The 53947-nt window shown below is 48.7% G+C and overlaps 1 long non-coding RNA gene across 2 annotated transcripts; it reads right to left on the bottom strand.

Moving 5' to 3' along the window:
- Positions 1–1464: 1464 nt before the first annotated feature.
- LOC138393419 (uncharacterized) lies at positions 1465–44112 on the bottom strand. 2 transcript variants are annotated; one of them, XR_011235183.1, is made up of 4 exons: positions 43904–44112; positions 6062–6602; positions 5570–5819; positions 1465–2493 (listed from the first exon to the last, which is right to left on the bottom strand). It is a non-coding gene; the product is annotated as an uncharacterized lncRNA (long non-coding RNA). The 2 variants fall into 2 exon arrangements; XR_011235184.1 differs by lacking the exon at positions 43904–44112 and adding an exon at positions 14535–14709.
- Positions 44113–53947: the final 9835 nt, after the last annotated feature.

Below are 53947 nucleotides of genomic sequence, written 5' to 3' on the forward strand. Positions count from 1 at the left end.
TTGTGTCTCTTGATGGCAATTCCTCTTTCAGACCAATGAGAACACTGTGGTCCAGTTTTGCTAACTCTGGAGCAATTGCTAGTTTTAATGCAATAAAAACAAAATAGAATGTCTATCTGTGAAATTGTCATTTCCCATGATAATTCCAAAATGCAGCATCCACATATAATTCATAAAACTAAAACTTATTTTCCATGAAATTAGGAACAGTTTATGAAGGGCTATACTGTCTGATTTTATGTTTGGTATGTGTGTGATAAGAAGCAAAAATGGATTCATTGTGTTGTTTTTAAACTACTTGTTCCATATTTTATTTCATTTTGTTCACCTCAGGTGAGGAGTAAAATAGTGTTTCGTTTTTTTCCCATGTATAACTGGGCAATTTGGGGAACGAGGAATATTTCTATTAGATAACCAAATATAAAGGTCTCTTTCTATATGTATATATGCACACAAATGCAAACGCATATTATGAAAAGGGGTTATTTTATTTTATTTTTTTTAGGAGAGGTTCATGGTGTAAAATTTAGAAACTATACACCAGCATATTAAGAAAGTAAAAACGTGTGTTTTCATCACCCAGCCACAACCATTATTGAGATTTGGGTAATACCTGCTAGTGTCTTGTGTCTGTCTCTGTACACATATGCACATATAATTATCAACATATTCAGTCCTTAATTTATTTCTCAGGTCAAATTTCTTTCTTGTCTGCTCTGTGCAGGCACAGTGTGAGGCAATGGGGACAGGCAGTGAACAGAGCGATTCCCTCTTTTCCTGCCGTTACTCTGACCTAGTCCAGGCATTGACCTAGAGGTCGCCGCATGTCTGGTGGTGATGGACGCCGTGAAGAAAATTAAGCCCAGGAAAAGGGGCAGGGTGTGTGTGCGAGTGAAAGTAAAGACAGTGCTGGGATTATGCCGCCCACACATCTTGTAACCTGCATTTTTAACTTTAAAAATACAGTGTGAACATTTTCCATGTCATCAAACACACCAAACAAGCATTAGTTGGAATGACACACTCTACTTGCCTAACAATGAATGAGATTTATTCAACTGGTTATCCAGTATTATAAACTAATGTTTTCTTTTTTAAAGTTGCTATTATAAGCATTGCTGTGAGTGATATCATTTATTGAAGATACAAATTTTTTCACATGCTAGGATAAATTCCTCATAGCAGAATTATTGGATCAAAAAAGAATCGTGTTAAGACTCTTGATATATGTGGATGAGCTTCAAATACTAATGTACTTCATGACTCCATACGTTTTCCTTGTCCAGCCACCTTCATTCGCTGTCCACATTTTCGAAGTTTCAAATCCAAGTAAAAGTAGTTAGTATTCTCTGTATTTAAAGACCTCTGTACTGAGGGAAATAACATATTACTTTAACACACATTACTTTGAATAACTTACAATTTTAATGGTGAATTTTATTTTTCTGTTTCTGAAGTCAGATTCTTACTGTGGGTGAGAGGGCTAATGCATTTATAACTGCATCATTGCACCAGCTAACAAAGTCTTATTGTTGCTTACAAAGTTGGTAGGAAACGAAGAAAAAAAGACATTAAGCACAACAAACCAGAGCCTTGAAAATGCAAGAGGGTCAGAACAAGTTTCAACACGTCATTCCATGTGCTTTTGTTTTTTGGTCTGAAAAAAGTCTAAGAATATTGAACTGTGTTACAAAAGAAGCATTCAGTCTTGGGAGAAAATTATTTTATTCTTTTTAGCTTGCCTTATGATAGATTTTTCTATTCCAGCAAAATAAAATTCATTTTAGGTGAAAATTTCCTATCTTTGCTGTCAGTTCCACTGGTTTTCTTTCAGATGACATTGTCTGTGATACTAACGCAAACAGTATTGACACACACTTACATAGCATCTCCTCTGTGCCGCACACTATATTTCTTCCCTTTAAAGCTAGACAGGGGAGTTGTTTTCCATGGGAGAAAGTGGACGTTTTAACGCCAAGGCACTAAGGTTTAGCGGCTCCGGCCCTTTTCGGAAATCACAGAAGCAGAACGGCCGTGCCAGGGCAGTGCTGCTTACACTCTAAGGCACGCAGGACGGGGTGGGAACCTGTGGCCTCGGGGCCACATGTAGCCTTCTGGATCCCGAGTGCAGCCTGTTGACTGAATCCAGATTTGGAAGTTTGGGTTTGATTGGGGGGCCACACTTGGGGATCTGGAGGGCCATATGTGGCCCTGAGGCCGCAGGTTCCCCACTGCTGCCTGAAACTCTGCATTTCTAACGAGCTCCCAGGGCATGCTCTTGCTGCTGGCCCACGGAGCACACCTTGAGTACCATGGTGTTCAGAGGCATGGGCACAGAGCCCGCCAGCAACGTGTGTGGAGTGCGAGATCCGGGGGTCCAGGTCTGTCAGCTGCATGTCCCCTGGCCGGCCGCTGCAGCTCGGGAGCCCTCCCATTGCCAGAGGTGTTCTCTCTGCTGGGTGCTCCATGCTGCTCACCCTGGGAAGGCCACCCCTGTGATGAGATTATACATGATGTAAATTTTCCCTTTTTTAAATGTTTTGTGTATCTTCTAAGTTTTCACCAGTGATCAGATACTACAATTTCACCAGTGATCAGATACTACAATCAGAAAAAGTGAACAATTTTTTTTAAGTAGAATAGTCCCCTTCTCCAAATCTCTAATGGTGGTCCTTTTTGGGCCTCTTTGAAGATCTTTTGACCAAAACCTGATCTCTTTGAAGATCTTCGAGGTAGGTCTTTGAGAGTGTTGTTAGAGTAGACACTCAGGTGCCCTGCCCTTATCACGGGGCATTTCCCTTTTGTGGTGGTGGTGCTAAGATACACATAATGTTTCCATCTTACTCATTTTTAAGTGAACAGGTCAGTGGCTGAAGGACGTCCACACTGTTGGGCAGCCAACACCACCGTCCATCCCCAGAACGTTTGTATTTGCAAAATCATCTCTATGTCTACTAAACAATTAACTCCCCATTTCTGCCTCCCCCAGCCCTTGGCAACCACTAATCTCTTTCCTGTCTCTATGAAATTGACTGCTCTAGGTTCCTCATATTCTTGTAATGATATAGTTTTTGTTCTTTTGTGACTGGCTCATTTCACTTAGCATGATGTCAAGGTTCATCCATACTGTGGTATGCGTCAGAATTTCCTTCCTTTTGAGGGCTGAATAATGTTCTGTTCTATGTATACACCACATTTTGTTTCTCCATTCATCCACCGATGGACACTGGGGTTGCCTTCCCCTTTTGGCTGTCGTGAATAAGGCTGCTGCGACCGCGATGTGCAGCTCTCTTCTTGCATCCTTGCTTGAACACTGGGCGTGTGTATGCTCAGCCCGTATCTCCGTCTCCTTACCCGAGCGCTTTCTCTGGCCACCTGCCCACTCGCAGAGGCTGCCAGGTCAGTGCCTGCCCCTCAGTTGAGGTAGGAACCAGTGTGTAACTGCACCAGGTCCCTCCCCTCTGGGCTGGGCTAACTGGAGAAGTGTACTCTGCACAGCTCCCAGAGATCCCTGGGCGATCACACCACGGGACACCACAGTGGTAACTTTGTATCACATCTGGTCCTGGCTTCCTTCCCTGGTTCATTTCTCTGCTCTCCTGCTGTTTCCTGGAATCACCTCCCGAATAAACTCCTTGTTCTCGAATCCTAACTTAGGCTATGCCTAAGACAGTTGAGAAGGCACACTGTGCCTACCTGTTTACACCTACGGGTACTCTCTTGTCGGAGAGCAACAGCGAGATTTGGATATTTGTGATGGATTCTTAGTTGTGGGTGTATCCGCCTTCCTACCCCATGCAGCTGGATTGTTCAAGAAGAAAAGTAAACCTGTGAATGTCAGCATTTACACCTTGTTGCAACATTTCATACATGAAATATATTTTCATAGTTCTCTTTTTACTTCTTTACTATCTCAATGACATAGTCTTCTAAGTTAATTACCGTACATGGAGCTAGAGCCCACAGAAAGAGCTAGAGCCCATAGAAAACAGTTCTGCAAACAGACAGATCTCTTGGTTAGGATAGTCATTTTCCATATATAGATGCTTGTTTTTTGCTCTTGCTACCATGTTTAGCCTCTGGGACTTCTCTTGGTTGTATCTAGTTTGTAGTTCTTGGCTCATTTTGACATTCTCTGTGTATTGTATTTTTAATACAAAATTGTGTATTTAGTAACAAGCTTGGAAACAGATTCAGTTTCTTGTACTACTTTGCTGCTACTCAAAATGACAATGCAAAGCAGGCGGCAATGTTAAGGCAGAGCTCTGCTTCGGTGTCTTTGGGGGAGTCCGGCTTCTAGCAAGGTGTGAACTTCCATTGCTCTCTGGGAGTTGTCCAGCTAGCACCTCCTCAGAGCATTTACAGGCCAACCCTGTTGGAGGCAGCTACTGCAAAGCTTGCAGAGGAAGCCTTGATTGCAAAGGCAAATGCAGGCCTTTCTGAAGTGTGCAGCCAGCCACCGCCCTCCCCACACCAAAACTACATCTTTAACTCTCTGTGTGACAATGCAGTAGATGCACGCGTACCTCAACATGTCTGCTTAGATCTTCCTCTTTTGAGTTTAAAAGATAAATTACTATAACTGATGTGTCGCTTAGCTGGTTTGTAGGAAATGAGTAACTTTCAAAGTAGAAAGCAGTTTCAGCTACAGAAATATTCAGTAATGTCACTGCAAGTGTTTCTTCCTTAAAGTCATCGAAAGAGTATCAGAGTAGATGTTTTCTGTGTTTGGATCGTTTTCCCAGGAAACCCATGGATGACGTTTGCATGTAACAGGTTAGCTCCTCATTTAGGAGCCAACTGAGCTGATCTCACATGTTGGAGGTTGGAAATCTTTTTTGTTAACTTTATGCACAATGGTAACTATTTGGAAAAAAACTCCTTTTTTTTAAGGTAGGATGAATTGAAGTTGTGATCAGATAAGCAAGAAATGAATATGAAGCCCAAGTAAAGCAAAGTTACTCATTGTTTCTCTGTACTAACATGGACTGTGATGTTCATTATGTCCCTCAGAACATAGGAGGGTTAATTTAGACTGAGAAAATAAAGTCAGCTCTTCTTTGTGAGGGGAATCTCTGAGAGTTTCCTGGGAAGGCAGCTCAGCCTAAGTCTCTTGCCTTTTCATCAACTGTGGGCCTCTTGGCTGGCCCATAATTGCCTTGTGTGAAATTACATTAAATTAGAGCATGCTTAGGAGTGGTGTTTACAGGATGCCTTGACTTTTTTTTCATGGTTCATAGAGCAAGAACTGACTTTCTACTCTGGCCCGCTCTGTTTTGTGCTGGAGATAGCTGAGAATGAACAGTTGTTTCGATCTAGCTATTCATCTTTCTGTCCATCTACTGACCAATCAATTTATTAACCAATGGACTAACTGAATTATCAACCGACCTACCTACCTTCCTGCCTTCCTCTCTCTCTTCTTCCCCCTCCTTCTTTCCTCCCTCCCTCCTTTCTTCCTTCCTTTCTCCCCTCCCTCCCTCCCTTCCTTTCTTCCCTCCTTCTAACTAAAATCTTAAACTACAGCTAGAGTCAGGCAGCCTCCTGGAAGCCGAGCTCTGAGTCTTACCTTAGGTTCTCATTAATAAAAAATCACTGGGTCTCTGTGACCGGTAACTTCTCTCCCGTCGAGAGAAGGAATGAGATCAGCTCCTTCCTTCTGGTGCAGTCAGCAGTTGAGGGCGTAGCTTCTAGATCAAAGTGCCTGTTTGGATCCCAGCTCTGCTACTCCTCTGTCGGTGACCTGGGACAACTTAGTTAACCTCACTGTGCCTGTGTTTCCTCATCTCTGAAATAAGGTTCATAACTGCACCTACCAGCTGGTGGGAAGATCAAATGAGGTAACATACATAAATTGATTAGTACAATGTCTGGCACATATTAAATTGTCAATAAACTTAACTTTATAATTATTACTGCAATTATCTTATGTGTACACAGTAGATGCCCAACCTCCTTTTCTCTGTCCCTGCTCTCTTCCTGTCCTCTTACAAAGCTCAGCAGTTTAGTATTGAGACAAGCATAACGATGTTGCAAAATAGAGGAAGAAGGTGACACATACCTGGGTATTAATGGATAAGAAGGTAATTGCCAGGGAGAGAAGGCAGGAAGACTGTGGCAGGCAGAGAGAACTGGGTGAGGAGGCAGGAAGGAGCTTGGCGGGCTGGGTGTGCACAGGTAGTTTGATGTGGCTGGTGTGCAGGAGGCTTGCGGAGTGATGGAGAGAAATGGTGACGCTACACCTCTCTTTTGCACCAACACACAGGAGCAACCCACAGTCCCTGCAGAGACACTGACTCTCTGCCATGGCGATTCCTCTTCTTGGGAGGCTCTGAGGGACTCAGGTACGCGTTGTAAAATCTTCACCATTTACCCCCCGGGATGTGTGCTCCTCTCTTTCTTTACACTGATGTTATTTACTCTCAGGGCTCATGTATCCATTGGCCAGGGGGTGGTGCCCCAGTTTTTCTGCTTATAATTTAATAGCTAGGCAGCTGGATGTTCCCACATTGGCTCCCATGAGGCGTCTAACTGGGTTTGCTTCCAGCTGGTGGTGGGGCCTCAAACAAGCCACTTTCCTTCTCTGGGTTGTGTTTCTTTGTCTGTAAAACAAAAGAGGTGGTTCAGGGTTCTTATGTATCCCTTTGGCAGTCTGGTGAAGCTCCTAGGGATCCCTTCTCTAAGTAACTTTTTTTTGAAATGTAAAACAGACAATACACAGGACTACAAAGGAAGCCATTATATGGAAATTCAGTTATAAAAATAGTAAATAAATTGGTGCTATGATGATGTATGTACTTCTTAACACATGAAATGACACAATAACTATCGTAATTTTGAATTATTGACAAGCACAATGTTATTTTCCAAGATCTGTAACAATTCTAATGTGACATGAATATACATGAAATTTCCAAATGAAAACCAGCCACGAATGCTGCTAATACTTTTGTAGTTTGTGATTTATATTCATACTTGGGGGAAAAGCTAGACTTCTGTTAGAGGTTAGTGAAAATAATCATGTAATTATTTTTCCCGTCAGAGTTTATGGGACCCCTTATTATATCCATGGACCTCTGTAGTGACTTAATAGGATTTTTCCTTTGCTGATTCTATGGCTATCAAATTAGGTAACATTCTCCATCATACTAAAACATTTCCAAGTAAATGAAAAATGCTAAAATCTCTATATAATTGGTAAAGCTCATGTGATTGGCTGTGAGGAAAACCAAGGTGATCAGGGAATATGGGAGGCACTTTCATCTAAGGTATTTAACACATGTGTTTTCTCAGTAAGGCACATCCCATCACAGTCTTCTTGCACTTATGAACACTACACAGAACTGTTAGCATGAATCTGGGAAGACATTTTAAACAGAAAAATCACCCAAAAAAAAAAAAAAAAATTTGGAAAACCATGGCACTAAATAGACCACAAAAAGGACACTTGTTTATAGCATGAGAGCTGAAATAAGAAACTATAGCAGAACCTTGTCTGACCTCAGCTGGGACTGTGTACATCAGGCAACTCAAAATTTTTGCCTCTCTGTTTATGTCTGCTATAGATCAGGAAAGTGGGGTGAATTTTGATTTTTTTGCTAGAAATAAATTTCAGCAAGTAGGTGAATTTGCAAGTAAGGGAATCGTGGATAACGAAGTCTGACTACCTTTGCTAATGTTTCTCTCTGCACCTGAGGTCTGCTGGTGACACTGCCACTCTTTGCACACGACTTTGGTTTAGTTATTTAACTAACTGGAGTCTCTGTTTTCTTATTCATGAAAGGAAGGTGAAAAGATACATCGGTAACAGTAAATTTTTCTTAAACCAGCAGGAGTCACTTTTATTTATGTGAAGCCCAAGGTACAAAGTGGAAGTCAGCTCCCACCTCCCCTGTACCTCCTGTGCCCCAGCGTTTCTTACCAGGAACACACAGAAAGCCACTGAGCTGGATCTCCAAGGGACACTTGCCCCTGTCCAATTAGGTTGTATTTTATACACTGGACAAATATTGATTGAGCCCAGCACAGTTCTAGATGCCATTATTGCACTTCATTTACCAAAAAAAATTTATTGTAGGTGTTTTGAAAAATGGACTACAAATGCATTTTGTTTGTAATTCTTAGTAAAAATGTCCTCTGCTAGTCCCTAGACTTTTCTCTGAATGTTGAGTGGCCCAGATTAATCTTTCAAACTCACTGTAGTTTGAAACATGTTACATTCATTTAGGAGCTCATCCCAAGCTTAGCTCACCTTGGTCTGGGCATCCTTCATCTCTGAGATTGTAACCAGGAAGGATCTCTCCATTGGTCAGGCCTGAGGGTAGCTCCATTGGAAGACAGTGCACCCACCCACAAGACGAACCCATTCGAATGGACACCCAGTACTTTCCTAGACATCCCTGTCTCTCTGGGGGTTGTGTCTACTACTATGTCAAAAGCTTCTCATACTCAAGATGCCTTTCCCCTTTGAGGAATGTATTTTCATATTCTACATATGCAAAAATAGTAAAGTAATAAACACTGTGCATTAAAACAATCTTGAAGTGAACTTCTATGAGTTTAAGTAAAGCAAATTATAATTTCACATGTGACAATTGGGTGTGATTGTTGTTAGCCTTCAATGCATGAAAACTAAAAGCACAATTTGTTAAGATTGTACCTAGTTCTTCAAAGGAAATTCTCTCCTGTAAGAAGAAAATTGGAAAGAAGGGAATTGACAATAGATTTGCATCACTGTGATTTAATTCAGTGAGTGTATCTAATCATGAAATCTTCAAATTTATCTTAAAAATAGTACGTCATCTTTAGTGAGTGAATTTTTCATCATTGGTACTTCTTTAGAGAAAAAATATTTTTATTCGAAATGCTTTTTTCTTTAGGTAATGATGAGATTGAATTATTTCTACTTCTGTACAAACAGCTGGCCTAAGGCAGGCACTGAGGTGTTTTATTTGACCCTCAAGGGGTTGGATGATGTCCACTCTCATGGGGAGGGCAATGTGCTTTGCTAAGTCCACCAATTCAGATGTTAATCTTTTTCTCCAGAAATACCTGCACAGACACACCCAGAAATATTGTTTAACCAGCTATCTGGGTATCCTGTGGCCTAGTCAAGTTGACACTTAAAATTAACCATCACAGTGTTCTACACTATTTCCCAGAGTTCCCCGGAAGGATTAAGACCCAGAAGCCTGCAAGAAATTTGCTTGATAACACTATCCATTGGCTGTCTTCCCTTCCCTGTCTGTCTTCCCCACTGCCCTACTAGTGTTTCCTGAGATCACCTTCCAAATCAACTACCTACATTCAAATCCTTATCTCAGGGTCTGCTTCTGGGGAACCCAAACGAAGACATAAAATAGTCATCTATTCATTCAAGAAACACTGATTAAGCCTTTCTGTGAGTCAGACCCTGTGTAGACTGTGGGGGTAGAGCAGTGAACAAGGCACAGTGCATCCTGTGCTCAGGGAGCTGCCAGTCTGGGGAACAGGCAATGGGGGAAGTAAATAAATAATGCCAACTTTTTGCTTAGTGATACATATTGTGAAGAAAATGAGAGAAGTAACGGGAGTAGTTTATATGGGGTGGTCTGGGAGGGCCTCTCTGAAGAGCTGATATTTAAGCTGAGACCTAAAGGATGAAAAGGGGCCAGCCATGAAACAATCTGGGGAAAGGACATTCCAGAAAGATAATAGTAAGCAGGAGACAGGGCGAGGGCAGAAGCAAGGAGACCAGTTAGCAGGCTATTGTGACGGTGGCCTGGGGTAGAGTTGTAGCAGCCCAGAATGAGAAGCGGACAGATTTGAGACATTTTGTAGTTCGAGCTGAAAGGACCTGCTGACAGATAGACTGTGGAGGTGGAAGGAGAGGAAACAAAAATGACTCTTCAGTTCCTCCTAGTGCAACTAAAAAGATGGTTGGGTCATTTACTGAGATGGGCCAGAATGGCAGGGACAGGTTTTTGGAGAGGACGTGTGTGTGGAAGCGAAGAGTTCTGGCCAAGTTAGCTTAGAGGTGCTCATCAGACACCCAAGGGGAGGTGCCAAGTGGGCAGCTGGGCGATGGCTCTGGAACTCCAGGGAGGGTCCAGCTGGAGAGGTGAATCTGGAAGTCATTAACCTATCGACCAGGTCTGAAATAGAGTGAGAGCCTCACATGTGGATTTCAAATACCCTGGTAGCCACATCAAAAAAGTAAAAAGAAACAGGTGAAATTAATTGAACTACTTCTACCGTTATAACCACAAATTAAAAAAGAAATTAATTCAAATAATATATTTAACCCAATATATCCCAACTATTACTTCAATACATAATCAATGTAAAAATTATTGATGAACTATTTTACATTTTTCTGCAACATTCGGTATTTTATTTCTTTATCTCTCATTCTTTTTGTAGTTTTTCTCCACAGAGCCAATGGAAGTATTTTTTTTTTTTTTTTTTAATTTAAAAATGTTTTTACAGGGAGGGTTTCCCTCTGGTGCCCAGGCTAGAGGGCAGTGGCGCGATCATACCTCATGAAGCCGTGAACTCTTGGGCTCAAGCAATCCTTCCGCCTCTGCCTCCCAGAGTGCCAAGATTTCAGGCGTGAGCCACCACGGCCGGCTGTATCTTGCTATTTTCATTTAACATTTTTCCAAACACTACAATCTTTGTAGTTACTTTTTAAAAAATTGGTACAAGAGATCTCGTGCTGTACCATGATTTTTTTCAACTATTTCCCTGTGGTTGGACATCAGATTATTTAGAAAGTTTTTATATTACAAACAATACTATAATAAATGTCTTCATATATCTATAGTTGCTTCTATTATTTTTCCAGAATAAATCTCTAGGAGTTGAATTGGTAAATTAGTAAAGCAAGTAGTATGTACATTTTGTGACCCCTGCTTTGTTCCCGTCCTTTATAATTCATGTTCCCCTTGGTGTTTTCAACTTTTAGACAAAGAAAATAAGCCAAGGAAGGTTTAAAAAAAGCTTGATGTTTTCTTTTTTTCTTTCTTTTACAATAACTGCTGTTTTCTCTTGGTTTTCATATGATCGTCATTCAACTTCTAACTCCATCTGGAATTTATTTGATTCTGGAATTAAAGCTGCTGCTGGGGCAGGGGTTGATCGAAGAATACAGACTGAAGGGGCTGCCGGAGTGTGAAGTTCACGTTCTTACAACCACATGCAGAATTTGTGTTTTAATTCATAACACAACCTTGCTTTCATTTAAGATGTTTAAAGTTACTGTGAGAAGAGGCATCATTTTTATTTGGTGGCTTTATGTACCCTCTGGCCACTGCTGCTTTTAATACTTCCAGTGGCTGGGGAACCTCTCCATTCTGACACAGAGGAGTATAACATGTGGATGAAGCCTATTTTCCCCTCAGGCTGATAGACACTATCAGCTAGTCCTTCCTTTCCTAATTGTTCTCATAACCATATTTCCTTGATTCTCAAGTACATGTTTTCCCCATATTTTAAATGACACGGCTTCTAATTGGTGTGTATGTATAATGTAGTATTTCTTTTGTTCTGAAAGGCTGTCATTAATTTTGGAGTACATCTGGCAATTAATGTCAGAACTGAGGCAACAGGGCATTGGTGGATAACCAGCTGCCTCAGATGCTTCTGGGGCATTTGGCAGGGAGACCTTTGGAGACACGTGGCTCCTTGTTGTCTGCCTACCATGGAACCCCCTCTCGCTGCAGTCTACTGAGACCTGTGGTTGCCAGATGAATGTGGAGGACACAGAGACAGCCGGGTCTATCTTACAGAAGAGCGGCTGCCTGCGGCCCAGCCAACTGCAAGAGGTGCTTGCTTCCTGCTTCCCCTGGTTTCCTGGGCCTGGGTGACACTCTGTGTTTGTGCCAGTTTTTAGAGCAGCATCAGGAACCGGGTGCCCACCTGGTGCGAGAGAGCTCCCTCGGGTGAAGTGTTTGCCATGGGACTGAATGTACTTCTGTCCCAGCTATTTTTGAGACTTTTGTGGTGATATGCACCTTCCGGTAAGGAGCTAAGTTAAAAAACTGGCTGTGGGGAGGGGAGATAGTGTTTAATGGGTACAGCGTTTTAGTTGGGAAAGAGGAAATAGTTATGGAGGTAGATTGTAGTAATGCTCGCATGATAATGCAAATGTGTTTAATGCCACAGAAGTGCATACTGAAACGTGGTTCAAACCATAAATTTTATATTGTGTCTATTTTACCACAATAAAAAAAATAAAGGGCTGCAGGGCGGTGATTCTGCAAGGCTAATTTCACAGATCGCAACTTCCCTTTTTTTCCTTGCTCTCCCTCCAGGCCGATGTGATCCTCCCTTGTCGCATCAGGTAGGAATCTGCTCTTTCCCTCGGAGTGAGTGTCATTGTATGTAATAGTGCCAGAGCTAACGGTGCGTGGCTGGCCTACCTGTGGGGATGGCCAACAGCACCTGTCAGTAGGACTTGCGGTTTTGCCACAGTGAAGATGGCCTTGATACCACTGGCTGAATCTGCCGAGCACGTACCGTGTGTCCAGTTCCGCGGGAGCACTGTACGTGCGTCAGCAAATTTAATTCTCACGATCACCCTGTGAGCTTGGTGCCGTTACAGATGAGGAAGCAGAGTGTGCTGAGCCACCCAACTTTTCCTGAGGTTTTTCTGTTGACGAATGGCGTATGTGTAGGATGCAGCTGCCTGGGCCCGGGCACAGTGACTTGGGAGAGAGTTCTAAACAGAAGCAGGTGGCGTCCATCAGCGGGAACATACCCTCTTTCTTACTTTGTTTCCGTGTACAAGGCATGCTAGTGTTAATGTTTCCACAGCTGGCTGTATCATCAATTAATTAATCTGACATTTTCTTTCTCAGGCCCTTTGCTGTAGGACACTGAATTGGATACTTTGGGGGATTCAGAAATGAGCCCTTCCTCCATGGAACCTGGCTAGGAGGAGCTCAGTTTGATCTGGGAACTAAGATAGATGTACAGTTAGCTCTAACATCTGGCAGAAAATGCTAGTGAAAATTGAAACAATAAAAAAGAAGACATTGCTAAGTATAAAGTAGAAGGGAAGTGAAAGGGAGGACAAACGCTCTAACAGAGAGCTGGGCAAGGCTTTGTGCAGTAGATTGTTTCTGCATTTGGCTTCAAGGCTGGTGAGGATTTGGAGATGTGCAGGAAGGGCGTCATTCTAGGAAAGGTGCATCATAGCAAACGGGCTTCTTCAGTTGGCCTCCCCCCTACCGTCCCTTGGCCTAAATGGGAGGTGTTCATCTAAAGGTTGAGGGTGGTTTTCATTTTCTTCCCATTGTCCCACTCTCTTAGACTGCTCTGTAGTTCATTTGTGGTTCAGTTTTGTCTCTTTTGATCTCTGTAGGGAGAAGGCTGAGCACACCATCTGGAACCGTTACATCACTTAAAGCCTTGAAGATGGCCCCGCTCCCGGATGCCTGTGACAATTGGGATTCTAGGTATCTGGGAATTTGTGGGTTTTGTAAGTTTTGAGACTTGGACTCCATGTGTCTTTTTTTTTTTTTTTTAGACAGGGTCACCCAGGCTGGAGTGCAGTGGTATGTTCATAGCTCACTGCAGCCTTGAACTCCTGGGGCTCAAGGGATCTTCCTGCTTTAGCCTCCTGAGTAGCTAGGACTACAGGCGCATGCCACCATGCCCAGCTATGTTTTAAATTTTTTGTGGAGACAGGGTCTTGCTCTGTTGTCCAGCCTGGTCTTGAACTCCTGGCCTCAAGTGATTCTCCTGCCTTGGCCTCCCAAAGTGCTGGGGCTGTAGCCCTGAACCACCACACCTCATCTCTATGTATCTTTATGCTAGAGTTTCTTTTTTTGTTTCCACTTTTTTTTTTTTTCTTTTTGGTAGAGGCGGGGTCTCACTTTTGCTCAGGCTGGTCTTGAACTCCTGAGCTCAAGTGATCCTCCTGCCTTGGCCTCCCAGAGTGCTAGGATTACAGGCATGAGCCACCGCGCCCGGCCTAGAGTTTCCTTTAGAAGCTGGATTCTCAGTGTATGAAGAAATCTTATACACCTCATACAACTTTTATACTTAATGCCAGAGGCTGTAGGATTCAATGAAGTAAAGCTCATAAAAGGGCCAATTCAAGCTAGAGAGGATTGTAATGAGAAGAAGCCATGAACCGGATGGATCTGGTAACTTGTTGCTTTGCCCTCCAGGCTGCCTGGCTGAGAGGCTGAAGGCGGACAGTCTCAACAGGGAGAAGATGGTGGATCTTCTGCTGGTCCAGACGTCTGTCGGGACCTTCCTCGGCTGCTGGCTGTCGCCGAGTCAGGCCAGCACGCCGCCAACGTGTTGCTCTCTCTGGACGAGACCTACGCCGATGTCACGTCATGCGTGTGGCCCCAGTGCCACTTCTGCCTTCGTGGGAGTCACTGCCCGGGAGACAGAAGTGAGCCTCTCCTTCCTTTGTCACTTTGAAATAACATGTTAATTTTATTACATTAAAAAAAGGTAATACGTGCACATGGGACAAAATACAAAGGACAAAGAATGGTACATTACGACTCCCTCCCACCCACCACCCCCTCTCTTACGCCGCTTCTCAGGGGCAGCCGTGTGTGCAGCTTCTTGTAGATCCTTTCAGAAATACTCATCGCACGTGTGTCGGTGCGTCCACGGGGGCTCTTTCCTGCCCTCTCTCGTTTTACACAAGTGATGATTAACTTTTCCGTACTCTTATTTTTTTTTACTAAAAAAACGAATCTTGGACTTTTCTGATTTAAAAAATTTTTTCCTCCAGATCTTTTAAGCTAAAATTAAAAAAGGAAAAATTTGGTTACAAAATCATTCACATTTATTGAAAAATATGTGGAAAAGACAGAAAACCATAAAATAAAAGTTACCTATACTCCCACTACCTGACGATAAACACTATTATGTTGATGTATATCCTTCCTGTCCTTTCCTTTGTGTGTGTGTTTGTTTATAAAAGTTGGCTCTTGATGTACTTAGTTTTGTAACCTGTTCTTAGTTAATATGGTGAATATTTATTATGGCATTAACTTTTCTATAGCAGAGGTTGGCAAAGGGCTTACCACTGTAATGTTGTGAATAAAGTTTTATTGGAATGCAGTTATGCCTACTGCTGTACATATTGCCTATGGGGGCTCTTGCAACAGCAACAGCAGACCTGAGTAGTTGTAACAGAGACCGTGGACTGCAGAGCCTGAAATATTTACTATCTGGTTTTTTACAGATGAAGTTTGCCAACCTCTGTTCATTTTAATGGCTATCCAAAATAGTAGCTAACATTAAGCAGTCTTCTGTGAACATCTTTGATACATACTCGTAATTATCTCCTTAAGATAAGCTGAGGCTGGCTTTCACATGTAGGATGCAAATGAAGGAGAGGGATTTAACCCACACTGGCAGCTGGATCAGAATGTATGCGAAATGCAGCAGCCTGTGTTTCAAACCCAGGGTCTCTTTCCCCGACACACACACATACATACGTACTTTGTAATATTTATTTTTTCTGGTCTGGATGTAGAAAGTCCAAATAGTAGACTCATAAAAAAAGTAGAAAGTCCAGGTGTGAGTCTGTACTCTGTCTCTTCACCACTGTGCCTCCCCGCGCTCACCACTGTGTCTGTCAGTTACAGTCTGGTTTGTATTTTATGATTAGATACCACTGTTTAAAGAGAAATCTTTGCCTTAGTGCTTCTGAGACCTCAGCTTGGTCCTGTGCGAGCACAGTCGCGAGAGGATTCAGAGCCAGAGTGTTGCCATGGGAGCTGTGACCTGCTCCTTGGGTTGCATCAGGACACCCGGCTACTCTTACTAAGTTCTGGTACTTTCCTCCTCAGGACAATCACGAGAGGCTGTGACAACATATGCAGCTACTGCCTTGTTCCTGTCACATGTGGCCGGGAGAGGACTCGGCCTGTGGCTTCCATTCCAGAGGATGTTTTCTCAGCCAGGCATGGTGGCTTACATCTGTAGTCCTAGCAACTTGGGAGGCTGAGGCAGTAGGATCACTTGAGCCCAGGAGGTGGCGCTGCAGTGAGCTATGGTTGTGCCACTGTACTCCAGTCTGGATGACAGAGTGAGACCCCGTCTCTAAAAGAAAAAAGAATTTTTCTCTGTATGACCGTAACATCATTATCATATGTAAGAAAATTAATAATTAACTAGTATCATCTAATAAGCAGTCCATATTCAAAATTCCTTAGTTGTCCAAAATATCTTTTATTGCTGTTTTATCGTCAAACCAAGATCCAATCAAGGTTTGTGCAGTTGTATTTGTTGCTGTATCTTTGCAGTCTCTCTTAATCTAAAAACAGCCCTTTCACTTTTTTGTTGTTGTTTGCTTTAAATGATATATTAACTTTTTGAAGAGATCAGACGTGAGTCTGGGTTTGTCTGATTGCTTCCTCATGTTGTCATTTAATAGATTCCCCAGAATTCTGCTAACTGGAAGTTAGGTGTAAAAGCTTGATTCCTTTCAGTTAAATATTATTGATGAGAATACTTCATATACTCACGTTCTATAGCATTCAGCTGACAGAATGGGTCATAAATTAACCATTATTATTGAACATTGAGTTTGTTCCAGTTTGGGTTTTTTTGCTATTCTAAATAATGTATTGAAGATTAATTTTTACATAGGGGTTTTTTTTTTTTGTTTTTTTTTTTGAGACAGAGTCTCTGTTGCCTGGGCTAGAGTGCCGTGGCATCAGCCTAGCTCACAGCAACCTCAAACTCCTGGGCTCAAGCAATCCTATTGCCTCAGCCTCCTGAGTAGCTGAGACTACAGGCATGCGCCACCATGCCCAGCTAATTTTTTCTGTATATTTTTAGTTGTCCGGTTAATTTCTTTCTATTTTTAGTAGAGACGGGGTCTCGCTCTTGCTTAGGGTGGTGTCAAACTGCTGACCTCGAGCGATCCTCCCACCACAGCCTCCCAGAGTGCTAGGATTACAGGCATGAGCCACCGCGCCAGGCCTGTCTCTTTTTCCTAATGCTTTACAGCATTTTATTCTGCAGCAGCGGAAGGCAGAGGGGCCCACCAGGCGGGCAAAGAAAAACAGTGGCAGGAGGGCAGGAGGATGCTGCTGCAGAGAGGCCCCAAGAGGAGCCCAGGCCCCGCGGTGCCGTTGCTCAGTTCAACACCCTCGGCTCTGCCACTTCCTGACTGTGAGACTTAATCTCTCTGGTGTTGGGTTTGTTCCAGGTGCGAACCCGAAAAGTATGTATAGGACAGAATGTGGCTAACGCCAAACTTAGGCTTGTAGAACAATAGCTGCAGGAGTCTGGGGAGCGCCCGGACTTTGTAGATCTGACAGACAGCTACAGCCGGCATTGCGTCCGCATCCCTCCCTGATAGAGACGAAGGCTATGGCTCCCTAGCTCTCCTGATAAGGGCAACGCCACGGCAGAAGGATGGATGTGACTGGGGCAGAGGGGTCGTAGGAGTTGGCTGTTTGGAGAAGAATTTACGACAGACAGCTGTTCTGCCCACTGTCCTCTGCCATACGCGCACTGCATACGGCAGGAAGCAACTTTTCACCTGCCAGTTTGGCCCAGAAACAAAGAACTGAACAGGGCATCTCCATTTATAAAAACCTCCACAAAACCCTCTTCTGTGCAGACTCTCTTTTCAGACTCAGCCCACTCACAGCCGGGTAAAGAAACCAGCCATGATGCTCCCACATAGCCTGTGTGCGAAATGTCCACCCTTTCATCTGGAACTCAGAGGCCTCACCTGTAAAATGGGGATGATAAAGTGTCTGCCTATAAGGTTGTCGGAAGGACTAGGCAAGATGATGGATGTAAAGTAAGCTGACTGGGACAAAGTAAGTGCTCAATGAAGCATCGCTTTTAAAAAGGGAAAGAACGAATTAGCACCGATGAGGGAGGATGATCTGCACAGTCAGGCGCCACAGGAAGGTCAAAGACTGGATCCCAACTTGCTCTCAGAGACAGGCTCAATCAGCCTAAAGCTTTTGGCAGACTGTGGCCACCTGTCATCTGGGCTCAGTGGAACTTATTCATCAGGCCTGGCCTCTGACCTCACCACCTCTGGGTGGGGGACCCTCCTCGCATGCCTAAGTCTGAGCTTCCCATCTCCCCCTCACAAAACCATGCTCGTTCTGTCCTGGAATTTCTTTTGCCTGTTTATGCTTCAGCCTGCAGTTCCTGGAGGGCAGATGCTCTCTGGCACACACCTGCATCCTGGCAGTTTCTTAATCACTGAACAAACATCCCAAGTCTTTGCGGATCTAACTTGACAGTGGTGGTAGAGGGAACCCCATTTGGGGATGAGACAAGGAGGCTGAGTTTTTGGGGTGGTCTGCCAGAGAAGAGGAGAGACTACTGGCAGCTAGAAGGAGCGGCCAGTGTAAAGGCCAAGCGTTTTCCTGATAGGAGACCTGTGGGTTTAAAGGCAGGGCTGGGCGAGGGGAGAAACCAGTGAGCAGGAGAGATGGGAAAGGCACCTGAGGAGGCAGGAGGAGGGAGGCTGGGGATGGGGAGGAGGAGGGTTGGCCCTGGTCAGGCCAGGAGAGCACTTCTTTGAAGACTGGAGAGCAGGAGAAAAGGAAGGGGAGGGATTTAGAAGTGCCCTGGAGGTTCTGAGCAGAGCAGGGCTGCTGCTGGGATGGAGAGGAGCGCTGGGAGCAGCAGTGACTTACAGGATGGAGGGCGGGGGAGGAGGGCACAGAAGGACTCAGGGGACTGGAAAGTCCCGCAGTAACTTCCATTAAGTCCGGGTTCAGTCCTGGAGAGGAATGCGAGGGGAAAGCCTGGTTGGACCGAGCCTGCTCTCAGAGGAAAGGGGTACTGCGGGGTGCCAAGGGAAGAGCAGCTGGGAAGTAGGAGTGCCCGGGGCTGGACCAGCCTGGGAGTGGGGCAGATACACTCCCAGGTCAGGGAAGGGACGCTTGAGGAAGGGGGTTCTCAGAGAGGGAGAGTCTGGAGGACTGGATGGGGGTCTCTGGAGGTGATTTCTGGGACACGAAAGTCGGGGCAGGGCTGTGAAGAGTCAGGAAACAGACCGTAAAATGATGCACTCCCCCCCCCCCCCCGCCCCCACGATGTCCCTTCCTCAGCCACCTCCTGAGCCCTGGGGTCCCAGGCCCCCAGGTCCCGGGGTTCAGTGGCTGGGGAGGGTCCAGGGCGGGGCCGGGGAGCGGCCTCTCAGGCCCATCAGGTGAACTAGACTTCTGTCAAGGAGGCCATGAAGGCTCATACTGACACCTGTGAGCACACCCAGCAAGACACAGCCCCTCGCCTCCCCCACCCCTCCCCAGAGTGGGCGGGGACAGCGACTGGCAGGTACACTGATTACATTGTGACACCCTGGCTTCTCTGGCCTCCTGCTGCTGCCTGGCCACACCCCTTTCCTTTCATCTTTCTCATTGACCAATGGGCTGGGAGCATTTGGGCCACGCCCACACTCGTGTTTCCCTAGTACTGCCCTGGGACCCCCGGTTCTGGCTCAGTTGCACTTCTGTGCGGCAGCGAGCAGAGGCGAGTTCCCAGTGCTTACTGGAAGCGATTTCGCAGCGGTTGTGGGGATCCCACAACGCGTTCCTGTGGATCCCATATTTACCCTTCCTCCCCCCGCCCCCCCCCCACGGGATGTCGGCAGACACCCGACACCAAGCGTTGGCCAGGGCCAGGAAAAAGGTAAAACGCGCCGGGTGGCGGCTCCCGACCCAGCCCCAGGCTCCCTCCCATGGCAGGGCTATGGTCACAGTCTGTGCCACTCCTGAGACACGCAGGGCTATCCCCACAGCGCCCCTTGACTCCCCTCATCAAAGTCTTCTCAGACAGCCCAGCCCCCGCCCTCGCCAGTTGCCCCAGGGTGACTTTGGGCTGGGGACTCCCAGGGATCCCTGCTCTGGACTCAGCCCTGGCCTCCTGCTGCCCCACACCGGCCCTCCCTGGGATCTGGGGGCTCCAGTCTCCAAGGACCTGGGTCCGGGCCCTGCGTTCCCCTCCCCCACCGGGGAGCAGAGACTGGGGCATAGGGAGGGAGGAGTGGAATGCAGCTATGTCATAATCGCCCTTGGAGCTGTCATTACTCTGGAGAGCCTGGCCTTTGATCTTACCACCCAGTGCCCCTCTAAGTGTTTTCTCTCCCTCTCTGGTGTCTCTGCAGCACACATTTCCAACTGGAAGGGGAGACTAAGGACTAAGGGATTTAGGACTGAGAGGTTTCCGACTCCCTTAACTCAGACCTTGGCAGTATGAAAAGCCCACACTTCACCAACAAGCTCAAAACCTTGACAGTGTCTCTGGGTGGCAATGGGAGAGCGGCTTTGGTTTGGTTTTCTCCCGGGTTGCCACTCTCCAGAGAGACTTTACAATTTTTTTCCTGCGTTCTCTACCTCACGTTCACTCAGTGCTCTCTGGCATGAGATCTACCTACCTTCTGTAGACCAGATCCTGGGAAACTGAACTTCACAGCCTTGATCTTCCCCAAATCCCTTCTCAACCTGGGCTTCTCTGAGTGCCACGGGATTAACCCGGGGTATCTTTCTGAAGCATCAGTTTTGCCTGATTTTCTTGAGAGAGAAAAAACACTAATGGACTTAGGGGTGGTGTTTGCATAGATTTGTAAAACTATGATAGTCTTCTCTCTGAAATGCTGCTTGGCTTGTCCTGGATTCACTAGGGCTGTGCCCTCACCATCCTCTGCGTTAGGATACACTGCAAAGCTGGGGAAGTGCTGGTGAGCAGCCCTAACAGATGTGCAAGAAAGGGCCCCGCGGTCTGATTCCAAGGCACACCATGCACACTTCCTGCCTACTGAATGCTTGCTTTCTACCTCTGCCTTTGGTTTTGCCCCCTGGCTGCTGCAGACTCATCGCAGAACCCCAGAGCTTGGAGTCAAGAGACTGAATTTAAATTCCAGTATTGCCTTTTCTTAAAAGCCATGCCGTCAGTCCATTTCAGTCATCAAGTGATCATTACAACACCTTGTACGGCTGTGGGTGGCATTAAATCAGATGGGGTACACAATGAGAGTCTTTTATAAAAACTGTAATTAAAAAATGAATAAATAAATAGCTGTAAGGTAGAATGGGACTCTTTGGGCTCACGGTCCTCACAAGTATTACTGCTTTTCCCTCCCACAGTTGGCGGAGTATCAACGGAAGCGCAACCTCCCATCATCTTATATAAAGAACAAAAAGAAAAAAGTGAAAAATGGTGGTAGCTCTGAAACAGCTGCTACTGATAACGGTTGCTGCCCGCCTGAGGATGTGAGTCTTGGCTGGCCAGGCCCCCGGGGACAGGGGGTCAAGGGAAGGCAGTAAGGAGTACTGGTTAAGACTGTGGAAAAAGTGTCGGGAACTGGGTGAGAATTCTGTGTTTCAATCCTCCCTCTCCCTCTGCTTGGGGTATGATTTAGGGCAAATTGTTTGGTCTCTTTGGGCCTCCCTTTTCACACCTGTAAAACAGGGGTAATGTTTTATTTACACTTACAGAAGTTTGAATGAGGTTTTCTTTGTTGTTTTTATATTAATTCCTAGTTAAGGGCCTGGTGTAGAGTAGACACTCAATAAGTGGTAGTTGCTCTTTGACTTTCCTCATCCCCAGCCTCAAGGGGAAGTGAGGCCAGTGAGAACAGCCACTTGCCATCTCCCCCTCCCTGTCCCTGCAGCAGGGTGTGCTACAGAGAGCCCCAGGCTCTAGGATTAGGAGATCTGAATTTTGAAACCATTTTTGCCACCACCTTGCTGGGTAACTTCAGAAAAATCACTTCCTGCCCTGGGCCTCAGTTTCCTCCTCTATAAGTTGATGTTGTTGGATTCGATCGGTGTCTTTCAAACTTCCTTTTTAGCTGTAGCCCCCTTTGTCCAAGTGAAGCCTCACGGGGAAGGCAGGTTTTAAAGCGGAGGGGAGGGTCTGGAGTCCTGCCAGATTTCCTCCGCACCCTGGGCCTGAAGAAAGGGCCCCGTGAGCGTCCTAAGAGCTGCGCCACTCGGAGACTTTTCCATCTATTTGTTTCTGCCTCTGGCAAAGCAGCAGGTAGCCCTTTGGAAGGATGGTGCAGGCCCCAGTATTGATCTCCTCCCTCCTTCAGCATTTCCTTTCCCTGAACCCACCTCCTCTTCCATGCCTGACCTTCTGGCCTGTCTCTAAGCCACTTCTTTCTCCCCTGCCCTTGTTTTTCCCTTTTTGGTGTCTCCTATAGATTCGGGACATTCTGAAGGTGCCCGTGTCCAACCTTAACCATTCCAATGGGGCAGCACTCCCCCCATTGGACAAGAGGAAGGTGAGGCGATGCCGAGACCCCTCTCAGGCTTGCTCTCTCCTGGCTGCGCATGCCCCTCAGGCTTCTCTGACTGAAGTGGGGGGGAGGTGGGGGGGGGTACTTTGCTTCTGGTTTACTCTATGTTGCTGCCATTAATCCCCTGGCCTGTCTGCTTCTTCCCCGCCTCACTGATTGGGATTTTTCCCTGTAAAATCGGAATCCTATGGCTTGCTGGGGCATGCAGGCAGAGTTGGGCATGTGTTTCCTGTTTGTGGAGGTGGGGACAGAGAACGAGATGGTGGCCTGTCCATCCACCAGCATCTCTCCCTGTGGGTCTTTCCGCCTGTCTCTGGGCAGATTCCAATACTGAAGGAGGAAAAGCAGCACAGTGTGACTCAGGTGCGGGAGGTAGAGACCAGTTTGGCTCACCTGAAGCCGAGCTGCAAGACGGCTTTATCAAGCTCGTGCGTGGCCCCGCTTGGCTAGCCTGCCCTCCTCATTTGCCCTCTGGGACTCTGTTTCCCCACCTGTAAAATTGGGCAGGGTAGACCTTATGTGAAATGGTACCAGAGCCCCACTCCAATATACGGTGGCGGGGGGAAGGGTTTTCAACCTGTCACCACCCATCCCTGCGCCGTGGGAGGTGGATGTCAAGTCCTGGGGGTCTCCAGCTGCAGATTACTTCTCTCTGTCCAGAGCAATGACAACATGCAGCTCACGACTTCACTACACTCAGAGCAGCATGTCAAGATGGAGTTGGCTAAGAAGCTGGGCCAGCTACAGGAGAAGCTGGGAGAGCTGAAGCAAACGGTAACTGCCACTCCATCTGAGGAGGGGGGGAGGTGCCAGGCCAGGACAAAGGCAGTGCCAGCCTCGGGGACAGGGGACCCCAGAAGCCTATAGAGCAGTCCTGTGACTCTTGCTTCCGGCCCTCTGACTTTGAGAGGCGGGTAGCCCTGGGCTTCCTCCAGGTCTGGACATAATTGTCTCAGCTAGAGGCACTGGGTGCCCCTAACCCTAGGGGAGGATGGTCTGATGGGCGATCTTTGGATTCACACTGGATTCCACTCTTGGCTCTGCTGGCAGATATTCAAATGCTTTACATCTACCTGGCCATGGTGGCTCACCCCTGTACTCCCAGCATTTTGGGAGGCCGAGACAGGAGGATCGCTTGAGCCCAGGAGTTTGGGGTTGCCGTGAGCTATGATACCACTGCACTCTACCCAGGGTGACAGAGTGAGGATCTGTCTCAAAAACAAAAATAAAAAAAAAACCCAAGTAAACAAAAGAAAAAGAAGTTAGCACTTTTCCCAGAGAAGTGTTGAGGATTCAATGAGATAATGCACGTAAAGTGTCGGGCATTTAGTGTGCACTTAACAGATGCTTGCTGGTTGGCTCCCTTTGCTTTTCCTCCCATCTGCGGCCTAAAGTTTAAATGGCGGGAAGAAGATTATGGTATGTGAGGCTGGGTGAGGAGTCGTTGGGGCCCTGTGCAAGGGAGACAGGCCTGGAGCCAGGGGTCAGGGGCCTGTCTGCCCCCACGACCCCGTTGATGGGCTCAGAGTCTGGACGCAGGCCACCACCTGCCCTCACATCCAGGGTCTTCCCGCAGGTCGAGGTGAAGAGTGAGCAGGTGAAGAGGCTGCAGCGGGAGCGGGACGAGTACCTGCTCTCCGTGCAGCGGTACGCAGCGGCCTGCCAGCAGCTGATTTCCCAAAACCAGACTCTGCACAGGGAGCTCCTGCAGCAGACCCAGGCTGTGGCTCAGCTGCAGCAGGAGAAACAACTGGGCGCAGCGGTGGCCGAGAGGGCCCGCCAGGAGTTGCGGGAGACCCAGGTGAGGGAGCTGCTGAGGGCTGGGCCCCCGAGTGGGAGGCCCTGGCAGCCTCCGTGCCCTCTCACCCTCTTTCCTGGCCCCTTAGGAGCGCCTGGAAGCTGCCAGCCAACAGAACCGGCTGCTCCAGGCCCAGCTGAGCCTAATGGCTCACCCTGGGAAGGGTGAGTGAGGGGGAGGGGGACCTCTAGAGAAGCTGGTGATTCTGGGGGGAACGGCTGGCCCAGGACACACAGTGAGGGAGGTGGTCCATTCTGCCTCCCTTGTTGGGTTGTCTGAGGACTCCTCTGGCTGCCCCCAGGAGATGGAGTGGACAAGGAAGGAGCAGAGGAGGAGGAGAGACCTGACAAGGAGGAGGGAGTAGAGGACACACCTGGCATGGAGGAGATAGCTGACAAGGCCGAGATACCCGATCAGGAGGACACACCTGACAACAAGATTCCTGACAAGGAGGACACACCTGGCAAGGAGGAGATACCTGACAAGGCCGAGATACCCGATCAGGAGGACACACCCGGCAAGGAGCAGGTACCTGACAATGAGGAGGGAGGAGAGGAGGAAGAGGGAATGGATGAGGAGGCTGCTCAGCCCAAGCGGAGCATCCCAGAGGACCTAGAGAGCCGAGAAGCCATGGTGAACATAACTCTTCTCACCCCTTCCCTGTCCCACCTTTCCTGCCCTCTGATTTCTCTTGACACCCCCCTTCCCTGGAAGCCAGTGATCAGACACCATCCACTTGTGAACAACAGGCGTATCCCCTGAAGGCCCGAGAGGGGAGGGTTCCTTTCTGCTTCCTTTCATCTGTAAGAACTTTGTGTCCCCCCACGAGCACACTCACTTTCACCTGCAGGTGACAGTTTTCCACTCAGCTCTGGCCAGTGCTGAGGAGGAGCAGGCCCAGCTGGGCAGGCAGCTGAGGGAACAGAAGGTGCACTGCTTGGCTCTCCAGGCAGCCCCGGCCCCTGGAATTGGGGGCGATGTCGTGTCTGGGGAAACCTACCGGGCCCTACAGGGGGACACGGACAAGCTGCAGGTGAGCCTCTCCTGACTTGAGCCAAGAAGAGAGGGGGCAGGCAGGTTGTTGCCCAGACCTGACCCCATTATTTTGGCGCCAGACCCGGTTGGTGGCTCTTATGGAGAAGGGGGATCTGGCAGAACAAGTACACGAGCTGCAACAGTGCTGTCACCAGCTGGCCGGAGAGACGGACACCATTGGTGAGCCAGGAGACTAGGGAATGACCGGGCGAGCTCTCAGTAGGGTCGGGGGAGTCCCGGAGTCTGAACCCTGTCCTTTTGCAGGGGAGGATTTCACACTGTATGAGACCCAGAGACTGCCACGAAAGCAGTGGCAGCGTCCGGATGAGGAGTACGTTCGGCAGATGTCAAGGGAGAAGGAGGACATGAAGGTAGGGCCCAGAACGCTGCTGTGGGCATGGGCAGGGCTGGGGTGTGGGCGCTGAGCACCTCTTCCTCCAGGCGAAGACGCTGCAGCTGCTGAATGAGCACAACAAGGACCACGACAAAGTCCTGCCGGACACCCACAGTGCTACGGAGGAGCCCACTCCAGGGCCCTCAGCCCTCCAGGAGCTTGGAGCTCACCAGCAGGGGGGTAGGTAGAGCCCGTGGGCAGGGTGGGACAGGAGCAGGAGAGAAGGGCTGCAGGTGGCTCAGCGCCCTGTCCCTGTCTCCCCAAAGATATTTACGAGGTGAGCCTCGCCATCAAGGAGCCCGCACAAGAAGTGGCCAGGAGGGGGTCTGGGCCCGAGAGCCGCACTGCTCAACAGGTCATGGAGCTGCTTCAGGAAATGCAGCGCCCCAGCAAAGACCAGACGGGCTTGGGCGTCAACCCCTGCCTGCCCTTATCCTACCGGAATAAGGGAAAGAACCAATTCAAGATCTGGATCGCCTAAAAGTCTTACAGTGTCAGCAAGGCTTGGAGAAGTGGTGCTGGCCCCTCCCATCCCTGCCACTCCCAGTCAGCCTTGCCGTTTAGAGTCCCAAGATAAGACCCCTCCCACCTGGGCCAGGACTAAGTCCTAATTTTTGGATTATTTTCAAGTGACCATCTTAGCATTATCTAAAAAAGTTTTAAATTATTTCCCTTCTTAGAGATATAAAAACAAATTTGGGGGCTGAAAGGAGGGGAAAAATTGCTAAAAGCAAAAATAAAAAAGTTATTTTCATTCACAGCTGGATTTATACATAGCATTATTTCCCTTCAGAGATGGATGAAATAATATAGATATAGCCCTTTTTAGAAGGAAAAACACAAATTTTGAGCTGGAGGAGATAGAAATATGAGAAAAAACAAAAAGAAGAAAAACAGAAAAAAATTATTCCCTTTCTTAGCTGGTCTGAAACACAAAATATTTCTCTTCATAGTTACATATCAAAAATTGGATCATTTCATTTCTTGGAGGCATTAAAACAACTTTGGAGACTGGAACAAAATTAGAGAAAAATTGAAACGAAAAATCAACATAGAAAATCTTTTGCTTCTTAGCTGGCTTTAAGAATAAAACCATATTATTTTCCTCCATAGCCGGATTTGAACAATTGGATTATTTCCCTTCTTAGGTTGATTAAAATTTCCATTCTAACCTGGACAAAAAAATTTGTGTTATATACTTTCTTAGTGGGATTTTAAACAACTAGATTATTTCCCTTCTTAGGTAGATTAAAAAAAATCATTATTTTCCTGTTTAGATGGGGCCAAAGGCTCATAAATTTATTGTTTTTTAAGGAGGCTGCCTCTGGGGACAATCTCACCCTCCCCTACACCACATTCCCCGCCCCAAAGCAGTCCTTTCCTCAGGGGCACCCATCCTCTCACTCAGAGGACAGCGCCAACACCCTCTCCCGCTCTGCCCCACGGGGGCTAACTTGGCCCGGCCGGGTCGCTGGCCTGTATAGATGTGTGTGTGTGACAGTTTGTATATTCAGGGGTAGGGCCACCCCCTGTATCCTACCAGAGTTTGCAGCTGCCAAATGGGGAATAGGCCTGAATCCAAGATAATCTTTTAAAAAAAAATGGGGAGGAGGTTCAAATAATTAGTTGGGGCAGGGAAACTTATTTATTGATATCCTAATACAGAGGAAGGGTGTAGGGAGGTGGTTGTGGCACCCTGGTGACTCGGCTCCTGTTTATCTTGCTTTTTATTTCTGAACAAACGGTTTTAGCTACACTGCTGGACCTTGTGTGTTCCTTTTGCTGTTACTGGGTCCTGGGGTCTGTGCCACTGAGCAGGCAGCAGAGGGCAGGCTTCTAACTGTTCAGAGCCCCGGAGTGTCTGAGCATGTCCAAGGGGGTTGCTGGGGACCTGTCACCTGGGCCCTGCTTGGTGAAGCCTGGAGGACTCCAGGGGACTGCCACAGTGGGTATGGGGGGCAGTCCTGCTCTGATGGCCAAGAAGCTGAGGAGCCTGATCTAAGAACGGGAGGCAACACTGGGTGGCGACTTCCAGCCCAGGCATCTTCCATTCCATCCCTCCATCCCCCTGGCCTGTGTGTGTCGGTGGCCTGTTCCTCCTGTTTCCCTCCCTCTAGGGCACCAGCCCCAGCCCCGGGTCCTCCCACCAGGCTGGGCTCCTGGCCCTGCTGCCGAGCGGTCGGAGTGGGGTCCACAGGATGAAGAGGAGCTCAGCTCCAGGTGCTTTCCAAGGAGGCCTTGGGAAGGATGTGGCCTCCTCACCACTCCTGACAGCGCCACCATGGCAGTGGCTGGGCCCTTCCCCCACGCCAACACCCCAGTGTTTACACCTTCCCCTTCCCCTGAGCTCCAGAGAAAACACGAGCCAGCAGAGGACAGGTCGTTCCGTCATCCAGAAATGGGGTTTATTCCCGGCCGAGAGACAGCAAGACTGGTAGCGTCAGGCCACGAGGCTGCCTGGACACCACCCTCATGCTTCGAGGGGACGGACGGGAGGGCTGGCTGTCCACGGGCAGGGCATGACAGGAGGGCTCACTGCATGTGGCACACTTTGAAGCTGGGATGTCAGGGGACAGCGTTCTCTTGTAGTTGGGCCACAGACTCCGCGAGAACGGCACAGTGATTGATTCCCAGCGCTAGAGGCGAGGCTGTGGGCCACACATATGTATACTTATATATGAGTATTTATAGATATTTACAGAACAGGGCAGGAGCGATACCACAGAGGGGCACACGTCTTCACCAACATCATGCCCGCATGTGTCCGCTCACCACTACAACAGACTAAGTCACAGATGGAGGGAGTGGCTTTGTGGCTGGGGGAGCAATGGTGGTCACAGAACAGCCATCCAGGCAGGCTTGGAAAGGGAGGTCTGCGAGGAAGAGAAGAAAACTGGTTAGAGTTCAGAGGGGGGCCGGGGCACTCAGGACGGGATGGCCTTGCATGACCTGATCGGCTGGCTGTTGGAGAGAAGCCGAGAGAGAAAACGGGAGAGACACAGCAAGAGAGAAGCTGGGAAGGCAGTGCAGCTGCCCCGCCATGCCAGCGGGGAGGGGACGGGGGCAGGTATGTGCTTGGATGAGGTTCCAGGGACAGAGGGGCCAGACAGGAGAAGGGAGTAAGGGGAAGAAGACTGAGACCGGGCGGCGGGTAGGTGGGCCGGAGTTTCATATGTAGTCCGGGTAGGGGTGTGTAGGGGTGAGGCCCCCATGCAAGCTGGCCTCCCACACATCACTCAGGCAGTTCCAGACATGTGCTCAGCCCCCTTGGGCTTCCCTCTTCTCTGGTCACCCTGTCTTCCAACCCACTGGCCTTGGGGAGCCCCACACAACAGCCACCAGGCCTGATGGAGAAAGAACACTGCTTGAACCAGGAGGGTGAAGCTAACAGAGATGGCTGGAGGGAGCGCTGGAGGCCCCTCTGGGCAGTCAGAAAGCCCAGGGGCCCTCTGCAGGGACCCTGGGGGAGGCAGGAAGGGCAGGCACCCGGGTGCCAGTGGCCACAGACTTGTAAGTCTAAGAGAGGAGCCTCAGCTGGTCGGGGGACTGCAGGTCGCGTAGGTGAGGCTGGGCCCTTCCTGCTGGGGAAAAGCAGAAGAGCGAGAGTCAGTGGCCGGGCAAGAGTGGAGGGTGGGTTCACTGGCAGAACTCAGGCTGCCCAGGGCAGCAGACACTGTTGTCCCCTCGGATGAAAACTGTTGGGGTCACCCCCAGGAGCAACAGGCCAAGGGGTATGAGCTGAAGGGCTGGCTACGGTGCTTCAAACGGAGCCGACGACGCTATCTTCAGTTACACGAGCACGTGTGATACTCAGGAGGAAGAGAAAGGGGCCGTGGGTCCCTGCCTTGCCTGTGAGGTGTGGCATGGGTTGCCGGCGTGCATAGGACTCCCAGGTTTCAGAAATCCTCAAACAACCACAGCGTCCACCCCAGATCGCTGCTCCATGGCCAGCCTGATTAGGAGGCAGGACCCTGCCCACGGCCCCTGCTCTGCCAGAGCTCCCAGGCTGGGAGCTGGGTCCCTGCCCCCGCAGCACGGCTCAGACTGGGCAACCAGGGCAGCACGCCCAGGATGAACTTCAAAGGCTCCTGGCCACCTCTGAGTCCAGCCCCACACACAATCCCCTCCAGGCTCCCAGCCCCTACACCATAAACCACGAGGTCCCTGCCCTCTCTGACGGCTCCAGAGAGCATCCATGTCTGGCTGCTTGGACATGGACCCTGTCCCAAGGGCCCCCGGGCTCAGCCATGGAAGCCTTGGGCAGTGACACTGAGGCCCCTGAGTTCCAAGGTTCGCTGGGAAGGGAGGAGAGAGCCAGCTGGCAGGAAGGCAGAAAAAGGAAAGAAGTCTGGAGCTGCAGAAGGGAGGGGCAGGGAGCCTGACTCTGAGGTCCGGGCTGCGCCCCGCAGTGTGGAGCTGGTGCAGCGGGGCAGACACAGCCTCCGTGCAGCAGGCGGAGAGGCGTGTACCTACCATGGCTGACGCTCCTCAGGGGTCACTGATCGTGATTCTGAAAGACAGCACGCAATCAACATGGCAGTTCACACGCACGGGTGGAGCAGGCCTGGGGGTGGGGGGACACGCACACGCACACGACCGTGCGTGCACACACATGCCGTGAGGCCCCGCATGCACACACTAACACACATGCCCACACACAACACGCATACACCTTCCTCCCCTGCCCCTCCCGGTGTCCAGCACCCTCACTGGCCGGCGCGTGCAGCAGGGATCTGGGGCATGCAGCCACTCGGCACACTGAAGCACTCGCGTGGGCTGAGTCACAACACAGAAGCTCACCCGCACAAGCTGGCATTTGCACCAGCTCCCTGCACACTCATGCCTGGCGTGCTCAGAGGACAACCCGTGCTGCTCCATGGAGACAATGCTTCTTTTCTAGGCTCCAGCTGTCATTTCTCTGCCCAAGAGCCTTCCATGGCTCCCTACTGCCTACAGCATTGAGCCCCAACAAGCCAAACTTTTCCGCGGACTCTGAAGGCTCTCCAACCTGCCCTACTCCACCCACAGAACTCTTCCTCATTCCATCTGCACTCTTCTCTGGCCAGCGGCTTTCCTCAGTGCAGCCTACACTGCTCCTTTGCCCACCTGAGCCTTACCTCAATCACGACCCTCACTGAAGACAGGCAGCCTTCAAGAAGCTCCCCAAGACTGCTGTCTTCCCCAAGGCAGGGCCATGATTTGCTAAATGTTTTCCGTGTGTCAGCAAGTCTTAAGTCAGAGCAGGTACCACACCTCACAGTTCTCATATGTCACACCTCAGCGTAGACTTGGGAATGTTGAGTCTGGGTCCGAACTCACATTGGCACTTAGCAAAGTGCTTCTATAGCCACATTTGCAGTTAACACAGCAACCCTATGGCCACTATCCCCCTCGATCTCCACACCAGCCCTGGGAGAAAGGCAGCATGTTATTCGGTAGAAGTGAAAGTGAAACCCGCAGAGGGAAAATTACTTGCCTAAATGAGATACGTGTCTTTGATCAAGATTGAATTTTAAATGCAGTAGATGGCAGACTTCTCAACAAAACACTAGGACATGAAAGTACAAAAAGTCCTTTTAGAATAAACACATACAAGCATCTGCATTTTCATCTGTTGAAGAATCTCTGAGCCCTGGGGTTCCTTGTGCTGAGAATGGAGCAGAAAACCTCCTCCTCCCCACCACACTCCACAGACCCAGTGACCGGGACAGAGTGTTTGCCCCAGGACCCGGGCTTCAGCCTTCTGGGTCAAGGTCACACTGAGACTTGACTAAAATAGCTCTCAAAAATCATTTCCCTTCCATTTTTATTTCAACAAAGCAAAAACTCACACTAAAGCAATATTCTAAAAACTGATCTTCAGATGACAGTGGTGTCTCAGTCCATTTAGGCTGTTACGAAGCAATACCTGAGGCTGGATGATTTATAAAGAAAGAAGGTTTGTGTGGCTCGTGGTGCTGCAGGCTGTCCAAGAAGCAGCGCAGAAGCATCTGCATCTCGTCAGGGCCTCAAGCTGCTTCCACTCACTGCAAAGGGGGAAGCAGAGCCAGTGAGCAGAGATCACATGGTAGGCGAGGGGCGAGAGAGAGAGGAGAGAGAGAGGGGTGGGTGACGAGCTCTTTCCAACAACCAGTTCTAGTGGTAAATAACAGTGAGCTCACTCACTCCTGCGGTGAGAATGGCACCAAGCTACTCCTGAGGAATCCACCCCAAGACCCAAACGCCTCTCACCATGCACCATCTCCAACAACAGGGATCAAATTTCAACATGAGACTTGGTGGGGCCAAACAAACCATGTTCAAATGATAGCAAAAGTGCTACAGAGACATGCCGTGACATTTCCTGTTACTAAACATGTGGCACTAAGCTGACAGGTAGAAATGCAAATCAAGCCATGAAGTTCCATTTTCATCTGTATTACTGGCAAAGAATAATACTGATAATACCAAAATGGTACCGTCAGCAGGAGCTGCTTCTTGACCTAAGAATTCCGCTTTGAAGAACTGACCACATAGACAAGGTTGCCCCGGGATCTGTGGTGGAGATGGCTAGCAGGCCACCAAACATTTGCACTCTCCCTTCCCTGTCTAATGGAGAACTGGGGATAGGAAGTGGCTGCCCAGTTGGGGACTACATATCTGAGCCCACCTGGGGAGGAGGTGGAGCCAGGTGAGTATTTCCCACCAATGCAATGTGAGTAAGGCTCATGCCACTGGCTGCTGGGAGTGATTTGCTACAGCAACTAGGGCTATTCTAAGTAGCACAGATAATACTCTACAGACTCATTTTTATTCTAGCTCACCTATTAATTTTTTTGGAAAAGGTCATGTGTTTACATAGTTCAAAAATGAAACAACATAAAGTCTCACTACCAACTTGTCACCATGCATCCTATGTCCCTCATGCCCATAGATGACCATTTGTATTAGCTACCTATTTAACCTTCCAGTGTTTTCTTACGCAAATACACGTACATGTTCTCATTCCTTGTTTTGTTCTCATACAAAGGCAGCATTGCAAACTGTTTCACATCTTATTTGTCTTTCAACGACATACCCAGGCAATTTATCCACATCAATTCATAGTTTTTTGCAGGTCCCCAGTATCTCATTGGGCTGCATAACAAAGGTTAGTACATCAGTCTCCTACTGCTGGACAATCAGGTTGTTTCCAGTAATCAGTGCCACAGTGAATCCTTTTGTGCATATATAATTTTGCATGGGCAAGTGCAGGTAGGATTGTCCTAGGATGGAAACCGCTGGATCAAAGAGTAAACATATCTGTGATAATCAAGAGAGTACCCTCCCAAGTCCCTGCTTCCCTTTAGCCTCACTAAAAAAGTGGTGGTCAAAGATGCGTTGTTGCCAGTGAGGTAGGTCAGAAATGGCATCCTGATATGGTTTTGACTTTTTCTAATTAAGAATAAAGAATAGTTGGGTATCCTTTCACATATCAAAGGATTATGGTATTTCTTTTTCTAGGAATTATCCATATCCTTTGCCATGTTTTAGGGATTGAATTTTTTCTTCTCCATTCCCAGAAGCTCTTTATCTACTGAAGTACTTAGCACCTTAGCTATATGAATTGCAAATATTTGTATTTTGTCATTATTGATGTCAAATAGATGTTTTTCATGCTTAAGAAATCAAATGTCCTCTAAATAACTGTAACAGAATTTGGACTTTGAATTGTAGTTAGAAAGGCCTCCTCCACTTCAATTGAATTCAAAGAATTTCACTTTCTTCTAGTACTTTTTGGTTTCATTCTGTATATCTACCTGTGCTCCATTTGGATCTCGATCCTCATGTATCTTATACTGGTATGGATCCAGACTTACTCTATTTCAAAAGCTACGTAGTTGTCCCAAAAACTTTTGTTAAAAATCAAACCAAAATCAATCTTAACCCCTCTCACTTAGGATTTCACCTTATCTCACTCTACATTCCCAAGTGTATTTGGGTCTATTTCTGGAATCTCTGGCTGTCTCCCCAGCCTGCTATTTCCGAGCTGAGCACTACAGCATGGCCCACACTCCACACACCACTCTTCTTCCTCCAGAGGCTCCTGGCACTTCCAAAGGTCATTTTTAATCTAAACTTCAATATCAGACTGCACAGAACCAGAGAGAAACAGACTAGCAGTTTTATTTGTAATTCTGTTAAATGAATAATCTAACTTTGAGAGATCTGGCAGTTTATGATGTTGAACTTTCCTAGTCATGAACACGGTATGTCTTTACATGTGTTCAAGTCTACCTGTGTGTGCTTCAGAAAAGTTTTAAAAGTTTTCTTCTTTTGATTTTGCATCTTTCTAGAATTTTTTTTGTAATGACTTATCTTGCTTTGTCTCCTCTTCCACTATATCTTACAACAAATTGATGTTTGTATGTATGGAAACTACACATTATAGCATGCCAATTTTATTATCCTATCGCTTTACTAGGGGACAGTACATCCACACACTGAGATGACATGTAGTCATTAAAAAAAAGAATGTGAGTCTATACAAGTGACATGGCAAGGGGCAGAAAGGACATATAGTCTCCCAGGGGAGAAGGACCATTCATATTAGGGAGGGGGAAGTAGAGGGATATAAAATGTAGCACATGTAAGCTTCAGTATTTTTAAACAATTTACACATATTGCTTCTTTTCAAATTTTTTTGCTAAATTTATATACAACGAAATTTACCATCATAATCATTTTTAAGCATACCGGTCAGTGGTATGAAATATTCATATTGTTGTACAATCATTGTAACCATCTTCTTAATTCTTTTCATCCTATAAACCTGAAACTCTAGTCCCATTGAACAGTAACTCCCATTACCCCTTGCCCCTGGTAAACACCTTTCTACTTTCTATGGTTTTGACTACTCTAGTACCTCATATAAGTGGCTTCAAACAGTATTTGTCTTTTTGTGCCTGGCTTGTTTCACTTAGAATACTGTCCTCGGCCGGGCGCGGTGGCTCACGCCTGTAATCCTAGCACTCTGGGAGGCCGAGGTGGGTGGATCGTTTGAGCTCAGGAGTTCGAGACCAGCCTGAGCAAGAGCGAGACTCCATCTCTACTAAAAATAGAAAGAAATTATATGGACAGCTAAAAATATATATAGAAAAAATTAGCCGGGCATGGTGGTGCATGCCTGTAGTCCCTCCCAGCTACTCGGGAGGCTGAGACAGGAGGATCCCTTGAGCTCAGGAGTTTGAGGTTGCTGTGAGCTAAGCTGACGCCACGGCACTCACTCTAGCCTGGGCAACAAAGTGAGACTCTGTCTCAAAAAAAAAAAAAAAAAAAGAATACTGTCCTCAAGATTCATACATTTTATAGCATAATTCAGAAACTCCTTTTTAAGGCTAATATTCCATTGTCTGGATATTATGCCACATTTTGCTTCTCCAGTCATTCTTGGATGGACGCTTGGGTTGCTTCCACATTTTAGTTATCGTGACTAATGCTGCTATAAATGCAGGTACGCAAATATCTCTTAGAGACCCTGCTTCCAATTCTTTAGGGTATATCCCCAGAAGTGGGGCTGCTGCATCATATGGTAATTCTATGTCTAACGTTTTAAGAGACTGTCATACTGTTTTCCACCGTTGCTGTGCCGTTTTCAATCCCACCAACGTCTATAAGGGTTCCAGTTTTTCCACATTCTTGCCAAAACATTTGTTATTTTTTTTTTTTTATGTTAGCCACCTTAATGGGTGTGGTTTTATTTGCATTTCCCTAATGATTAATGATGCTCAGTATCCATGTGCTTGTAGGCCATTTGTACCTCTTTGGAGAAAGTCTATTCAGGTCCTAGGTTCATTTTTGAATCGGGTTGTTTTCCTGTGGAATTTTAGAAGTTCTCTATATATGCTGGATAAAGTTATGCTTCAGTAACAAACACCTACCAACTTTAAGTGACATAAAGAACACTAGTTTATTTCTTGCTTTTGCTGTATGGCCAGAATGGGTTAGGGGAGCTTCTAGATCTCCCAGATCTCAGAAACAGGCTTTCTTTAGGAAGTTGCCTCATACCTTTCCCTGGCTCTGCTCCTAACTCGCTGCCCAGACCTTCTTACTCCTTCGCTGTCCTGACCCCCCAGGGCTCTAGGCACCACCTGGTGGCAGCCATAGTCAGATACAGGCCGTAATCTCTCCCCTCAACTATATCTCCTACTCCCCATTCCACCAAACTCCTTACTTCTCCCTCTCCAAAGCACCAGCTCTTTCCATGATCGTCCCCATCTCAGAAGCTGGCAACTCCATGCTTCCAACTGCTCAGAAAATAATTTGTGAATGCAGAATGCCATGGGTCTTCTCACTGTTAGGCGTGCTCAGGGTGGGAACCTGGAATGTATAGGACCGAATGCAGGTAATGGAAAAGTTAGTGATCACAAGGCTCGTGAAACAAGAGCCGCAGCAGTCCCGAGGCTGTAAATCTAACTCTGATCACAGACAGCTGTGGAAGTGGTTACTGCTCAGAAAAAATTTCACCTGTGTGACTATTAGGCACCTAACCGAAGGAACAAAAGTCACTCTATAATAAAGACATCTGCACTCGAATGTTTATGGCAGCACAATTCACTATTGCAAGGATACAGAAACAACCCAAATGCCCGTCAATCCATGAGTGGATTAATAAAATTTGGTATATGTATACAATGGAGTACTACTCAAGTATAAAAAATGACAGTGATCTAGCACCTCTTATATTTTCCTGGATAGAGCTTCAGCCCATCCTCCGAAGTGAGGTATCACACGGATGGAAGAACAGGCACCACATGTACTCACCATCAAACTGACACTGACTGATCGACACTAAGGTGCTCACACAGAAATAATATTCTTTGGCGGTGCGGGGGTTGGGGGTGGGTAAACTCACAACTAATGGACACGGTGAGCAGTGTAGCAGGGGAAGGGCACGTCTCAAATCATGGTTGGGATGTGCCAAAGTCATAACATGCAACCAAAATGTTTATACCCCCATAATTTCCTGAAATAAAAAAAACAGAAAACATATATGTACCAACATGTGTATACATATATGCATGCATACGTAAATTATTTTTTAAACTAAACTAGGAGAAGTGATTGATTAGGATAATATGCATTTTATATTTCGGTATTCACCGTTTATATTTTTCATGTTTTAAGCCCTCAATTTTAAAATAAAAATGTTCAGTTTAAAAAAAAAAGAAAAAGAAAAAGAAAAACTTCACCTTCCCCACACTTCCATCCAAACCTCCAACAAAACCCACGGCTGTCCTCTTCCAGGAGTGGATGCTCTTTTTGGCCTCAATCCATCTGCACCCAGATGCTCAAATAAACCGCATTTTGCTACACCCGAGGCTTCGTGCGTCTCCCTCTCAGCTCCTGACATTCACCTCCACGGCTACTGCCCGGCCCAAGCCCCTGTCAACTTTTTCTTGACTGGATGACTCCTGTAGCCCCTAGCTGGTCTCCCTGCTCTCCCAACCCCCAGTCTGTTCTCGTCACAGTCAGAGTGACAGGTGACATATACATCATATCATGCCATTCCTCTGCCTTAAAGCTGCCAGTAGTTTCCATTCCCATGTTCCCTGAGAAGGGCCTCCTGCCCACACAGACTGTGCACACACCACCGTGGGGCCTCATCCGTAGTGGCTCCTTTGCTGGCTCTATGCTCCCTTCACGGCCGGAGCACCTGACACATCACGTATTTCTTTGCTTGTGACCTGTCCCCCCTCACAGAACGTGAAGTCCACCAGAGCACCGCTGCAGCCTCGGCATTCACAAGTGCTACTGGACATAACAGGTACTCAAACTTCGTTACATGAATGACTCAAACAAACTGTGGAAGGTCCAACAGTACTGTTAAAAATGCTCTAATACCAACAGATACGTTAACTGACCAGATAGACTCTATATGCACAATGACTGGCTGAGAAGACAAACTAAAATAGTTTGGGGGCAGAAAAGGGAAGGAGGAGTAAATCCTTCTTGACGTGAGCTAACAGAGCTTCCTCAGTGCTCTCATCTCATCATATTAGTGATAATAGTGAGAGGTGTTCACACTAGGAGACACCACTGACCGTATGCTCACCGTGTCCCAGGACCTTTCCACACACCTGGGCCTCACCACAATCCTACAAGGAAGACATTCTTATCCCCATATCACAGGTGAAGAAACAAATTTGGAAAGCTCACCCCAAGCCACACTATCTGAAAATACTGACTTGAGCCCCCATTCTCCATGCAAGCTCTCCTTTCCAATACAAATCATACTACGATGGGGGCCAAACCGAAATGGGAGGTCCTTCTGCTAAGGAGACATTCCAGCCCAGGCACCCTGGCTCTCCTTCTTCCCTGTGTCCTTTGGCTCTGGGTCCCTGAGCCCTCTGTGTCCCTTCCCTCTGTCCTGGCTGACACTCCAGACCCTGGCCCTCAGTTTAGTATGAGACAAATGACTTACCCACTCTCCGTGCTGAAAGAGCCTCTGGCAAAGCACAAACCCATCAAAACCTATGTTCTATGGCATCATCTCTGGGCGAAGAGTATTGACTTAATCTGTCAGCTTTCAAGATTATATTTCAAGAAACATTTTCCCTGCAGATTTCACTGTGGAAGGAGAAGTGCGTCCATGGGAAGAGGAGCAGGAGTCTGGAACGGGGTCCTGTCTCCATCACTGCAAACCTGACAAGGTGACCCACCTTCCATGCCTCTTTCCAAGAATGCCTCCCTGAGAGTGTCCCAGGAGCTTTCAGCCTGCTCAAAGATCTCCCACAGTTCAGGTCTGTCTGCAAAGTCAGTGCAGAAGGCAGACGCTCCCTGGGAAGGGAGGGGATGTGTTGGCTGAAAGGAACTGGGAAGCAAGCAGAGATACAGGACATAGAGCCCCAGCAAAGCCGGAGGCAGTGGTGAAGCACCCCAGGGTTCCAGGTCCCTGGCTGGAGGGTGGCTGGGATAAGATCCACCAAGTCGAGAAGAGGCAGACCCAGCTGGGGGCTGCAGTTCAGGTGCCATAAACAAAGCCTGCCCCGTTCCTTGTCACAGTCCTGGCACAGACTGTACTCTGGGCTGAGTGGAACGAGAAAGCAGATGGACAAAGCAGACTTTCACCACAAAAGCTAGCTCAGAACTCACTCTCATCTTCCTAATCTGTAAAGTAAAGGTGAAGACATACCACACAGACACGCTTGGAGGGTGAGCTTGATGTTAAACGTCAGGAAGGCTGACGCTGAAGGCGACAGGCATCAACCTCAGCCAGCTGCCCTTCTGTGTTACGCTGAAGCCATCGGCAGCCTCGGATGAAGTCCTTCCTTTGAGCCAAGGAAGAACCAAGGGTGATGACTATGTTCTTTGGTATTTCACGGGAGGGGAAGCTGACTACAAAACCTCCCAGGGAGCCCACTGATCTCCGTCAATTCGGCATATCTGGCCTGTGGGTTGGGACTAGAAGGATAGACTAGTCGACTAAGACACATAGGCCTTGTACATCTCATGACTGCCTGCACAGGGCACAAACTAGACTGCCTTCAAAGCACGTTCCTGAGGATTTTGTGAAAGGTCCACAAAGTCCCTCGTTTGCCCAGCACCTCCTCATACCAGACATTGTGCAAAGCAAAACTAATATCTACTTCCTCTTCTCAAGGAGTACAGAGTTCATGAATTAGATAAATATTTACCTGTGAAAATTACCCTTTAGCCCAGAAATTAAAAAAAAAACAAAAAACAAACACCAAAAACTACACACATGCACATGTACACACACACACACACACACACACACAAAAAAAAAAAACCCATGACAAGCAAAAAAACCAGCTCCCCTTTTCTGGAAAGACTGGAAGATCTGGCCACTCTGGGGCCACATTCCTGCCAGGAAGCAACAAGACAGGGCCAGGTGGCTGCTGCTCCTTCACACAGAACATGTCCTCTCCACTTCACAGCCCTCAGCATCCCCCTGGTCTCCCAGGACCAACAGATATTTTCTTGGGGCCCGGGGGACAATATATATATATACACACATACATATTTTAACTTCAGTGTATGTGTGCATAGAAGATATATCCTTGGCGGTCCTAAATGGAGGGAAAAAAGGAGAGGAAAGCCGAAGTACACAAAATAGGGAACAAGACTAGGGAAACAGCCCCAGATACAGAGAAAAAAAGCTGAATTAAGTGGATGATTTTCTATGAACACAGGAATCAACAAAATTGAACATGGAAGGAGATAGCAAACCTAAACGGACTGATGACTTAGAAGAAACTGTAATAGTTATCAGAGTGCTATATTTTAAAAAAGCACCAGGCTTAGACAGTTTTACGGGGAAATTCTACCAAATTTTAAAGAAATAAATAATTTCAGAAGTATTTAAACTGGCTAAATCTGAGAGAAAAAACTTTTATAAAGCTATAGAAAATACTAAAACAACTTGATAAAAATAGCATTAAAAAAGAAAATTACAAACTATGCTCACAAATGATATAAAATTTCTAAATAAAATATTAATAAAAAGAATCTGGCTATGCAATGACAGAGTTCATCCCAAGAATATAATGATGATTCGATAATATAAATCTACTACTATAACTCAATATATTAACAGGTCAAAGGATAAAATCTCTATGATTACACCACATAAAATGGCATTTCAAAAATTTCAACCACCATTTTTGATTAAAAAAACCAACATAAGCAACAAATCCCTTAATAAAATAACTACCATGGCACTTAATGACAAAAACGCAAAAAGCATTCTCATCGAAGTCAGGAACTAGACAAGGGTACCCAGCGTCAGCCCTATTATTTAACTTTGTTCTGGAAATGCAATGCAATCAGAAAACAGAATGAAACAAGAGACATAAAAATCAGAAAACACGGGACAAAATTCTTATTTTTGCAGCTGATATAACAGTACACCTAGAAAACTCAAGAGAACCACCTGCAAAAACTATTAGAAATGACAGAATTAATTAAATTTTGAGTTACAAAATTACAACAAATAGAGCTGGGCATGGTGGCTCACGTCTGTAATCTCGGCACTTTGGGAGACTGGGGTCGGAGTTTGAGACCGGTCTGCAGCTACTCAGGAGTCTAGGGCAAGAGGATCGCTTGAGCACAGGAGTTTGAGGTTGCTGTGAACTATGATCACACCACTGCACTTTTCAGCCTCGGTGATGCAGTAAGACCCTGTCTCTGTCTCTCTTAAAGCAACAACAACAACAACAACGACGACCACAAATACCAACAGTGTTACTAAATACAACTAATAAGAATACGAAATAAAGGATACTATTTTCAATAACAAAAAAGGTAAAACTAGAAATAAATTTAAGAAATATACAGGATTTCCAAATATAACTATAAAAAAGACATTTGAGCCGGGCATGGTGGCTCACGCCTGTAATCCTAGCACTCTGGGAGGCCGAGGCGGGTGGATGGCTCGAGGTCAGGAGTTCGAGACCAGCCTGAGCAAGAGCGAGACCCCTGTCTCTACTAAAAATAGAAAGAAATTATCTGGCCAACTAAAAATATATATAGAAAACATTAGCCAGGCATGGTGGCGCATGCCTGTAGTCCCAGCTACTCGGAAGGCTGAGGCAGGAGGATCGCTTAAGCCCATGAGTAGGAGGTTGCTGTGAGCTAGGCTGACGCCACGGCACTCACTCTAGCCTGGGCAACAGAGCAAGACTCTGTCTCAAAAAAAAAAAAAAAAAAACACATTTGAGACCGTTTGGGAAATGTGCATATGGACTACATATAATATTAATATTAGATAATAAATTGTTGATTTTGATAGACATGATAATAGCATCAGGGTTATATATATTTCAAAAAGGCCTTATTCAAGATACACTGTGAAGTATTTATGGATGAAATAATTTGTTTTAAAATATTCAAGTCCGCAACCCTACAAAAAATGGAGGCGAAGAGGGATCAATGATTCAAGATTGGATAAACATTGAAAACTGCTGAAACCAAGTGATAGATACACAAGACGACGACATTTATAATGTCTTCTCTACTTCTGTATATTTGAAAATATCCACAATAAAGAGTTTAAAAATATGTGCAGGAGGACCCAAACAAAGGAGGGTCACAAAAGACACAAATAACTGCAAAGGTATACTATAGGCTTATAAAAACACACCAAAATGCCACCTAATAAGTAATACAAATTAAAGCTACAAATCACATACCATTTTCATCATCACACAAAGGTCAAAATATGTGGTAAGACACGGTGGCTCACACCTGTAATCTTAGCACTTTGGGAGGCTGAGGTGGGAGGATCACTTGAGGCCAGGAGTTCAACACCAGCCTGGGCAACATAGCAAGACCCCCCCTCTCTACAAAAAACTTAACAAATAGCCAAGCATGGTGGCATGCCTAGAGTCCTAGCTTCTGGAGAGACTGAGGCAGGAGGATTGCTTGAGCCCAGGAATTCCCAGCTATAGTGAGCTATGATGGCACAACTGCACTCCAGCCTGGGCAACAGAGCAAGAACCTGTCTTAAAAAAAACACATACACAAAAGTGGCAACGCAAAAAAAGTGGTAATTTGGCTTTACCTCTCAAAGGTATAAACGTACACCCCTTGACCCAGCAATTCCACTTCTGAAAATTTATTCTACAGATATACGTTCATTCAAAAAGTATTTTCTACCACCTACTCTGTGCCAGGCACTGGAGATAAAGAGGTAGAGAAAACAACATCTCTGTCCCCATGGCACTTCCATTCTCATAGAGGAGAAGACAGGAGTAACGCAAGTCGACAAGCAGGCACGCAATAATTACAATGCCAGGTAAGTGATGAGATAAACTGGGACAGGCTGGTCTGGGAAGGTCTGAGAAGGTGACAGCACAGCAGAGCCCGAGTGAAGGAGACAGCAGAGCACAAGAATGTCTGGGGAAAGCAAGAGGGGGGAAGCCAAGGGGCAACACAAACGTGGCCTGTCTTCCCTCTCTTTTGCGTTTTATTTCCCTAACAGTCATCTGTTTATCCAAAAGATATGGGCATCACTGGAATTTCCTCTGTCCCCGACACAAAAATGAAAATTAATTCGGTCATTTTAATACTGTACATCTTTCAAGGAAAGTGCCAGGCGAGCACCGCTTCCCCTAAAATTATTGTTCATAACAATTTGACGTTGCCAAAGGAAGAATTTTCCAACTTACCCAACTGTTACATCAAGCCTGGGAAAAGTGCATTAAAGCTAATTATGAGTTTTTGCTGCAGATAAACCTTTTCAGAGTATAAGAGAACACACTAGTTTCACAAAAAGATATCGATCAGTTGCCAGATAATTTTACACACGGACAAAAACAAAACTGTCCGTCCCTGACCTTCTGGCAGGATTGAGAACCACTGTCTTAGAACCACCTAGAGATTAATTTCATGATCTTTTAAGCAATGAACTTGAATGTATTTTCTTTAGAGACTATTTGGAGAGATATTTTACACTTAAGTGGCCATTAAGGGCATTCCAGATGAGCCCAAAGAAATGCAAATGACTCTGTTACAACACCTGAGAACATTATATATACTAACTTCTTCAAATACCATGAGACACCAGGCCTCAAAATTGCCACGAATATGTTGAACAGCCAGATAGTTAAGAAAGCAGCAGACAGGGAGAGAAACTTGTCCACGGGAGATAGGCTCCCATCTCATTTTGAAACCAGTTCATGTCCTCCCCAAAGGGAGAACACAAGCAACCCAGAGACTTCAGGAGTCTACCGGTGATTCCCAAGGAAGCGAACTCAGACGGAGGGATCTCAGGCGCCACAAGCTCCCCGCACAGCATGCGACAGCTGAGGACGCGGTGCACCCCGCCTTTCCTTTGAACGCTGCAGCCCAAAGTCCAGCGCTCTGAGCGGCGACGCTACTTCTGACAACCAGCCACCGGGGACAATCACCGAGGGGCGAGGCCAGGGCACTAGCAGGCTTCTGCCGCGCCACCCCGTGCCAGGGGCGCTCGCTTACACGCTCGGTTTGGGGCCCGGGGCGAAGCGGAAGACCCGAGCGGGCCCAGCGCGCCCAGGGTCTGGTGCCGGCTCCTCAGTCTCCCACCTCGGACTAGCCGGGGGGGTCCGGGGACCTCCCCCGGGACTCCTCGCCCCGCCCTACTCTCCCGCGCGAGGTCACGACGCGGGGCCTCTCCGAACCCCCCGCCGAAAGGGTCCCACCAGGGAAAGCGCAGGGATGCCAGGCTGGGAGCGCCAGCAGGGGGCGCGGCGGGCCAGGACATTGGGGGGGGGGGCCGCCGGGCTGGGGGCTGCTTGCCGGCCAAGAGAGAGAAGGTCTGGAGAAGGGACAGAGGAGGACACCGGGGGGTGGGGGCCAGGTGGGGGGTGTCCCCGCAGGCGGCCAGTGAGGAGGCGGTGGAGGCTCGGAGGCTTCCTGCGGGCCGCACCTGCAGGCCCGGTGAGGGGACCGCCCCGCTCCCCGCGCGGAGTCTCACCTGCCCAGCGCCCGCTTCGTGCCCGCGTCGCCTGCGCTGCGCGGCTCGGCCGCCCCTCGCCCGCCGGGCGTAGGCTCTGCTTCAGGCGGCGGTCGGCGTCCAGCGCCGCGGCGGCCGCACCGGAGGACGACGAGTCCGAGGCAGCGCGGCGCTCAAGCTCCAAAGTGACGCGCTCGGTCCGCTTCCGCATCCAGCAGCCGACAGGGCCGGCCGCCCGCCTGCGCCGCGGTCGCCGCCTCTCACAGCTGCCACGGCCGGCGCGCGGAGCCGGGACCCCGCAGCCCGCAGCCCGCAGCCCGCAGCCCGCAGCTCCTCACAGCCCAGCGGCAGGCCACGGCTCCCGCTGCGCACCAGCGCGGGGCCCGTTACGCGCGCCCGCCAATCAGCGCTGGGCGCCCGGCCAGGCCCCGCCCCCGGCCGCCTCCCGCGGGCGCTGCCGGGAGCTCGCCCCGAGCCGCAGACGCCGGCGGGCGGCCATCTTGGAGGAGGGCACGCGAAGTCGCTCCCGGGCGCCCGCCGCAGGGCACGGCTGGGCAGTGGGTCTGGCTGTGCAGGGGTCTGCGGGCCCCCGGGGACTTGCGAGCTGACTTCGCCAGGGCGCTCAATGTCGTGAGCACACGTGGCCGCTTCGCTTCCCACTTGAGTGGGGCTTGCTCTGTTACCCAAGCTGGAGTGCAGTGGCATCTATAGCTCACTGCAACCTCAAGCTCAGGGGCAAAGCAACCCTGCCTCAGCCTCCCAAGTAGCTGGCACTACAAGTGCACACCAGCATGCCCGGCTAATTTTTAATTTTTTATAGCGATAGGGTCTCACTATGTTGCCCAGGCAGGTCTTGAACTCCTGGCCTCAAGTGATCCTCTCACCTCAGCCTCCAAAAGTGCTGAGATTACAGGCGTGAGCCACCCATCCAACCTCCTTATTTTTTTTACTGTACTAACATATACATAATATAAAGTTTACCATATTAACCATTTTTAAATGTACACTTCAATGGCATTAATTACATTCCCACTGTTGTGTGACCATCGCCCGTATCTATTTGCAAAACTTTCGATCACTTCAAACAGAAGCTGTCATGATTGAGCAATAATCCCCCCTTCCCCGCTCCCAGCTTCTGGGAAGCAGCTCCTGGTAATATCTAGTCTACTCTCTGTCTCTATGGATTTGCCTATGCTAGATATTTCAGATAAGTGGAATCATACAATAGTTATCCTTTGGTGTCTGACATCTTTCACTCAGCATCACATTTTCAAGGTTCGTCCATGTTATAGCAGGTATCAGTACTTCCTCCTTTTTGTGGTTGAATGATATTCTATTGAATGGATACACCACCTGTGGTTCATCCATCCATCAGTTGATGGACATTTGGGTTGTTTCCACTTTTTAACTATTATGAATAATGCTGCTAAAAAACATTTGTGTACAAGTATTTGAATGATGTATGTTTTCATTTTCCTTGAGTATATACCTAGGAGTGAAATTGCTGCATCATATGGTAATTTAGTGTTCAACTTTTTGAGGAACATCAGGTTTTTCCCCACAGGGATCTACCATTTTACATTCCCACTAGCAACGTACAAGGGGTCCGATTTCTCCACATCCCTGCCAATGGTTGTTATTGTAACCACCCTAATAGGATGTGAAAGAACTATTGCTTTTTGATAATATAAATCAAAGATAAATACAGTATAATATAGGTAGAATATTGCCACAGAATTGGGGTGATTAATAAATATGTACCAATATCTGTATGTTCTAGGAGGATGGACTCACACAAGTTCTGGAGGAGATGAAAGCTTTATATGAACAAAACCAGTCTGATGTGTAAGTCTGATAAGATTAATATTCTAAAACAATTTAAGAAGTAATATGCCGAAATCAGATAACCTTGCATTAGGTTTTTTAAAAATTTTCTATGAGCTCGATCATACTCTAGCTATACAAAGTAGCACAGGACTAGAGGGGTTTTTGCTGATCACTGCTCAATAAATATTTGTTGTTTGACTGATACGAGTTGAAGGGAGTTAACTTAGACCTAAAAGAAATGCCGTGCCCTAAAATAAAACATAAAAGTAAAAACCCCAATGAAGTGAAATACATTGTTTCCACTGTTTATTTTCGTTAACAGTTTCTTAAAGGGAGATCGGGCAATTTGTAAACTTCTCGGGAGCTGCAGTGGTTTCTGACAGCCTTCGTGGAGTTCACTGAGAACTAGTGCTACACAAGGTGACAGTGTAGTAGGTCCAGATAGGGCCCTAGATTTATGACTGTTTAGAGCTGACCATGGTAGTTGGCACAGGGGAGAATCTGGGCTGTAGGACAAGTCCGTAGGTTCCTGTGACTTGGTGAAGAGTAAGGCACAAAAGGGAACCAAGTACTGGGTCAAAGCTGAGATATTCATATCTCAGCCTGCAGAGAAGTCTATCTCTGTGACATGCACTTTCCTCTTTGGCCTCATTAGCTGCAATGTTTTAATACGTTATCTGGATGTAGAAGTCAAGAGCATGCAATAAGATGTGTAGGGCACACAAAGTGATAGGAGCATTTTCCAACTGTTGTGTTTAAGGCTACATACAGAAAAGTCTTTACAGGTGGAATGAGGAACTGAACCTCAACAGGTTTGCAGTAAATATAACAGAAATGTAAAGTCCCAAACTCAAATCCCCAAGCTGTTCATTGGTTCATTCAACAAATATGACTAAACAAATTTGTGCTGATAAGTGGCTCTGGTATCACAGCGGTAAACAACCCAGTCAAGATTCCTGTCCCTGTGGCCCTTACAGTCTAGTGTGAGACACAGATACCAAATACAGATGCACCAAATTGGGATTCATGCTATAAAGGAAAGCAACAAGAGTGTCAGGAGAGAGAAAAATGAATTGAAGATTTAGCTTAGGTTGAAAGATCAGGGAAGTTACATTAAAAAAAATTTTTTTCGTAATAAAATTAAAATCCAGGATTGTCGCTGGCGTGGATGAATTGAAGAAGGGCCTGGGAAAGTGGGGAAGTGTAGGCAGCTTTGTCTAATTTCAACAGTGTTAGAGCAAAAAGGAAATACTTAACCACCTGGTCTTACCTGGCTCTCCCAAACCAAATCCCTCCCCCCCAAACCCTTTTTCGGAATCTGTCCCGGTCCTCCGAGATGACGCTTGTCCCGGTAGAGGGCAGCAGAGCGCAGCTCATGAGCCTGCAGGCGCCGCCAGCCAGAGCACCCACCGCAGGTGCCCGCGGGCGGCCACTGGGCAGCGCTCCGGGCGCCGCAGACACGGCGGAAAGCGAGACACAGGGTCTCCCCTGGTCCAGAGGGAGGAGAGAGAACAACGGGCAAATCCTCAAGGCCGCAGCACTGTCCAGCGACGGGGGCAGGATGGGGAAAGGGACTTGCTGATTGTGACATATATTCATCCAGCCAGTACCCACCAGGGCTTGTGAGGGGCCGGGCACTTCTGGGGACCCCTAATGACAGGGAGGTTCCAGCAGGAGGCCGGCGTGCAGGATGAACACAGAGAGGGCCGTGTACTCTCTCCAAGGATATCAGGTGCTACGGAAAAAGGAAAATGCAGAGCAGATTGGGGGTGGGAGCAGCAGGACGGTGCGGTCGGGCTCCCCGCGAGGTCAGACTGGAGCACGCTCTAAGGAGAGGGACAGCGTGCAACTCCACGGAGTCACTGGGCCACTGCGGCATGCCCGGGTCCCACCCCCAGGCCAAGGTCAAGACCCTCTGCCCTAGAGCAAGGCCCCTGGGCAGCCCCACCTCTTGCTCCCCCCCACCCCATTCTACAAGTGACAACAGTGATGCTCAAACAGGCCAATGGGTGCTAATTAAACACAGGTCAGGATTTGAACCCAGAGCTATTCAAACCCTGAGCTCACCAGTCACCCAGCATCACGCCCCCCCACCCCCTTAGGGTCTGTGATGGTTCCTCCTGCCACTGCATGGCACAGACACTTGGATTGTTCCGTGTCCTTGGATAGCCTGCAGGGACACCATCAAGAGGGTAGCGGGGCTGTGCCTCCTCCGCCCACAGGGTGCTGTGACAGGCAGCGGGGACAGCTGGGCATCACACAGGCCCCCAAGGCCTTCCCTGGACAGGCTGCTGCCCGCGTCGCACCTTCGTTGTCTCCAGCACACAAGAGGCCAGAGAGCTGAGAGAGCTCGGAAGACGAGCTCCAGAGGGGGACGGCCAGGCTGCTGCCGGCACAGTTGGCCTCAGCGAAAAGGCAGCTTTCAATTGATTATTTGCTTTAAACTGCAACTCCAGCAGCTCAACTGAGGGACTCAAGTCTCATCTTCCAGACTCGCCTTAGCTGACGTGGTGATGTGGGCAGGAGCCAGACCGGCCGCACCCACAGACTGGCTCGCGGCAGCGAGGAGCACAGCCTGGGCTCACGGGGCTGGGGGCCTTGCCTGGACTAGCGCCGGCCCCTGGGGATTCTGGCCACGTGCAGGAAGCCACGGAGGACCAAGAGCAGGTGGCCCAGGGCCTTGTTAAGTCACAGTGCTGGCTTGTCACTCAGCTGGCTGAGCCCCAAGGTGCCTTTTAATGGGAACACTAGTGCCTGGACATTCAGCCCCTGATGTCTCACAGGACCCTGGGCAGGTGCTCCCCCCATTTTACAGGGGGGACCTGGACAGTCTGCTGACCCTAAAGAGGCTCGAGAGTGTGTGTGCGGTGAGGCTGAACTCGAACTCAGGTTCAAGGTGCAGCCTCCAGCGCTTGCCACGTGCACGAGCAGGTCAGCCAAGGAACAAACACGCATGTCACACCCTTGGGCCACCGTGAACGCAGGAGAGTAAGGGCTCTGCAGGCAGAGCTCTCGCTCCCTCCTGTGTTGAAGGAACAGTCAGGGGGCACAGCCCTGGGACTCTCTGAGGTCACAGCGTTTTGGGTGCACGCTCAGCCAGGATCACAGTGGTTTCCCTCTGGGTGGTGCCCACCAGGTCACCCGAGGCTGCGCAGATCCCACCCGGGCCTGTGGGCACCGGGGCAGGGTGGGGTCTGTCCAGCTCCTGCTCTGGGCCCCGTGCTCTGGCCTGGGCAGCTTAGGCTAGCTCCAGGCGACTGGGCCCTCACGTCCAGCCTCCTACCTCGCCCTTCCCACCCCTCCAGGTGCTGGGGCCCAGGGCCTTCTGCGACTCTGAGCAGAGGTGCCTGCCCTTGTCTGGGGCCCTCCTCTGGGGAGGAGCCTCCTAAGATCACTCAGGCTGCCCGATTACAGGGGACACACCAGGGACACGTAGGAGATACGCCCTGAGCAGCTCTCTGGAACCCACCGTCCCACCTTCTCCAGGGCATGGGGACTCCCCCCAGTGCCGTGGGAGCTGGAAAGCCCATAGCACCCTGACTGCTGGTGCAAAGAAGTCTCCCACCCCCAATGATACCCGCCATGGTCTGAGGGGGTGCTGAGCCCTGCACTGGGACCCACCAACTTTGCAGGGTCAGGGGACTCGGTAGGTTCTCCTTGGCCTTTAGGGACACAGCCCAAATGGAAGCAGAGAGTCCCATTTCAACCTCTTGCCTGGGCCCTTGGCTTCCAAAGTCCAATCAGAAGTCAAGGCCTGCTGGAGCCCGGCAATGCCCAGGGAGAGCCTGGGACAGGAGGAGAATGTTCTGGAAGCCAAACCCCTCCAGAGCCTGGCCGCACAAGACCATGGAAGCTGGCCTCGGTGGCCCCATATTGCTGCTGCCCCCTTCCCCTTTCTCCCCCTCCCCCATACCTGTCTGAAGAGCTGCTGGTGTGGGAGGACGGGCCACCTCCCCTGTCCCCGCCCGGGCCGTCACACACCACCACCTGTGACGATGAACGCAAAGTAGAGGAGGAAACAGCACAGGACACGCAGCACGCAGTCTGCAACGGGCCACCTTTTGGCATGAAAAACTAGACTTTCTAAAAGATTCCATCCCAAGGAGGTCTCTTCTGTGGTCTCTTTTCCTTCCAAGTCACCCTCCCGGCCCCGAGCAGCAGAACGCAGTGGAGCTGAAGGACAGACCACCCGGCCCAAGGCCTGGGCAACACAGCAAGAGCCCATCTCAGAAAACAAAACCAAACCCACTTTGCCTGAGCTCTTAGGTGGAGACAGCGTGGAGGAAAGGCAGGTGTGGACGTGGAAAGGCCAACCTGGGGCCACTGTCCAGGCCCGGGGAGGCCAGGGCTCCGTCTGGGTTAGCTGAGGAAGGGGGGGGGATCCCCGAACCCCGTGAATTGGGATCTGTTTTGGAGGAAAGAGTAAGAAAGGACAATCTCCAGGTCCTGGGCAGTCTGTGCAGGCTGGGGCCAGCAGTGACGCTGAGCCTCCGTTTCCAGACTGGCAGGAGCCTGGCTGCGGCGCCTCGAGCACATCACTGAACTCCTAGTCAAGTCGCTCCATCTTGCCTTGTAGCTTGGGGCACCACTGAGGGCCCCTGGAAGACTTCCTAGTTGTCAAATATTTGAAATGCTGTCAGAGAAAAGAGGAATTGGACTAATTCGGTACAGGTCAGTGGTCAGAATTAGAGGCAGGTTTGGGCTCCACATAAGAGAATCTTTGCTAATAGTCTGAATTATCTGCAGTGGGTTGTACCACCCCAGCTGTTGTGAATCTGCTCCTGGTGAGCTATCAGCATGTTTGAGAGGAAGAAAGGGCAGACTTGATGGATGATGAGGTCTACTATGACCCCAGTCTCACCATCTGTAGAATGACAGTTGAGACTAGTTAATGTGGAAAGATACACAGGTGCTTTCGCATGGTGCTACAGCGCCTTCAAGCAAAGTGTCTCGGGAAAAGCATTTGTGAGCTTATTGGGATGGGGGAGGAGCTCTTTATTTCCACAACAACAGGGTGACCGACAGAAGAGCCCTGGGCTGGGTGTCAGCAGCACAGGCTCCTCCCACTGGAGCAGCAGGACCTCACCTCTGGGCGGGAGGGCGCTGTCCTGTGTTTCCAGAGACACAGCGTGGGTGGCCCTGACAGGTCTTTGCCTTCTCCCGTTAGCTGTGAGGCCATCATCTAGTCACCAGGGTGCCCTCGGGTAGTTAGTAGCTGATGAGCCCAGTTAATGTAGCTTAAGAACCAAGTTAACGAACTGTGTGCTTCTCCCTTCTGGGAGGCACATCTTAGCAGGACACATCAAGGCACAGGCGATTTTCATGCTGATACCACAGGTGACGCGACAGCGGGACAGGTGGGGATGCTTTAGGGAGGGGGGGCTTTTTAAAATCTCTCCGTTTAATCACCCAGGCAGCCTCTCCTGCTGGGACCTGGCTGTGGACCCGGACCACCGCACCGCAGGCTGCGTCTGGAACCTTCCATCTGGCGCTGGCCTAAGCGGCTGCCCCAAGGGCGAAGGGGGTGGGGTGGGGTGGGGTGGGGGTGTTGGGGTGGCCCTCCTGGAATCTCGCCCTTCCCAGTATGGACACGGCCTCACGGTTTGGATTTTCTGCCTTTTGAGCTACCTTGGCTCACATAAAAGAAGCGTGTTTGGGATGAGAACAGCTGAGTTTTCAGAGAGGAAGGGGAGAGAGAGAAACGGAGGGATTGGGAGAGAGCAGGTGGCTAATGGAATTCGGCCAGGTACGTGGGACTCGGGCCGCCAGACTGAGCTGCTCTGTCCCTTTAAAACCGTGAAATGAGACTTTTGATGAACAAGAGCATTCGCCCCCTCAGAGCACACCTGGGCGGGATCCGTCATCCCTGTGGTCCCTGGTGGCAAGGAGAGGACATGGCGGATGGGCCCTGGGGCTCCCCACCCAACATGGCTGGCACCTAGAACCCTCCCCTCCGCCTCTGCACCTGTGCCTGCACCACCTGCTGGAGCTCCCAGGGGCGGGGCAAGGGCGGCGCCTCTATCAGAATAGCGAGGGGCCGGTGCAGGAGGCCCGTCTGCAAAGCTGCCTCCCAGGGGGAGAGGCAGAGAGCAGCCCCCCAGAAAGAGGAACAGCGTCCCACTCCCCCACTGCTGCTCCTGGAGAGCAGTCCCTAAACCCATCCGCTTCCCGACTCATTAACTGCCACGTGAGTTGTATTTAATTCGCGCAAGTTTTGAGCCTGGGGCCTCGTGAAACATATGAAGACTCAATTCTCCAAAACAAATCCAGCAAGTATGTGGTGAGTCACATACAACTCAGTTGGCGAGCAGTGTAAAAAGCGACTCTAACGCCACGTGAGTTGCATATAACTCAGGCACAGAAAACAATAAAAATGACAAATTTTTCATTAAATTAGAAAGGATCATTTTGTTTTTGAAGTTTTTATTCTATTTTCATAATAAAACACCATGGTCCCAGGAAAAAATTCTTTTCCTAGTGTGGCAATGTATTAAAGAGTTGATCCAAACAAAACAATGAAGCTACTACCAATAGAGATCGGAAGGAGAACTTGTACTAAAATGATTTCTTAAATGCACCGGTAAGTTCTATTTCCTTGCCCTTCTGGTAAGGTGGAGGGAGATGGCCCAACCTATATAATTTTATCAACCGAATCTTTGATGCAGGAGAAAAAGCACAGAGGTCAGAGGTGTGTGTTTGCCTGTGGTACACGCAGATCTTTTTCTGAAGCTCAGAGAGGAAGCCGGCGGCCTCGGCTCCGAGCTCAGTGGCCACTAGAGATCCCATTTTCCAAGTCACTACTCGGATCAAGGCCCGATTCTTCACCCCCACGAAGCTCTCACCAGCTGTATTTGAATACTCTGTGCAGCCCTTATTCATTTTATTACTGACTTTGATTTTTAAATATGTCTGTCACTCAAAGGCCTCTGAACTCAAACATTTCCAATTGAAACCGCAAAAGTGCAGACCTGTGATATTAAATCCCTCCGAGCAGCAGAAGTAGACAGATGGTTTCTGGTGCCGCAGGTCCCGGTGAGGGAACGGAGGAGACTCACGCTCTCCTGCTTCCCTACCTTTGTTAATTTCACAGCCCGGTTTAACCGGCGAGGACACAGCTCAGAGAGCGCCGAGACTGTGTGAGTCTCCTGAGCACGGCTCCCTACGGATGCTGGAGCGCGTGTTAGGATATGGGAAGGAGGATCGGGGTCCTACGGGGCATGTCATGGGCCATGACCTCCGAGGCCCTGTCCGGTGCTGAGGGCCAGCCACACGGACACACACGTGTACACTCTGCAGACATTTGGTTCGGATCTGCAGGAGGTGCAGCACAGACCGGTGGCTTAGGCAGCACACAGTCCCGCAGGCTGGGAGTCTAAGATCGAGGTGTCAGCAGGGTCGGTTTCTCCGGAGGCCCCTGTCCTTGGCTTGCGGATGGTCGTCTTCTCCCTGTGTCCCCACAAGGTCTTCCCTGTGTGTCTGTGTCCTGATCCCCTCCCGAGGACCCCAGTCAGACCTCACGCTGCATTAGGGACCACCCTAGAGACCTCTTTTTAGCTTCCACTCCTCTTTAAAGGCCCCGTCTCCAAATGCAGCCACGCTGAGGTGCTGGGTTAGGACTTTGACATAGGAATTTTGAGGGGGAAACAATTTGGCCCATAACAAGGCCCAAACGCTTATTTTTACTTCTGAAAAGCTGCCACACCTGGCTTAGTGATGTCACTCTGTAGCTTCACATGTCTCCTGGCACGTGGCCCTCACGAGTCCCTGCCGTCTGCCATGGGAGCCGCAGTTGGGGCCGGCCAGGGCGGGGCAGGCTTCCCTCAGGGTGGGGCCACCCTCCCTCCCTCCCTCCCTCCCCCCCCTCCGTCTCCCTCCACCAACACAGGGGGACACTGCCCACCCCCTGCTGCCCCAGGCTGGACATCTGTCGGGGGTGTCTTGGCCAGGCTGCCGCAGCACAGCGCCGCGGGCCGGGCGGCTCACCAACCACAGAAACTCACTTCTCACCATTGCGGAGGCCGGAAGTCCAAGACCAGGGAGCCGGCGAGCCGAGGTTGGGGTGAGGCCCCTCAAGGGTGTAGACAGCCAGCTTCTCACTGCGTCCTCACGCGGAGGAGAGGGCCAGAGAGCTGTCTGGGCCCCCTTCACAAGGGCACTAACCCCGTTCATGGGCTCCACCCCCCTGACCTCACCACGTCCCAAAGTCCCCACCTCCCAGCACCACCGCCTTGGGGGGTT

The sequence above is a fragment of the Eulemur rufifrons genome, chromosome 11 (genome assembly GCF_041146395.1).
Source record: "Eulemur rufifrons isolate Redbay chromosome 11, OSU_ERuf_1, whole genome shotgun sequence".
Lineage (NCBI taxonomy): Eukaryota > Metazoa > Chordata > Mammalia > Primates > Lemuridae > Eulemur > Eulemur rufifrons.